The sequence below is a fragment of the Carassius gibelio genome, chromosome A9, assembly GCF_023724105.1.
Source record: "Carassius gibelio isolate Cgi1373 ecotype wild population from Czech Republic chromosome A9, carGib1.2-hapl.c, whole genome shotgun sequence".
Lineage (NCBI taxonomy): Eukaryota > Metazoa > Chordata > Actinopteri > Cypriniformes > Cyprinidae > Carassius > Carassius gibelio.
In genome coordinates, this window is record NC_068379.1 from 13,439,599 (window position 1) to 13,500,444 (window position 60,846).

At 37.8% G+C, this 60,846-nt stretch overlaps 2 protein-coding genes across 2 annotated transcripts in view; both read right to left on the reverse strand.

Annotated features, from left to right (window-relative positions):
- Positions 1-15,237: 15,237 nt before the first annotated feature.
- LOC128020317 (protein Wnt-10a-like) lies at positions 15,238-30,991 on the reverse strand. Its single transcript, XM_052607154.1, has 4 exons — positions 30,642-30,991; positions 29,679-29,941; positions 26,883-27,256; positions 15,238-17,121 (listed from the first exon to the last, which is right to left on the reverse strand). The coding sequence occupies exons 1-4, from the start codon at positions 30,869-30,871 to the stop codon at positions 16,654-16,656; spliced, it is 1,335 nt and encodes a 444-aa protein (XP_052463114.1). The 5' UTR covers positions 30,872-30,991; the 3' UTR covers positions 15,238-16,653.
- A 9,359-nt stretch (positions 30,992-40,350) lies between these two features.
- LOC128020318 (protein Wnt-6-like) overlaps positions 40,351-60,846 on the reverse strand; it is a 21,058-nt gene continuing 562 nt past the window's right edge. The window contains exons 1-4 of the mRNA XM_052607155.1: positions 60,759-60,846; positions 55,312-55,532; positions 45,552-45,856; positions 40,351-42,067 (exon numbers count right to left, since the gene is read on the reverse strand). The exon at positions 60,759-60,846 is cut by the window's right edge and continues 562 nt beyond it. Coding sequence (XP_052463115.1) covers positions 41,606-42,067; positions 45,552-45,856; positions 55,312-55,532; positions 60,759-60,846 — 1,076 coding nt within the window. The 3' untranslated portion in view covers positions 40,351-41,605. The remainder of the gene's footprint in view (positions 42,068-45,551; positions 45,857-55,311; positions 55,533-60,758) is intronic.

Below are 60,846 nucleotides of genomic sequence, written 5' to 3' on the forward strand. Positions count from 1 at the left end.
TGAGGTCATGCTTACCCAAAGACTTCCCATTCACGGGGTCATGGTACGCAGCAATAGCAGCAACCTTGACTTTGAGGGTGGAGGGACACAGCCTTCGCTCCAGCCCTTGCTGCAGAAAGGACAGCACGACTGCAATCGTGCATCTTCAGGGGTCTTCTTGGTGAGAAGAACACCACTCGACGAAACAGGTTCCACTTCAAGACGTAAGCGTGTCTCGTAGACAGTGCTCTTGTCGAAGTGATGGTGTTCACTACCTCATGGGGTAGGTCACCTAGAACCTCTGTGTCCCATCCAGGGAACAGACATGGAGTTTCCAAAGGTCTGGACACGGGTGCCAAATGATGCCCCATCTCTGAGTCAGTAGATCCTTCGTCAGAGGAATTGGCCAAGGAGGGGCTGTCGCAAGGAGCACTAGTTTGGGGAACCAGGTCCGCGTGGGCCAATACGGCGCTACTAGCAAGACTTGCTCCTTGTCAACAGTGCACAGTGTCTGTGCGAGAAGGCTCACTGGGGGAAACGCACACTTGCGTAGGTCCCGTGGCCAGCTGTGTTCCAGTACATCTGTGCCGAGAGTTCCCTCAGTCAGGGAGTAGAACAACTGGCAGTGAGAGGTCTCTGGAGAAGCAAAAAGGTCTACTTGAGTGGCTCTGAAATGCTTCCATATCAGCTGGACCATCAGGGGATGGAGTCGCCATTCTCCCGGGAGCATAGCTCGAGACAGCTCGTCGGCTGTACGACTGAGCAGGCCTGGAATGTGAATGGCACGAAGTGACCTCAGAACCTTCTGACTCCAAAGGAGGAGGTGGCGAGCGAGTTGTAACATGCGATGATAGCGCAGACCACCTTGCCGTTGATGATTTCACAGGGGAACTGGCCGCTTGCAACATGACAGGGGTAGTGCAGCCTGAAGTGTGCAATCCACTCGACACAGGAACGACCGCCGCTGAAGCGTTATCTCGCCAACACCTGAAGCTTCCGCAGTTCACAGCAGATACAGTTGAGCAGAGCGGTACTAACGTTCGGCTCTGAAGCAAAAAGCTGGAATACATTGCACCTGCTGGCTTCTTATACTCACGTAGTGATCAGCAGCAGCTGGATGCAATAATTTCATGCCAATGTGCATTGGCTCATTTAGTTTACACTCTATCGGTCTATCGAATTGGTCTATCGAATTGGTCTATCGAATTGGTCTATCGAAGCAATATCCCATAATCATCGGCCACCGACGTGGCGTCAAGAGTGACCGACTGAAAGGGAACTTGTATGTATTCATTCATTACACACAGACTGATATATTTCAAATGTTTATTTCTTTTATTTTTTATTATTATAACTGATATTAAAGAAAATCCAAAATTCTGTTTCTCAGAAAATTATAATATTACTTAAGACCAATACAAAGAAAGGATTTTTAGAAAACTTGACCAACTGGAACATATGAAAATGAAAAGTATGAGCATGTACAGCACTCAATACTTAGTTGGGGCTCCTTTTGCTGAATTACTGCAGCAATATGGCGTGGCATGGAGTCGATCAGTATGTGGCTCTGCTCAGGTGTTATGAGAACCCAGGTTACTCTGATAGTGACCTTCAGCTCTTCTGCATTCTTGGGTCTGGCATATCGCATCTTCCTCTTCACAATGCCCCATAGATTTTCTATGGGGTTAAGGTCAGGCAAGTTTGCTGGCTAATTAAAAACAGGGATACCATGGTCCGTAAACCAGGTACTGGTAGCTTTGGCACTGTGTGCAGGTGCCAAGTCCTGTTGGAAAATGAAATCTGCATCTCCATAAAGTTGGTCAGCAGCAGGAATCCTGAAGTGCTCTAAAACTTCCAGGTATATGGCTGCGTTGACCTTGGACCTCAGAAAACACAGTAGACCAACACCAGCAGATGACATGGTATCCCAAACCATCACTGACTGTGGAAACTTTACACTGGACCTCAAGCAACGTGGATTATGTGCCTCTGCTCTCTTCCTCCAGACTCTGGGACCCTGATATCCAAAGGAAATGCAAAATTTACTTTCATCAGAGAACATAACTTTGGACCACTCAGCAGCAGTCCAGTGCTTATTGTCTTTAGTCCAGGCTAGACGCTCTCCGCTTCTGCGACAGCTGAAATCCATCTTGCTTACGTCTTGTATTCTTGAAGCACCGACTCCAGCTGCAGTCCACTCTTTGTGAATCTCCCCCACATTTTAGAATGGGTTTTGCTTCACAATTCTCTCCAGGGTGTGGGTATCCCTATTGCTTGTACACTTTTTCTAACACATCTTTTTCTTCCCTTCACCTCTCTATTAATGTGCTTGGACACAGAGCTCTGTGAACAGCCAGCCTCTTTTGCAATGACCTTTTGTGTCTTTCCCTTCTTGTGCAAGGTGTCAGTGGTCGTCTTTTGGACAACTGTCATGTCAGCAGTCTTCCCCATGATTGTGTAGCCTACAGAATTAGACTGAGAGACCATTTTGAGTTAATTAGCTGATTAGAGTGTGGCACCAGGTGTATACAATGTTGAACCTTTTCACAATTTTCTGAGATACTGAATTAGGGAATTTTCTTAGCTGTCAGTTATAATAATCAAAATTGAAATAAATAAACATTTGAAATATATCAGTCTGTGTGTAATGGATGAATATAATATACAAGTTTAATTTTTTTTAATGGATTTAGTGAAATAATTCAATCCTTTTGATGATATTCAAATTTTATGACCAGCACCTGTATATTTTAATAAGATTAAAATAAGTATGTTTTCCATAAATACAGTACACTAAAATGTCAGAAAAGTATGTTTGTGTTTTAGCATTTATTTATTATCAAAGTACTTCAAGTATACCTAAAAACATCACATAAAATGCAATTCTCTGTCAACTCTACTGTAACTACACTATCTGAAAGTAAATTTTAAGTACAATTAAGAGTACTTTTTTTTAATATGGGTTCTCCCATCACACACACAAAAAAAAATAAATAAAAATAAATGGAGTAAATAGTTTAATTTGGCTCTCATAGTAGATCTCGGATGAAACCTTTACTGATCAGCAGGTTCAGTATGACTTGGGGTAGGTATAGGGTTTTGGACAAGTAAGATCCCAATAATGCAGCATCCCTTTATGATTTGAATTAAAAAATAATAATGATGATGAAATATGCGGAATGTTTTGTTACTATTTACACTGTTTTACCATGTACTACAATACACTGTATTGTTATTACTTCTATTTCAAATATATATATATATATATATATATATATATATATATATATATATATATATATATATATATATATAGTATATTTGCTAAAGTTTTCAAGAATTTGTCAAATGTCATAATGTCCTCAAAATAAATGTCTGATACAATTAAAACTCTTTGTGAAATTACTCTATAATACATCTCATTGCAGTTTGAATTCAATTTCTTGAAAATATTATCAAATGTGAGAGTTTAGTGAATTCTTACTGTAGTGTGAAGCACTGAGTGAACATTCTTTTTTTAATTTATGATTTATTTTATACATTTTAGGCAATAAACATTTTAGAAACATTGCAAAAGCATCGTAAATACACTCATGTCTGCTCTTGGTCATTATGGGGAAATCTATGATTCACCAACCACATTGAGACACTGATAAGAATCTAACAGAGATTGTCGATGTCTCATGCTGAATGCTTTGTTTATGAGATAAATTGTGAATTCCAAAAAACTTCTACAATTTCAAAATCACTCTGGTACATTGACTTCTAATAAGGTGAATGCCTTTTGTTTCTGTCACATCCCCAAAAACAAAATGCACATTTATGGCTATTTACTGTAATTACGACATTTGTAAATTTATAACAGTAGAAAACACTTAACTGTATGGAGCCTATTGAATTGGTTGTTCTTTGCATAATTTTTACTAATATTTATGTCTTGCAACATTTAGGTCATGAACAGCAGGTTGAGAACCAGTGGTTTAGAGGTTCAAATAGTTGATGGTTGTTAAACTTTTCTGTTTAACAGATGCCAGACAGTACAAGTACAAGTTTCTGTATGTTCATGTAAATCTTTCAACTGAAAGCAGTTACAAGTGCCACAGATAATATGCTCTGCGAGGCATTCTCTCAAAGGTGTTTCTCTTGTAAAATGGTTGATGTGTTTTGATATCCCTCACACCGACCAACTAACAGCATATTTACACACTGACAGTTTTGCTTATTTTTACAACACCCATAACTAAACATCATAAAACCAATTTCTTTCAGCATCTAATCACATCTAATTGTATTTATACACCTCTGTATACACAAAGTATGATGTCCGTAAACTAACAGAGGTATGGCAGCATTCTCCTCCTCTGAGTTATGAGAGCTTGGCCGCAGGCAAGAAATGTATGAGTCATTAAACTTGTGAGTGCTCCATCGCTGCTATTGTTACATGATACACTCCATTTCATAATCACAAAACATTAAATGTGCACGGCCAATCAGCTGCCTGTCATAGTTTTGCTGTAGAAAGATCATAATTTGTCTCAGTAGCAGTCATGAGCTGTTGAAATGTCAGCGCGTGTGCTGTGCTGTTCTGTCATGAGATGTGTTTACAATACGCCACTGAAACATAACAGAGCACGTCAGGAGGCCCTCGGTTTTGTTCAAACTGTGATTCTAAGGTTTGCTCGCTCGCTCTCTCTCTCTACAGTTTCACCAGTTTTTTTCTATCTCAACTCTGTGACCTGTCTGTCTCTCTCCCGTTCTGTCTCTCGCTCTCTCCAACTCCCAGTTCTGTCTCTCGCTCTCCGGTGGAAAGTCCCATGTGCATTGGGAGTGATGGGGTCAAGGCACGCCACTTGCAGCTGTGTGACCACATGAGAGAGAGCGGAGTGGAGGAGTGAGGAGATAATGAGAACCTCGGTGCTGTCTGATGCAGCCAGCTGCTGCAGCCAGATTAAAGACCAGCTTTACTGCTCTCCACACTGATCTGCACTTCACACTGCCACTGCTGCTGCTGCCCAGGGTCCACTCACTCACTCACTCACTCACTCACTCACTCGCAATTGACTCTCTCAAACATTAATTCTTTTTCATTCACTCACTCACGCATGTATTCACACACCCGGTCATTTGCTCACTGACTCATTTGTTTCATTCACTTTCTCAAAGACTCAAACCCTTTATAAATGAATGAGTCAGTGAGAGAATGAATGGGTGAGTGCATGGGTGAATGTAATTACTGTGAATCTTACTCATTTTTCCATTGGTTTAAGGACTGTTCACACCAAGGATGATAAAAAAAAAATTGTTTTAATAATCGTTCTGATTCTATAAGATCTAATTCACATGACTGTAGTCCATCAATTAACATCTTGTGAAGTGAAAAGCTGTGTGTTTGTAATAGTAATAATAAAAAAAAAACATGCCAAATCATTGCTTTTGTTGCTATGAACATTCGTTTATTCACAATATTTCTTTCTCAAATTCTCTCGTCTGAAGATGAATATGTACAGATCAGGAGCTTTTTATAAGTGAAAACGGTCCAAAACAGTTCTAAACAAATATGCTGGTGGATTTTGATGTGAGAGGACAACAAGGGATACACTTTATTATGAATTATGGATGCATTTTGGCCAGAAGTGAGGGTTTAAAGTTGAAACACCTTAATGATGGATGTGTTTCTTACAAGCACACAGCTTTTCACTTCACAAGACATTAATTCATGGAGTTGTGTCCATTACTTGTGGATTATTGTGATGTTTTTGTCAGCTGTTTGGACTTTCATTCTGACGGCACCCATTCACTGCAAAGGATCCATTGGTGTGCAAGTGATGGATTGCTAAATTTCTTTAAATCTGATGAAGAAACAAGGTCATTGACATGTTGGACAGTCCATTTTCTAATGGTTGACACTGCAAATTGTATCAGAGTTCACCGGACTGATGTGAAATTCGCAAGTCCATCAAGCAAAATTGTTCATTGCACTGATTCCCATAGAAGTGACTTTATTTGCATGCGAATATTCACACATTTGACCACAGCTTAACTGAACTGACATTCCTGTAGATCAAATGGTACAGAATGGTGCTAGCAAGGCCAAGGTCATAGATTTGATTCCAAAGACAGAATATATGACTTCAATGCAATGTAAATCATTTTGGATAAAGTTGTCTGCCAAATGCATAAATATAAAGAGAGAGCAAGAGAGTCTCAATCATTCACTTCTACGCTTATTTACTTTCTCAACCTCCTTTTGAAAGGTCACTCATTGTCCTATTTACACATTCACTTGTTGAGCTGATATAATCCACATTGCTTCATCCACACATTTTCCATAATTAAGTAATTTGCACACTGACTCATGCTTTTCTTTCAGTGTCGGAAGCCCCACGCATTCATCACTCACACTCCTTTACTGCAGCCCCTCACTGCTTCCATTCACTTCTGGCTAACACTTCAACACACTTTATGCCTTACGAGTCGTTTTCCAATACTTTAACCGCTGATTAAAAACTTCAAAGGGTGCCCTCATTCACCTCTCCTAATCATGTTTCACACAGACACTCCTCGTATTTTTTTTTTCTTGTTTTGGTTTTATTACACTCTCATGCAGGCAGTGTGTCATTACTGTCTGTTTCTTGCTGAACATCCAAAGAATGCACAGTGACTCACTCGTCTTCACGTTCAATCACCGAGCTGGCAGGGAGGAACATAGAGAGAACCTAAAAAAGGAGACTTCCCTCTCAGAAAAAGATTGGACAATTAGCTATAATTGGCAAACACTCGCTCAGTGATGGTTTCAGGGGTGGAGAAGCTTTCCAATTTTTTTACCACATCATCCAAATAGCTAATAACATTCATTTTCATGTGTCCATACCATCAGACAATGAAACCTGCAAAGGTACTAAAGGAGTTGTGGGCGGGATTCTCCACCGTAATAAAATCCCACAAGTGACTTCACTACCTAGCCCTCTAGTCAAAATGAAAAAATGTCAATTAAGACTAAGCGTATCCCATCAGTCAAAAAGACTCAGGAGGTATCTGCGCTCAGTTGTGGTTGACACCTGAGGATGAAGCATATACATGTTCCACAGTCTGTTTGTAACGCCTTCAAGCTAACTTATTCAGCTCCTTTGTGCTCTGTTTATCTGTGTAAAAGAATACCCTTATGTCATAACCCTGAGAGGTGCAGCTGGCCCTCATACATTGTTTCAAAAGGCACGGCTCCTTTAGTTGGCACCTATTGCAAGGGAGTGAGAGGCCTGAAACATCTTTTTATGTTTTATCATGTAAGAATAAAAGCGCTAAAACGCACAATATACTTCAAACAAACCAAAAACCCAGCCCACATCACAAACTATAGAGATTTAAAGGGACAGTTCACCTGGATATTCTATCATGCCATTCCAAACCTATATGACTTTATTTCTTCTGTTGAAAATAAAAGAAGACATTTTGACGATTTTTTCTTTTATTTTTATTTTATTTTTTATCCAATATATATATATATATATATATATATATATATATATATATATATATATATATATATATAAAATAAAAACCTGGCATTGATAACAACAAAACCACTAATGCTCTTTCTGTTTCTGAAGCCTAAGATGGCTTTTGTGGCACTTATGGTCTGTATTACTTTTTGATGTAAGGACAAACATTTAAGATCAGGCAGGTTATAACATTAAAGTACAGAGAGGCTCCGGCACTCTCCCTAAGACATGTTCCAATTTGCCCTCTCCTCTTTCTCTTCCTCATTTTCTCTCTCCATCTTCTTTTATTTTTATTTTTCTTCTCTCTCTCTCCTGTTTTTTTTTTTTTTTTTAGGGAGAGAGGGTTTGATGTGACACACACATCATCATGTTGCTCCTCAGTGAATCAGGCTTCAGTTGGGCAGCTCGAGTCGGGAGGGAAAGTAATGGCATTGAATGCTCACCAACTGAAGGTAATGACAGGATGAGCTAATGTTTGCAGCTGATTTACTTGTTTCAAAGACGCATGAATAGATATGTTCCACTTTAAACATAAAACTACAAACAGAGCAATCCTCATTCACCTTCTACAGGTATATTTTACTTGGTGCTGAACTTTCACAGATCGAAAGCTTCCAAGGAAAAATGGTGTGAAATAATGCATCAGATTTTATTCAATGCACAGTTTTAGACAGACAGAAAACACGAAGAAAAATGCCAGGAATGATCCTACTCAGCACGGCAGGTCTGTGCACGGCATGCTGAATTTCTGTTTGCGAGCAGAACTAGCCTCAGGCTCTAGCAATTTTTCTTAACAAAGGACTGGAAGTATAACTGATTAGTGTGTATCAAATCTACACTCAGTGATGCCAAAGCCTCCTCATCCAACGGATTAACAAAATATTAATCTAAGCATGCAGTTGCAAGTCTTGAATTAATTTTTATTTGCATGCCCTGCTAATGCAATAATCTGATGCATATTACAGTAGATTTGGGAGAAAAAAAATCTAATTTGATTTTGCTTTGTTCAATTGAATTCGTTGGTTTGGTTTTTTGTTTCGGAGGATTTGATGTTTAAGCCATTTCAGAATCATGTCATAATTTCTAAGTCAAACATACCTTTAGAAACCACGTAGCGATGAATGGTCTATTCACTAGATCCTTATAATACCAACCTGTCTTGTTTGATGTTCGTCAGGTGGCCACAAAAAGAGTAACGTTTATTTGTATGCAAATATGCATTTGGCTGAAGGAACAAACATTTTCTCTCAAAGACAGCATTACAGAAGAATTTGCATTTTGCTTCAGTCTTTGTTTGCCTTTCAAGTATTTTTGCCGCTGCATTGTGTGCATTTCAGATAAAAAAAGGTGAAACTGTGGTTATAATCAGGATGTATTACACCAGTTCAGTCATATGCTTGAACAATACAGGATTTTTGGGGTGAAATCTGATGGTTTTAAATGTCCATTTACTGTATTTGTTCTTTCTAGTCTCCTTTCTTGATGTATCTCAACCTTTTCCCTCCTTACTATCAATAAAACAACTCAGATGGTCTCAATATAGGCCTGCCATAAAGCTTGGCTTGTGGCTTGTTTGGGTCAGTCTGAAAAAATGGATGAGGAGAGAGGACAGGGGAAGGAGGGGGAGAAAAAAAGCTTAAGATTAAAGGGTAAGGTTGCTTCTACTTTTTATGTTATTAATGTTGGAATTGCTAATTATACACTTTAGAAGATTTGAAGGCTGGTTGATGATGCAGCAATTTAACCCATTTAGTGCAGATAACTTTGATCAAAGCTGTAGAGCCCTGGGTCACCGTGAGAGGGTCGGAGTTTAGAGGTAAATCATGGGGCATAGACAAGAACACTTGATTTCCAGGATGACCATGCATAAACATTTTCAAAGACTGTATTTAAATATGTCAGAATGTGGTGAGATGGTGGGAAGCCCTGCTTTTCCAGTCGTCTGCATGCTAACCTCCAGATAGATGCATGAAAATATGTGGCCGAGCTTGTGATAAAGGGCTGTTTTCTGATATTAGGCCCTTTTGGCACATTAGTAGGTATTTTAGGTATTTAAGGCATTTTAGAGCAATCAAGGGTGAAATTGTTCAAAGATCTTTGAAAGGCTCTCCTGAAAGGAAAAAAGATCTCCTTACCTTACGCACTCTGTTTTTCTTTTAATTAAGCTTCAAATATGTGGGGATGGAAATCTAGAAAGAGATTATCTGGATTTTCTTTTTTCTTTTTATTCTGAAATTAAATAGATGCCTTTTGCAACATTTTAAGCCAGAATGCTAACAAGTAGGTCAAAATCAGTGATCTGCAGCTACCAAACCTGATGTAACTCATCTCTCTAAGGTCATTAACCTGAAAAAAAAAAAATTATAAATAAAAATGGAAGCATATGATCTATGAGGACCTCAAAAGTGAGTATAGTAGTAAACTGGCAGCAACATCTGCTGCATTATAACAGGGCTGAGTAGGCTGTAAAACAAGGATTTCTCCAGTTAAGGGAACCTAAAAAAATTTGTTTTTTCTCTCCAGGAACATGGACCACTTTTGATCTGGTCCCTTAAGATGAACTTGTTCCATGTCTTATGCTCACTGATATCCTGCTGTGTGGGCGTGATAAATATGTCAATGAAAATAAAGCTTTTTGTTATAGTTTTTTTTTTAAGAGGAAGTAAACATTTGAAAATTTTTTTTATAATAATTATATGTTTTCGGGCTGTTACCAGTTGCCATTAAAACCTGCAGCTACCATTTTAACATCACATCAGGCAAGGTTTTCAAAGTTCTGAGAAAGACACGAAATCCCCAGACCTGGAGAAAAAAAAAAAAAACAGTTTGTGTCTCTGTCAGATCGCAGCTCTCCCGCTGTGTGCCTGAAGAACGTGATGTTCTTTAAGACATGCAACAAGTGACTTAAGGAGCCTGTGAGAAACAGAGCTCATGCAGTATTCACTACGGCTCAATACAGAGGGCGCACTTCAATAAAGTCCAGATTTGCTGTAAGGACAGGCGGGGGAACCGAGGAACAGGAGTGGGTAGACTGTGAGCCAAAGATTTTACGCATTGGGGCCGGAAGCAGAGCATCGCTCGCCGGCCCAGGTCCATTTATAGCACGAACGACGGGGAAATATTTAACCCTGCTGATCAATATTTCAAAGAATGGCTTCCAGTGTCGTTCCCCATCTCCACACTTGTGAGGCAGCTGTCACAGAGCCTAATCTGAGAGTAAAGTGGAGCAGTCGCTGGGGAAAGCGCCACTTCACATCTTCTCTTTCTGAAAATGGAAGTGAATTCGCTGGCAGTGTTGCCTAAGGTCACCCCAAACATGTTGCAAATGGTGTTAAAAGCATGTACTTGCTGGCCCAGTCTCAATATTTCATAAAAACTGTGCGCAAATTATCCCTCTCGCTGCCTAAAAAGAACTGCCACTCTGATGTGGCCTATTAAAATAATCATAAGGATCAAACTGTGATGTTAGCACAGATCAAGTATTTGTAAAGAAGCTGCCAGAATGAGGTATGAAGCCTCTGGGGAAGAGGTGAGATGTAGGTGTTAAATTATAGTGTGGCGATTCCTTTCATAAGAATTTAACTCAGTTAAAGCTGAAGTGACTAACATGGCCTAGAATGGCTCCAAATTTGAGTTTTTAACTATTTTAGTTTTACACGACCATTGTCCACCCTCTATAAATAATGTTTTTCCTGCTGTACATTTAAAACATCTTACACTGAAAACGAGTTAGAAAAGAGTGTCTGAGTGTCTGATCACGTGTCTGTGTCAAGCTCAGCATGTAAGTGTTGAAAATATTATCAATATTATACATGCAGACAAATGTTTTTTTTTTTTTTCTCATTCTCATATTATGTCATTTGACCTTGCTATAACTGTTGGTGGCCGTTTGAATCATATATTCATCCTTCTGAAGTCATAACTATGACAATTTCTAAACCACCCATTTTCAGCTTTTGTTTTCCTAAAGGGTTTGTTAGATGGGTGGCTTTGTACTGTGAATGTTAGAACATAGATTGCAGTCAAATTTGCAATTAGGAAGCAAATATTGAATACATTGGAATAAAAATAAATTTTATTTCATTTTATTTATTTAATAGAATTGCAAGATAATAGGCATTTTAGTTGCAGTTCAATGGTGGGAAAAGGAACACTTAATTTGAAGTATCCATAGTTTGTTCTTTTTGCTGTTGCTTCTTGTTTGCATCATGACCTTTCTGGTGTCTGGCTGGGGAGAATTCCCTGCTTTTTGTCTTAGTGCTGTCTCTCCGTGCGTCATGCTCTAATCCTTGTGAGGCCTATTGCAAATCAACGGACCTTCTCTCTGACTAAGCTTCCCCCCTGCCTTTTTTGTGGTTTCACTGTTTTACAGATTTCCAAAATCTTTATGGGTGCCATCAGAAAGCTGAGAAAACTTTACTGGCATTTAGATGTGCTTTGCAACGCTGAGAGGAAATGAAAGAACAAACTGATGACAAATAGCAAATATTGTTGAGAATTGAATGAGTGTATAATAGACCAAAACTGGATAGTGGTGGGGTGGGTGTGCTATACAATAAGAAAAAAAATCTTAAACAAGCTCGATCCTGCCTGTTCATTTTGAATTTGCACAAAATCACACGCATCACAGAACTACAGAATATCAGGGGCAGCTATCGCATGCAGAGGCTGACATTTAAACAAAGGGTGTTACCAAACATTATTACCATGCACGATCACAAGAAAACCTTTGATTGATAGCATTGATAAAAGAGGAATGTGGCTGATTTCCTCTGCATTATGACGTCAATATTTATTACAGACAAAGCAATAAGCATGTTGACAGGGACATTAAAAAGACAATGACCAATTAGAGTTTCTTTGATACAGAAAAAAAGTTTCTAGAAATGTTCTGTACACAACAGTTTAGTGTACAGATATTATTTATTTATTGATTTGTCCTCATAAACCACCTTCACCTTGTAGTGCCTACGTCATACCCATGTCATTATACAAATTTTTGTCCTCATAAACCACCCAAACAGGTACACACATACACACAGGTTGGTTTTTGTGAAAAGTGGGGACATCCCATATGCATAATGGTTTTTATACTGTAAAAATTGTATATTATATCCACCTACACTTACCCTTCACCTAACCCTAGCCTCCACAGGAAACTTTATGCAATTTTAGATTTTCAATACACTCCAATCTGTGTGATTTATATGCGTTTTGAAAAGTGGGGACATGCGGTATATTGTCATGAAAAGTCACCTTCTCCTTGTAATAACTAGGTCTTTGTCATTATACAAATCTGTGTCCCGATATGTCAGAGAAACGTCCACACACAGATAAGTTGTACTGCTTAATATTTTTGTGGAAATTCATGGATGAATAGAAATAGTCCTTGCTAAATAAGACGATTAAAATCTTAGCTCAAATTTTTAAATGGTATTAGAATTTTTTTTTTTCACTATTCATTTGTTATCATTAAGCTTTTGAGGAAATGAACCACATGATAATTAACAACCTTACAGATATATGATATATTATTAATAAATAATTGCAAACTGCCTATTTTCCAGAATTGATTTTCTTCATGATATCAGGATAGTTGTATCAGACTGACTTTATGTTGACTTTATGTTGACACCAGTTGAAGAACAGACAGTGAAGTGTAGGTAAACCACAATGCAGGGCCTGTTTGAGTGTCCATCTGCCTGCACAGGATCTTTTCATGCTGAATTCCTTTATGTATCTACAAACCATTACCTGCTCAAACATTCATGTGTGGTCTCTGAGCATGTAGGGAGGTCAAAGTGCACTTATGTTTGCAAACCAATAATTAAATGAGCCTTTGCCTCTCAGATCATAATTCCTTTAGCACAACCATGGCCAAATGGTGCACGGGTCTCAATACACACGGTTTGGTCTCTACCTCTCACATGTCATGCTTTTGCTTCAGCTAACATAATAATAATGACTTATCTCTGGCTGTAATAAAAACTGTGTCATTCTGAGCTTTGTGCGGTGTGTACAGTCTCTCTGTCTGTTCTGTCCTGTGCTTGTAGAGACTGGCCCATCACATCAGCTTGACGTGATCCACCCTTGGGGAAAAAAAGCAGAACATTTATTTCACATCAGGCATTGGCACTGAGGTGCTTGTTTTCCATCGGCTGCTTTCCCCAGCTGACCTCTTTTTTTCCTCAATGTCTTTTCAAACCTTTCTATGTGTCCCTAAGCATCAACTTCCTGCACGGAGCGTGCTCTTCAACCGCACAGAAAACAACAGCTTAGTGAATGATGTACAAGACACAATATATGCAAATGAGCTCTTTCTTAGAAGTCACATGGGTATGAGCGTGTGACTGTCAATTTGACTGTTAGTGCAAATATACTGTAAATACAGAATCATAAATCATTTTTTTCTTCTTTAGCTTAGTTCAAACTGAAGCACACACACACACACACACACACACACACACACACACACACACACACACACACACACACACACACACACACACACAAACTTCAATGTGTAGAATTTAGTTTTGCCTGTTTCAAATCAGGTCATCAACTCTTATTGCGCATTTAATAGCCGTGGATCGTTTTTGTAAACAAATTACAATAACTTGCGCACATAGACATCAGAATTATATATATTTATGAAACAACATGATCACACACTTCAAATGTCTTCTGTCCTGACAAAATGACATGCTTATTAAAGTAATAAATTCTAAAAACTGCTGTTTTGGCCCTCAAAATACAGAGCATACAGTTAATCTTAACAGAACATGAAGATTTTCTTCTGTATTTTGTTTCATACAATCAGATGAGTTTTCTTGTTTGGCCAGATATTAATTCACACTTATCTGCTGATTAGAATCGTGATTGTACAGTATAGATGATCTTGTACACTTCTATTTGTGCATTTCTTGTTTCTTATGGAGCTTTATGATATTCGTTATGAGTTATGCCTTTACTATGTTCTTTATGGCAATTAATGATTAAAAGGGTTACTTGTCGAATTTATGCTGCAACATGTTTATATAAAAGCAGAGATGATCAGTTTTGCTACTCTATAAATGTCTCTCGACTGACTCAAACCCTGAGGCATCTCTCTGCAGGCTGCAACAGCGTACTTGTCTTCAATGTTCATGCATGCAGTTCACAAATGAAAAATAGTTTACTTTTGCCAGAGAACAGAAGAAATTATTTATAATTTTCTTTTGCACACACACTCTCTGTCTCTCTCCTGATTTTCATAAATAATAAAAAAAAAACATGCATGATAGGATATATTGGTTTGCATGATGACCAACATATCATTTCTGTATAATATGACCCTGGTTTTCTTCCTTCCTGCTGCACACGCAAAACAGGTGAAATGTGACCCTGGACCACAAAACCAGTTTTAAATCACTGGGATATATTTTTAGCAATAGCCAACAAAAACATTGTCAAAATTATAAAAATAAAAAAAATAAAAATAAAAACATAATGCCAAAAATCATAAGGATATTGAGTCAAGATCATGTTCCATGAAGATATTATGTAAATTTCCTACCGTAAATATATAAAAACTTTTTGAGTGAGTAATATGCATTGCTAAGAACTTCATTTGGATAACTTCAAAGGCAATTTTCTCAATATTTAGTTGTTTTTTTTTTTTACCCTCAGATTCCAGATTTTCAAATAGTTGTACCTCAACCAAATATTGTCAGATCCTAATAAACCATAAATCAATTGAAAACGTATTTATTCAGCTTTCAAATGATATATAAATCTTAATTTCGAAAAAATTGACACTTAAGACCAGGTGCAGGAATGTCAACATCATTCTTTAACCATTTATAATTAAGTTCTTTATTGTTTTACAAATATTAAGTTATCCACAAAATAAAATAACTTATATGTTCAAACAAATTATATCATTTAAAATAAAAAAGGCATATTATCACGCTCACCTCGCACAGTATTACATGTCAGTCATTTTCTCCAGAATAATTGGTCTAAATGTGCAAACAATCAAACTAAATTAAAAGTCAACCGGAATTAACTCGGACAACTCAAAACTCAGCTGACTCTGTATATTTTTACAAATGCACTTTTGATGTTTTGACATTTATTTTTACATGAGAAAAAAAGTCACACAAATAAATAAATATAACAACAACAAAGCAAACCAAAAGAACAGAACAAAATTAGCAGATTAAAACAAACAAACGTTCTTCTTCCATTATGGGACAATGTTTAAAATAACTTGTTGGAGTTTTATTTTTATATAAATTTGAGTGAGTTGAGGGGACCTATAGCTACCACATTACAATGTGGTGATCAGGACGTGATTATACATATATCTAAATATCTATTGACTGAGATTAAAAGCTCTGGTGAATATGTTCCTGTTACAGTGAACAGAGGCACATGCAGCCAACAGTTTGCAGGCAAACAACATACACACAAGCATCTTTAGAGGTTTAGTCCAGCTTCTTTTGTTACCTTTAGTCTCCTCAGATCCTTTTTACAATCTATTTCTCATGAGATTTGTCCATAACCAATGCCCAGATCCATGTAACAGTGTTGTTCTTTCCACGGGTCACCAGGACTGATCCACAGACTGTGCTTTAAAAGCCTATGAAGACCAGTTTACACTTTTGCCAGTTTTAAAGTGGTTTTATGTATATGTATATACTCATTCGGAGTTAATTTGGTAAACTCTTCTGAAAAAATGCTCTGTGCAAAGGTATTTATATTTATATATAGATATATTTATTTCTCTTCTTTATGTACCGGAATCCCATGCATCTGCGTGGTGCTATATTACAGGACTAGGAGCCATTAATTTCTTAAAAAACTGAAACAAAACAAACACTATGTAGTGTCGATGAGTGCTCTGTTGGTAATTTACTCAACAAATATATCCATATTCTTAATTTATTTAAATTAAAAATCCCTTATGAAATTATATGCAGTGCAAGTCCAAAATCAGTCTGAAATCTTGTGCTTGGACCCATGCAGTGCGCAAACACGTGCACACTTCTCTAGCACTCAAAACATCTCAGTCCGCTTTTGTGCTTTCCATTGGAATCATGGAAATGGCAGTCCATTGCAAAAGGGAGGGATTTCTCAGTCTTTCCCTATGTTTAATTTCAGTTTTTGTACATTTAATAGATGATTGCTTATTTCATTTGCAGACGCTGACCCACTCTGTTATCCTGCACTCCTCGCAAACAACGTAACAGCACCAGTGGAACTTGCAATTGCAGCGTTCGCTGCGAGTCTGCTGTAAGATGTTGTGGCCCCGGCCACAGCACAGGCTCTCACAGTTGTCCATTCCCTGGCTGGTCTTGTTACAGATCCGGCCCTGCGTCCCGGCAGAGTCCGACCCAGTGTCCCTCTCGCAGAAATCCGGCGACTTCTCAAAGTAGACAAGATCGTTAGCGTTGGCTCTCCGTCGGTGCGTCGAGTGGGCGTGCTCCACTTGACCTGTGTTTCTGTTGTGGGCTTTGATTAGCGTGGCGATATCGAAGCGATCCTTCAGCAGCGAGCCCACCGTTCTGAACTCTGGAGTCACCTGCCAGCAGGTCTTGAGCTGACAGCTTCCTGATGTGCCATGGCATTTGCATTTCCTCCTCATGTGGTCCACCACAACCTGCACACAAGCAAAACAGACGAGGAAGACATTAATATCTGGAAACCACAGCATCTAGACCATAGCTGGCAATCTAGACCTAGCAAAGCAATGACTAAAGCTGCGTTATTAGCGAAAAATCTTCTTAGCTTTTATTGTGTGAATCACTGATTTGTGGTGATTTGAAAATTATACCGATATTAATAGATGAGTCAATTATGTTTAAGGGTGTAATCAGTCAGGATTTTTTTTTTAATGGTTTAAAAAAAAAAAAAAATTAATAAAAAATATATTTTTAAATCTTTATTTTGCTTTTCATAACAGTGAACTGTTGATGACAACATCTTTTCATATTATATACATCACGTGTAAGAAATGATTCCTCAATCACTGATTTGTGCCATTTTTTAATTACAGAAGGTACAAGTTGTACCTAATCAATAGGTAAACATATTAAGTATCATTAATAAATTCATAAAGCTTAAGTTTTCTTGAGGGTCTATATGGGTTCTTTTCATATATATAAGTTTCTTTTTTCTGCATGTTTCTACATGTTGGTTAGACCGCATGACTTTGATTTGGCTGACAAAATTACTTCAAATACTTTTGTTAATATATTTTAAACTAGAAAATAACAAATGATGCCAAAATATACTTAATGAGTGTTATGTTATTGACAGATTTATTCAGCCAAGTACTGCTCATGCACTTTTTTTTTTCTTTGTGGTTATAAGTTTCACCACATGACATATCAGAGTTGGAGATGAGGATGCCCTACTCACAAGTTCAGACCTCCCATTCTCTCAACAATGCACTCATCTGTCATCCCCAGCTATAAACTTTTAGATCCAATTACCAAGAGGAAGAGGGGCCACCCTCACTACTGACAGATGCCCCAGCAGCCACCCATATCAACAACGCTAGCACAAACATTAAGGTTTAGCAATCCCACATTTCACACTGTTTAGGGCTTCCATGGGATAAAACACAATTTGAACATCTTTAGAGATAAGTTGAGTTTTGTCTGTCAAAACTCAACGGATAAGGTTTTACTGTTCAAAATGAAGTTGAGCTTTTTCATGTCCACTTAGTCATGCCTTATGTTTTTATTTCTTCAGCTCTTCCCTTCCTATGCAGTGGCGTCTTGATCCAGGACATTTTCAGTTTTTGAAATGACTTCAATCCTCCAGGGGCAAGGCCTACTAAAACCGAATGTTCTGATGTTTGGCGGACAACTGTTGCCGTTCACCTCGACTCGCAGGTCACTTTCAGCAGTTGTCAAAAGCATACACCTCCCGTCCCTGAAGATTGTGAATTCTTCAGGCTATGCCGGTGGTTTCTATTTCAAGCTATTAGCCACCATAGGTACGCATGCAAATGAGGCAGGTCTGATTTATATGAATGGCTCAAAGAGTAAAGAGACAGATATGAAACAGATATCACACCCTTACTGAGGCCAAAGATAACAACTATCAATCACAACAATACGCCCACAATGGCAAATCAGGTACTACAAAACTGTTTCCACAAAACACTGACACAAGAATTGCAGGCTGATCGTGCTACGTCTGAGGTGAACCCCCCAGTGGCACTCAAGTTAACTCTCGGTGATGCATAAACAAGGATTAACCCTGTGTAGCACCAGCCTTTTCATCGTTTTAAAGTCGTTTCGGGATTGTTTCGAGAGACTGCAGCCTTCCGAAAGGAAGCCAAATCAGTTCCTGAGGGCTAATGGGATGTGGGTACAGACAAATAAGGTTATTCAAATCCTTTCCCTTTGAGTGCAGAGAACCTGATGGGAATTTAAATGTCACACCTCCAGCAGTTAGGAAGTGGACCTGCCTGCTCTTGCCATGTGCAGCCCATGCTAAGGAATCTACAAGGATAGGTTGGAAGATCTCAGGGTCTGATTGCTCTTCTTCCTCCTCTGCCTGGACTCGGCACCTAAGGGCTGGAGTGGTGTGTGTGCGCGGCAGCGGAGGAAGCGAGGAAGACACTGGAAGTGCTCTCTTGGAAGCTGCTGCCCTGCTTAAGTGACAACAGGTTAATCTATCGGGTGTGTGGAGAGGTAGAGCGTCTGACTGAAGCCTGGCAGACCGTCTAGCCTGAGGAGCTACAGATGAAGTGCAGGAAGCGCAGCTCATTGCTTTGTCTGCCATGTACAGATTAACATCCTTAAAGTAAAGCCTTTCAAGTCTCTGCACTGCCCCGCTGGCACTGAATCAAACTTGTGAACCAATAGGCTTTATCGACATATTTGTTTCAATGTACCTTACAGTTTCTATAGGGATACGTTTTTTTAATGTAGAGGAGCATACATTTACATCACAACTGCATGCAATCACAGGATGTTCTGGAAATCTAAAGAGGGTGTCAGCACAGAACAAACCATATTTCAACCTTACAGAGAGCAAATCTTTATGTTTGACAATTCTTTGGCAACAGCAGATTCACAGTGGAAGAAGAGTTGCAGTTATTCATCAGCATTTGATGTGTACAGCAACATGTGCTGCTCCAAAGGCTACTGTAACACAGCAGAAGCCACTATAAATGGATCTGCAAGCAAAACATATTAGGGCCTATAAATTTGCACATTTTCTTTTCCGACATGCATTGGATGTGGATGTTTTGAAGGGTGTGCTGTAATTTCATTGGTGCAGAGCAAATTGAGAGCCACATCTGGGCCACTTTAATTGAAGAAAAAGTGAGACAGACTAGCCCATAAACTGGCACCAGACTGAGATCAAGTAAAACACATTGGTAGCACATTTGGACCACAGGCAGTAAACAGCAAAACAGTTGCACAGGCCCTCATGTCAGATGCTTTTCCCTTCACAATACATCAACAATGCTAACACTAACATTTAAGCTAAGCAGCTTTTACAACAATATTAAATTATTTGGGATCTGTCAATCAAGACATGGATACAACTGAATATTTTCAAGAATACTATTAAACTGAAACAGCATTTGCAACACATTTAACTTTCTTAACGTGCTGCATTTCGGAGTGGGACTTTATTTTGTTCATCTGGATTTCATTGGGGGTGAAAACTATTAGGGTATGATATTGTTGATAAAATAACTTTTCTCTGTCATCCCGCATTTAAATTAATGAATCATTGCTATTTATTCCCCTTAAAAACATGCTCAAAATTAGTCAGTTGTGTACTATTCTTCCTGTTTGTCTTTTTCTGTATTAAATAAGAGCAGATTTTTCTGAACAAATTAAAAATAATTTAATAATGATTTGTTTAATCTGTTCAGAAAATAAAAAGCACACTTATTTTGTTATTTGTGCATTTAAATAAATACACATCTAAAAATACACATTTAAATAAATAATTGTATAAGTATACTTGATGCCACTATCTAAAGAAATTCCCAGTGAGGGAATATATCACAGCTATTCCAGTGTGGTACAGAATTGCTATATGGTAGCAAGGCTGATTTCCTTTCTGATACAGGGTTTACACATGGCAGTGTTCATATTCCTTAAATCTACTGTACTGTAAACCTACTGCAGATAGTTCATCTGAGAACAAAAGCATCCATGAAACAGCTTAAGTAGCACAGCGAGCACACCCTGTACAGGTGACAACAGATAACAGATAATAGGCTTTAAAACTGCATTATTGGTTTCTTTAAAGTCTGTTCTATGATTCTAACAGTCCAGTCTGTCACCACAAACAGAGACAATCATGTGTGGAACACTTTTGTGTTCAGGGCTTGTTGTCGCAGTAAGACACTGTTAGATAGACTATACGTAAGCTGGAGAGTCCACTTAAGATCTAGGACAAAATGATAACAGGGTGGCTTTACAACATGATCCTCCATCTAATGGCTCTTGATGAATTGCTAAATGTGTATTGCTCTGTTCCTTTGATGTTTTAGAGGAGGCGTTCCACTAAAACCTCAATGTCCCAACACACATCTTCATTAATGTCTCGGATAGATGCGTAAACAGACCGTGATGTATTTGGTCAATTAAAATGTTTACATTTAAATAATTTGTGGTGTATATAGCAAGGAGATGTAGAGGAAATGTCACTAATACTTTAAGGTCAAAACATTGTTCTTATAAATTGTGTTTCTGTACCGTCTCCTGCTCTTTGCTTGCTTTGCTCTAAAAGTAGAAACACTGCCTGGCTTTCCAACCGGTCTTCATTGAGTGGAAGGAGCTCCAATGAAAACATGCAAAAAATAATTTACAACCCCACTAGACGTTGCCATGTAATCGGCAACTACTGCAAACATAATAACATGCCCTGTTCTTTTTGCCCTGCCGGTCCACATGATGTTGCCAGAAGCAGTGAATGGCCAATTCTAAAACAATACAATTAAATCGATCTTCTTTTATGAAGTTTCCTTTCCCCAACCCCCCTCTGTGTTGCCCAGGCCAGTGACAGATTGTTTAAATTTGTATTTGGGGAAGGAAGGGCGAATATCTTTTTACTTCCTGCTGTGTTTGATGTCTAAAATCTTTTGCTGGCTTCAAACATCTGTTCCCAAATAGCCAGCAGCCACTAATTAGAGCTTTTAACAAGACTGAACGTCGTGAGAACCAGAGGGTGGGCATGAGGCGACATGTACATCCCAGAAAAGTCACTACATTCCTTGACGAGTGGCTACCTTTCTTTGGGAGGGAGGTGAGGGAATGTTGGGTCGCAAACCTTGCAAATAAAAAAAAACTCTGTGATACAGAGCGTGTTCCTTTCTACCCGGCCGAGACCCCTACGTCACATCACCCATCTGCCAAAATGATGGGACCCAACTGCCAAAGACAATGGGCTAAAAAGGGAAAAACGTAAATATATCATGAATTTTTTAGAAAATTAGTTTAATTAAAGATGGAGGATTTCTTTCTCATCTTGTTGACACCGACTCAAGAAAACCTGCCAACAGTAACATATTTCAGTAGCAGCAAAGTTTCTTGTCTGTAGGTTTTCTGACAATCAGGTTTGGATGCCAAACAGGCTTACTGGCAGGAGCAGAAGAAATATTGCATCTCTCTGTACATCACACCCTCGCTGGCAGCTTGATCAAACGCCGCGCCTCCTAATTGAGCTTCTCAGACAGAAATCCTGAAATTCCAGCATCCTTTATAGATCACCCAATATAAATAACCATTAATCAGTTTGGAAACTGATAACAATAAAGATCCTTTGAAGTGTCATCTCTGAGTCTTGCCAAAAAAAAATCTACAATGATCAAGGTAATTATCATATTAATTAATTATGAAACTGTGACATAATACATCAATAACACAGATCCTAGAAATATACCAAATTTACAGTCTCTAGAACAATGTGCCTAAGCTTATATAGCGAGACAGAACTGGGCATGATAATTAGTAGAAGTATTTTAGATGGCAAACACAGCTACTATCTTTCATGTATTTGGGACTGACCAAGTATGTTTTGTCTGCATAATCAAGGGAACCAGAAAACTGATGGAATGATACAGAGACAAATTATAGAAGAGGAAGCAGCAAACAATGAACAATCTGTGACTCTGTCTGTGTGAACCTGCCAGTGAAGCCCATGTGAGCTTATCACGGTCATTTACACTTCAGCTCTGTACCGTCCTGATAAAGAGTGACAGCAGATTAATTCATGATGATATCTTACCTCCCACGTATAAAATCCACAGCGGATGAGCTATCATTGTGTGAGGAGAAGCCACACCAAAAGCAGTTTAAATGACTAATTTTGAAGCTAAAAGCAATAGTGAAACTCTTAAAGGGGTCGTGTGATGTGATTTCTCAAATCTCAAAGTCTCAAATCCAAAGAGATATTCTTTATCAAAGTTAAGACTCTGCCACGCTCCCTAAAACGACTCGTTCTAACACGGTCCCACGTCTATGTCACTATGTAGAAATATTTGCGTAAAGCCACCCAAATGTTCACGCAAAGAAAGAAGGCATGGTTTCAGTAACCAAAATTAGTATTGAAGCAGCCATTTCAGGGAGATGCTGTGTGTATCTAGGTGAAAGCACTTTATTTGGAAGTAGATGTATTTAGGAATTTTTAATATTACTTATAACAGCAACACATTTTATGGATGACTGTTTCATGAACCTAGGAGAGGATTTAATTCTGAATTTGGCCAATCAGAGCAAATTGCACTTGTCGGAAGGAGGGACTAGAAAACGACGCATTTGAGAGAGGCGGGGCATAGAGGACATACAGGTGCTGGTCATATAATTAGAATATCATCAACAAGTTAATTTATTTAATTAACTCCATTCAAAAAGTGAAGCTTGTGTATTATATTCATTCATTACACACAGACTGATGTATTTCAAATGTTAATTTCTTTTAATTTTGATGATTACAACAGACAACTAAGGCAAATCCCAAATTCATTATCTCAGAAAATTAGAATATAAATTAAGTCAAATACAAAGAAAGGATTTTTATAAATCGTGGCCTACTAAAAAGTATAAAAATGAAAAGTATGAGCATGTACAGCACTCAATACTTAGTTGGGGCTCCTTTTGCCTGAATTACTGCAGCAATATGATGTGACATGGAGTCGATCAGTCTGTGGCACTGCTCAGGTGTCATGAGAGCCCAGGTTGCTCTGATAGTGGCCTTCAGCTCTTCTGCATTATTGGGTCTGTCATATCATATCTTCCTCTTCACAATACCCCATAGATTTTCTATAGATCGGCCAATTTAGAACAGGGATACCATAGTCCTTAAACCAGGTACTGGAAGCTTTGGCACTGTGTGCAGGTGCCAAGTCCTGCTGGAAAATGAAATCTTCATCTCCATAAATTTGGTCAGCAGCAGGAATCATGAAGTGCTCTAAAACTTTCTGGTATACGGCTGTGATGACCTCAGAAAACACAGTGGACCAACACCAGCAGATGACATGGCTCCCCAAACCATCACTGACTCTGGACACTTTACACTGGACCTCAAGAAATGTGGATTATGTGCCTCTCCTCTCTTCCTCCAGACTCTGGGACCCTGATATCCAAAGGAAATGCAAAATTTACTTTCATCAGAGCACATAACTTTATACCTCTCAGCAGCAGTCCAGTCCTTTTTGAAGCGAGACTCTTCTGACACTGTCTGTTGTTCAAGAGTGGCTTGACACAAAGAATGCGACAGCTGAAACCCATGTCTTGCATACGTCTTTGTGTAGTGGTTCTTGAAGCACTGACTCCAGCTGCAGTCCACTCTTTGTGAATCTCCCCCACATTTTTGAATGGGTTTTGTTTTACAATCATCTCCAGGGTGCGGTTATCCCTATTACTTTGTACACTTTTTTCTACCACATCTTTTACTTCCCTTCGCCTCTCAATTAATGTGCTTGGACACAGAGCACAGCGCTCCTTGTGCAAAGTGTCAATGGTCATATTTTGGACAACTGTCAATTCAGCAGTCTTCCCCATGATTGTGTAACCTACAGAACTGGACTGAGAGACCATTTAAAGTCTTTGCAGGTGTTTTGAATTAGTTATCTGATTAGAGTGTGGCACCGGGTGTCTTCAGTATCGAACCTATTCACAATATTCTAATTTTCTGAGATACTGAATTTGGGATTTTCCTTAGTTGTCAGTTATAAACATCAAAATTAAAAGAAATAAACATTTGAAATATATCAGTCTGTGTGTAATGAATAAATATAATATACAAGTTTCACTTTTTGAATGGAATTAGTGAAATCAACTTTTTGATGATATTCTAATTATATGACCAGCACTTGTAAAATTATGTACAGTATTTGAAAAGTAATGTGTTTTTTCTTAACACTAAAGCATGTAAACATATTCTGTTACACCAAATACACAAAACAATGATCTTTAAAAAAGCCTCATATAACCCCTTTAAAATAGTGCTCAATCAGTAGAGCGTAGCGCTAGGAGTGCCAAGGTCATGGCTTTGATTCCCAGAGAATGCATGAACTGGTAAAAATGTATCTCTTGAAAGCAATGGAAGTTTCTATGGAGAAAAATGCCTGCCAAATTTGTTACCTCAGGACTACACTACTAACTACACTAGCTGACAAACATGCACAGTCTAATATTTGAAGTTTAACTATAACATGGTTGCTGTTAGACTGTGCTGTTTTGCAAAATGCAGTAGCTCACATGATTTGAATTTATAATACATATTTTCAAAAGAATATATCAGTAAAATGTAAGTTATGCATAATGATATGTTCATGGGATACAAATTTACAGTAAAATAAAATTAAACAGCTCAAGTCTTGCCACTTGAGTTTCTTAGAGAATATCTTTCATATCAGAGCAACAATGAAATAACTAACAGAGGCTGTGGAAAAAATGGCAAAACACAAGATGTACTTTTTCACCAGCTCTGTTAGTAGTTGCAATGATGTAGTGACAGCCTTTTTTCAAAATATTTGTAGTTTCTCTCACTCTACATAATAATACATTAAAAAAGGCAAATTCCAACTTATTTTTGCATGGTTTCTGCCTCTGTCTACATAATGCAGTCATCTTGCAACTCCTAACCAAGTTTGGATACTCTTTCCAGTGTTCTTACATCATTTAAGAAGATAATTTAAGAAGTCTATCATTTAAGGCAGATTGTGTAAAAACTGCTTGAGAGATCATTAACAATGATGATCTTTACACAACTGTGATCTCTTTGCTTATGTTTGAAACTAGTTGTGTAAAAAATGCTATATGACATTCTTTACAGAAGTAAACAAGTTTTTAGGATGGGTAACTTGGACTAAAGAGTGAAGAAAAAGCAATAAACAAGTGGCCAGATAACTTAAAAAATCCCTCAGGTCTGTTGGAAACACTGCTCTTAATGCTCCTCATGAAGTTCGGAAAATACCTAGAGCGTGTAAAGATGTTATCAAATCAAAGAGTAAAGAATCTAAAATATAAGACAGTTTTGATTTGATGAAACACAAGTAACAAGCAATGATTCAGAAAGGCCATTAGGATCCATCAGTTCTTTACCTTATCCATGTCCTGTCATTCCTCTCAGTACATTTAACCTAACTGCTCTACAGTGCCTCTAATCTGCCTCTTATTATCTAATTAGTAAAACTAGAGAACAAAGATACAACACCTCCATCTCTTACATCACACATTGCCACCAGGAAGATCTCACTGATCAAAGGCAACACCAGGGAAGGCATATTTTGCTAAAAATCTTAAATGCCTTTTAAACATCCCCAAATCCAAAGATAACACGTTTCAGAGAAGCACATGTTAACTTTTGCTTGAGTGGAGTTATTGCTCATTTAAGTGTTTTGCTGTTGGTAGGTGGTTCGGGGGGTGCGTGGAGATCGGAAAAGATTCATGAGAGCACCTAATTGAGCATAGACGGGGCACCAGCTTGTCTGTTTAGATGCAGGCAGGAGCTCAGGCAAAAGGTTCAACAAACCACTCACCATGCCAGGGCCTCGCTTTAGAAAAACCAACGATCACACGACTCACAAATAAAAATGTTAGGCTTGGCAAAACAGACAGGGATGAAGCTTTCAAGAGCACAGCTGCAACATGAGCGTCCCTTCATGTTTAACCGCCGCTCGGAGGAAATCTGTAGCTTCTAGGTACATCAAAAGGAGAAACTCAACCGCTATTGTCTCCTATAGTACATGGGACACGGTTATAGTATCTCAGTAGAAAAGAAGCGCTCATCTTTGAACACTGCGTTTTAACGCACCTTGAAAGGGAGCGTAAGTTGATCCCTTTGCACTCTTTGGAAATGCAATCCAACACTGCTGATTCATTCAGGCTTAGTGTCACACATCACACACACAGCCAACGTAACGCCGTCTCTCACCTGCCTGCCAACTTTGTTGTTATGAAGTCTCATCCTGGAGTGAATGTCTCTGTATGTCTCACGGGAGTCTAGGAACTCCTTGGAGAAGCGTTCCCCAAACTCTACGTTGGGACTGCAGCCGCCCCATTCCCAGGAGTCCTGGGGGCCGAGAGTGTCGGCGGGAAAGTGTTCCATCACACCGTGCACCATGCCTTTACCCCGGTTGATAGCCTCCAGCTGGAGACGATTGAGTTTGATCCTGAATGCCTCCTCATCCCCTCTGCGTTTCTCGTCACAGCCGCAGGCCTTCAGCTTGCCCATGGCGCAGGCGTTGGACACGGCGTGCACCACACCGGCCGCTGCGATGGCATATGCAAACGCGCTTTCTCTGAAACCTGCCAAAGAGACAATACAAGAAATTATTCAGGCAAGCCTTGCTCAAACGTTGTTTATCAAAAGCCCACCTTGACCCTGGAATTGTTCTCTCTGTGCTTTGTGGAGAAGAATGCTATCGTATTGGAGGAAACCACATGAGCCCTGATGTTTGAAAGCAGTACCAGTATAATCCTTCAAACAACAAGCGACAGAAAGACCTCACAGGACAAAGCTAGTGAATGCTGCACTGCTCTTAAGCATCCAAAGCATACACAATCTGGAACAATGGAGAAGGTGTGGAGGGCTCTGGTTAGCGTGGCTAAGCACAGACTTGCACATCTGTGCACAGGCTCCACGTTGAGCTCAAAAACGTGGCTGCAATTAACCTGGCTACCGTTAGCGGCCGTTTGATCTGCACTAATCACATGCTGCTCATCTGGATTTCAGCTCTCATCCGCTGCACTCTTTACTGGACCTGAAGTGCGGCAGACTTTAAGGCTTTCCGACAAGATTTAATAAATTCCTCAGCAAATATGTTTGAACACATGAGAGCCACATGTAGTAGTAGCAAGTTGTGTTGTTATTCTCATATAAGAATACTTAATTACAGCGTTTTTTCTGTCTTTCTAGGGTTTCCACACTGAGGAAGGTGCCTGCATGTGCTATAGGCTTGTTGAAAACTAATGGTCTCAAACAATAATAAATGGAGGTTTCATAAAAGCAGACTCTCCTGAATCACTTTCGGGGCAGATGGGGAATTAAAGAAGGTCATGCTCAGGAACATGAAAGAGCCCATAAAGGATAAATAGTTTATAGTTCCCTCTGCTTACTAAAATCAAAGGGCAGTCCTTCATAAAAAGACCCTCTTAAGTACACATAAAGTTCCTGTTTTTTGCTGCTAAATCGCAAAAAAAAAATAAATAAAAAATAAAGATACAAAATAAAAGCCTATGAAATTACTATCTTGCCTTTTAAATAATAAAAAATCTGAAAGCATATGAATCTCTCTCTCGACAGACAAACAGACAGATAGATAAATAGCCAATGGAATTCCTAATTCGTCATTTAAATGAGCAAAAAAGGTTCATGTCAAATATCCATACAATTTATTTACATAATATGTATATATACACACATAATGAAAGTCTATTAATTTTGAGTCTTCCGTATACAATTTCTGATGTTTAAATTATGTTTAAAGAAAAAAGAAAAGAAAAAAAAAACACTGTCTGGTTAATGTCAAAGATCTGAGAGAGATTCTATTAAAACAAGAAAGCTTATCATTGACTGTCTATATCCATATGATTTCGAGTGACCACTAATGTTGGTTTATTATAAATTATTATTGAAGAGAAACAGAAATTTCCAAGTTTGAACAAGTTTTAAACTGGCCATGCCCCCACGTCTAATGCAGATTGGGGTTTGTCTTATTAGGCCTGTGTATGCAGCCTCGCCTCAGTGTCCTGTTTTGTCCATCTCTGGCAGCGATTACAAATGACTAAAGCGCCTTTGAGACTTCAATCAGGTGTGAAGCAGTTAGTGTCTGGAATTCAGTGTGTTTTACAAAAATGCTTGCTGATGGCAGAGCTGCCCTTAGGGCACAGAGCAAAGATCTGAGATAGCTGAATGATGTTCAATTGATCATTTCAAAACACAGAAACTCACGCTTATTAAAACACACACCCACCCACAGTGACATATACACTCACGCACAGGAAACCTGCATGCTGAAATACACACACACACACAAACACGACACCAGCCGGTGCTGCTTTTTTTCTGTACAATCCTCTCATGATTCTGTGGGGGGCAAACGGCACTTAGGCACAGGCCAGAAGACACAGACATGGAAATGCTGTTTTAGATTTCCTTCCAAGCCAATGAAAGACCTGGAACAAATCAATCTAACAAATAATTTAAGGTGAGAGGTACGCCCGGCTGCGCTGATGGTGGAGGAAGTGGGAAAATGAATTAAAGATTGAAGGACACTGTCACTTTGGGTTACAGAAACTAACTAAACAGGTTTATGCTTTTGCCACTAAGGGTTGGGAAAAACGCTGAAAGCAAATTCACAGCACTTGCACTGGAACAGAGTAAAATGCATTAACTGACCAGGGAAGCCCTCTTGCAGGATATTTACATCCAATCTTGACATGATATATGCCTATGGCTGATAAAGCTTTCCTACTATCAAGCATTTATGCATGTTTGCAGTATACAAACTTCAGGTTCGCCAATAGTGATCCATTTCCAGCTAACCAAACCATTTTACATATGGTCTAGTTTGTTAATAAAGTACATATACCAACTTTTTTGTACTTCTAATCACCAGCCCCCAAGAGAAGCAAAGACCGAACCAGATTCTTCCAAATTTTTTCCCAGAATGTTCACAAACTAAAAAAGTCACTATTTCACCATGGGTTCATTAGGTTCATTCCTTACCCCTGCTGAAGACAACACTCTCATAGGGGATCTTGTTCCTGGTCTCCAGACTTGAGCAGTTCCAGCGGTGTCCTCTGAACTGATGCTGGCACTCAAAGATGGCGATCTGGATGCCTTGTATGGCTGAGGCTGTCACATCTGGATGCCTCATACATACATCCAGCTGTTTCTTTGTCAGGCCGGGCAGGGTCAAACACACCGTGTTGGCATTGAGAATAGGGTCAAAGGGGATCTTTAGTCCCAGGATCTCGTTTGAGTTTGCCCTAGAAGACAGAATGAAACCTTATCAATTATCCAAATACATCTGCACGAAAAAAGGTAATAAATAAAGAAGTGATAAATAATAAATACCCTGTGTTCTTTTGCATTGTGTAAGTGTTTATGAAATACAAAAGATCCTTTATTACTAGGTCATACAAACCTGCTGTTGCCAAAAGTGCCAAAAGTACAACAGGGTAGCCTAATAATCATGACAATTAAAAATTACACCATGTTACTGGTAATAGATACCATAAGGATGCAGAAAATATGGCATCAAAAATGATTGATTTGATACAATTACAAATAAGTTTGCTTGACAAATAGCAGATGTAAAGCTCCTTCCATAACAGCACATATAAGAAACGTTACATAAAACTATATATGAGCAACTACAAACTTAGCTCATCTATAAACTACTACTAAATTGCAAACTAAAATATAATAACATAGGCCTAAGTAATAAATAATCTGAAAAAAAAAAAAAACTTGGATTCACTGATATTAAATGAAACTCTTAGCACTTTTTGACACTGACAATACATTACAAAAGAGTTAAAACTTACAAAGATGTAAATCCCAAAGCGGATGTAAATAACTTTAAAAACGTCTTTTGTTGTTTTTGAAAGTTTTATGATGCACTTAATGCACAGAAACGATTGCAATCGTTCAAATTTGACACGAAACAACTGAGCAAGTTCTTACCTTTGAACTAGAAGCGACGCCAAAGATAAAGAACAGAAGAGTCGAAATAAAAAGTAATCCATGCTGCTGCTGGTGCACTTTTGCAAAACTCTCTCACAACAGCTCTTCTGCTCGAGGAGAAGATCGGTCCAATACGCGCTCAGCTTTCCAGCGATCAGCTTCAGATCGTCCAAATCTGACGAAGAATAAAATGATGCTGGAGAGTACCAAGCGATGTCGTGATACCTCATTCATGAAACCACTTTACAACTTTTCTGCTGTAGCTATCAGTTGAAGCTTTCAGAATGAATGAAAATGTGAGCCTCCGCTGAGATATCATCTGACACAACTCATGTACACATCAGAGTAACTCAGACTGAGCTATCTACTGTCTTCAGGACTTCTGATGTTTGCCTTATCTTGATGGCACTCAGATACACTTAACTCTCTGCCAGCCCACCTCTACGTCAGCGCACACACACTCACTCACTCTCACACACATACACACACAGCAGACTGCGCGCCGTTCAGGACAAGTGTCTCATTAGACAAATCCCGATTGAACCGATAAACAGGGAAGTTACGACTCACTGGGATGTAAGGGATCGTTCAAGGAGAGATAGAGAATGATAGACTCTAATGAGGTACTTTCATGCTATGAAAATGGATAAAAATTAATGCTAAAGAATTTGACTGAGATAGACGACAAAAATAACATACCAGATAAACATATATCTATAAATAGTACTTAAATGATTTCGAGCAAAAAAAAAAAAAAAAAAATGGAAGCTTTGACCCCCTCTTATATTAAAATAAATAAAAACAAGTACATTTTTATGTTTAACGATTTTATTGTGCCCTTTTATGAATGGTTTTGTGCTCCATAACTGTTAAAATGTTAACACTATTTGGAAATGTTGTCACAAAAAGTCAACATTTGTTTAGTTAACTATATCTTTTATTCCTTTCTATTACATAATAAAAACATTTTTAAACAGTTTTCCAAATATGTATTGTCCTATATTAATTTCACAGTGAATGGTGTTTTAATAATATAAAATACAATGTTTGTCGTATTTCTTTAAACTTACTGTTTATTTTTTTTCTTTCTTTCTTGGTGTTTATACTACCTGGAAATGCAATTATGGACACTGAATTTATAGTAAACCCGTGACAAATGCAAAATACAGCCACATCTTACATGCTGAGAAAGGAGCCAAAAGCCCATTAAAGCTGAAACCTTCCCGCAGCTTTTGTAATGTTGAAATTCCATATGCTCCTTTGTAATTCTTCATTTGAAGACTTAAATGAAGAGTGTGTGCACAGTGGTATCAATAAAGAAAACCACAAAAAGTACCTTCAATGTAGCAGGGTGCATTTAGTCACAGTGAAGTCACAAGGAGGGAGTCGGTACGGTTTAAAACTTCAGTCTTGAATGAGGGTGAACGGCCCCTGCTGACTTCGAATGAATTGATAATGATCTCTGTCTTCAATTAGGCACCATCGCAGCTTAGTTTTTTATTGCTAGCTCATGACGAGTTAAAAACATTACAACGGACACATTCCCACTTGAATGGTTACCAGTAAGATGTCGCAATGTCCAAAAAAACTAAATCCTGCTTCCATCTGGTGTGGATCCTTGCCAAGAATTTAACACATGCTGATTTTAATTGTGTCCTAGTGTCCACTGGGGAACCCCTTTCTGTGTGATCTATTTAATCGTAAAGCATTAAGATAATTTAATAATGACATTTTTTTTCCATGGCTGAACAACACATCTTCTAATCATGAGTTAAATGCCTGAGAAAGACATCATTTGGTAAAAGGCAAAATCATTACAGCAATTTTACATTGATTAATCACATAATGATTTCTGTCTTGTGATGTAATGACTCATATGAGCAAAAAACAGTTTTGTTCATTGATTGTAGTGATTACCAGAAGAGCCGCAAGGCAAAAGAAAATGCTAAATTGGAATTTCCCACGATAAAGAGGTGTGCTGCGAGTAGCGTGCTCTTTTCCTTGCTGAAATGGCATTGTAGATGGTAATAGCTCTTGTCCAAATGGTCCCACCAGGGACATCTGAATTATTCACAGTCCGTTAGGTTTCAGAAGTTCTCCAAGAAATTCTTCCCGAATCCAGAGACAAGAAAATGTCACAAAAATGAAGGAACGTAAGAATGCCTTAAAAAAGTAAAAAAAAAAAAAAAACTATTATGAATTTTTTCAAGCTGTATTTCCCAAATTATGCTTATTGTAAAGAGGCTAAACAATTCCCATTCTTCCTTTAATATTTCCTCCTTTGATGAGCGGGTAAAAGATGTGACAGAACAGAGGATAAACAGATCAACACTGCAATTACTGGGGCTCCCGCAGGACGTCTCGCTAAGAAGGTTTTTAAAAGAATTAGAAAGTTCAACCCCCTGCTGTGGAGCAATGACACATCTGTGGAGAAATGAGTTCTTGCAGGGAAACCTTTCCTTTTTTTCAGGGGAGAATAAAGATGAGCACTGAGCGCTGGTTATTCCCACAGGAATATTGGTCTGTTTTTTGTTGTTAAGCCATTAGTGCATGATGGGAAAAGGACTTTTTGATTGGCCTAATGGTGTAGGTATTGGCTCCTAAAACACAGAAAGTGAGGACACTTAAAGAATAGAGGAAAATAAGCACTGTGTGGTACAGCGCAGCATGCTCAGCTCCCAAGAACCATTGCCCTCTGATCTGCTTGTTGATATGTGGAGATGGTTGGGAGATGGGGATGGTTGTAATCAATTAAATGTTCATTGTGTTGAAGCAAAACATTTGGGGGATTAGAGAAGTTTTGTTATTGACTGTCTTAGCAACCCAAACAAAGAGTGTATTGTGCTGTTTAAGAGATGTCTTAAATTGGCCGCAAAAGATCTTTATAGGCCATGGAATGATGCGGTCTGTTTTGATCATAGTCACATCGTTAGTCAAATTGTTCGCTGCAGTGTAGTATTTAGCATTTATTTATAACATGCAAACTCTCTTTGAAAACAGCACAACAGGAAGTTTTCTCTTTGATGGAAACCTGCTGTTAATTTAGACACTTGAATATTCTTTTCAACAGCGGAACACGATTCCTTAAAAAAATGAACATTGCTATTAGCAACTGCAGATGTCGATTCGATTAATATGTAGATGCAATTTTATTGTTGCTGATGGATCAAATATTTATAAATGCATTTTTGAACATTTGTGTTCTGTATTTAATCACAATGAACTCTGTGACACAATGTATGACTGCACTAGTTATTAAGGAACCTGGCAGACTGGAAGTTAGGACATGATATCTGATGCTCCCCCTACTGGCCCTATTCTTCTCCTATTGAAATAGAGGAGATGTTCGGTTTGTGTATCACAAACATTTTCCACTGGTACTGATATTAAGAGATTCCTGCCATCAGGTACTTGCCCAGCTGCTGAGTTGGCTAAGCAATGGCTATTGAAAAACAGCAGAGCGTTGCTTGTTTTCTTTACCGCTTGGGTTACTGCTCACTATCACTAATTGAGCAGAATTGCACCCGCTTGCTTGCTTTTCTTGGTATTGTGAAGATGTTTGGGTTACTGCAGCAGATGATATGCCTATAAAGGTATGTGAAGCAGGAGAATGTATTAGAGATAAGAAAGCCATTCGCTGTTTGACAGAAATATGCTCGGACAGGATGGCTGTGGGCTGCAATTTAGTATAGCATACTGAAAAACTGCCATTCTTGGAAGCACAGTAGGGTAAAAAGTCTGAGACTACCAGTGAAAATGCTCCTAGTTTGCATTTTTTTTCATATAATATGTACACTCTTAAAAATGCTGGGTTATTTCAACCCAACTTTTGGGTTAAAAGTTGAATGTATAAATTTAACCCAACATTTGGGTTAGTCCATATTTGAACCAAAGTTCGGTTGAAATAACCCAGCATTTTAAGAGTGTACAGTACATATGCGGTAACAAGGAACAGTGCTTGTTATTATCAGTATTGACAGCAGTTGTACTGATAAATATTTTGCAGACACCATTTTTCTGTGATGAATAGAAAGTTCAAAAGAACAGCGTTTATTTGAAATCTTTACAGAAACAAACTGTTTTTACTGTCACTTTTGATCAGTTTAATATTGAGAATTTTATTGCATTTTTTAAATCCTATATATTCAATGTGGTCTTTGATTTTTGAACCCCATGTTGCATACATAGAATATACAGAAAAACTGTGTACAATGTTTGTGGTATGGAGTCGTCTCAGGGGATTTCCTCTTATGCTGAGGCACATACCTCTTATTCTGCACCGATCCGTGCTTCTGTTATTCATTTGTGAGCAAACCGTTTACCCAGTGAAGAATTCGAAAAAAGGAATTCTGCATGCTGGTGGTTTCTGATCTAGAGAGAGAGAGAGAGGGGAGAGAGAGAGGGAGGAGAGAAATGAGACAATGGCAGACAGAGAGTAAAAAACTGAGGGAGACGTTTCACTCATGATCTTTGGTCATTAAGATGATGGCGAAGATAACAGAAGAGCAAGTTATTCAGAGGTAATTCGGTAAGGACTGCTGGACATTGTGAATGTTTCTGACCTTGCTAGATGTCTTCATCAAGTGTGTGAGTAAACCTCCCACGATGCACTGCACTACTAAATCTGTTTGAGAGGACTTGAAAGGTTCTGAATCAAACAACCGCAAAGTCCAGCAAATGAAGAGCCTATTTGATGAATTAAACAGCAGCTTCTGGACTACTTTATTTTTCAAAAATCACTCAAAGCACCCTGACATCACATATAACTGTATATAAAATAAAATAAAACAACACTGAATAGCAGATGAAGGCATTCCTTCTGCAACAGAAAAACTGCATTCTGGGACACCAAAATAATCTATGATCCCTTTTATCCCTCTGCATATCCAGTTGTTCCAGCTTTTCTCTTGGAATGTACAATAAATCCCTATTCACTTAGACCACCGGTTTTCAGAAGAGTATCTTCCCACTTCAGCCAAGCAAACTAATTCCATACGGCTGTCTGACAGGTGCTACTGCTCTGCTACCAACTAACAACTGCATCCTCTATGTACTTTATGGTCTCATTCATTGTATGTACTGCATGGATTGGAAAACACATTATTCTTTATAGATCATGTTTATTGTTCTTGTTGCCTACTGTACACTTCAGGGCTCCGTGTGATCACTGCAGTTTAACATGTCTACAGTATCGATTTTGGATAGAGTATTGATTTGAACCAAAATCTGTATTTTACTAGTTAAAATATATTTACATTTTTAAGGGATGAAACAATTTTTTCATCTTTTTTAAATGAACTTTTCCCCTCACTTTTTGTTGTGACAATCATTTTAAAAGTGTCCATGTGGCTCAGTGGTAGAGCATTACATTAGCATTGCAAAAGGTAATGGGTTCAAATAGGGAATACACACACTGGTAAAAAAAAAAAAAAAAAAAAAGAAAAAAAAAGGGGGGAATGGTATAGTCTGAATGCACTGTTAGTTGCTTTGGATACAAGTGTCTGCTAAAATGCATATGAAATGTAAAAGTACACATACTGAATAAATAAATAAATCAAATGTTGACTGTGCTTCATGTGGTGACATTTAAATAATACAACAAATCTATCTACATATATATATGAAGAGTTCAGATGCAAAAGCCTCTAAATTCCATACGAAAATTTCATCTAAAATTAGGATTTTTATCAGGCTCCTATATTTATTCAGTTATTTCACTTTAATAGTCTGGCAAAGGACCTGCACATTGCCATTAAAGTAAAATCAGTCAACCTAAGCATAGGAGCTTGATAAAAATCAAAATTTTCCAAATGGCATTTAGAGGCTTTTGCATCTGAACTCTTCATATATATATATATATATATATATATATATATATATATATATATATATATATATATATATATATATATATATATATATATATATATATTTATATATATATATATATATATATATATATATATATATATATATATATATATATATATATATATATATATATGTAAGACCACTGAATCAGCCTACTTAGGTAACACCAGCAAAACTAAACTTAGTTGTTAGTTCAAACAGTTAGCTAATATTTAATATTTAAAGGTAACATTTGCCAGTTAACACTTTACATTAGTTTCTCAATTAATTTGAGAACAAATTGTATTATGTACATGCACAATAATCTTTTACAGAATTGTCAAAAAATAGTTTAAAACAGTTTTAATGGGCTATAGTGAATCACACCGCTAAACATATACACTTTCCCAAAGTCCCTTGTGAAAATGAAGTGTACTTAATTTTATTGAATGTGCATTTAGTGTACTTCAAATCTTAAAAGTATATTAAAAAAACTGCCCTTGCACATAATACAATATTAATTTTAAAAAAGGTCAATTAACTGTACTTGAAGAGAGTGCACTTTCATGACTGTTTCTTAAGTGCACTTTTAAAAAGTGAACTTTGTAATAATGTCAAATTTAAAAGTATCATAATCATAATCTTGTCATGCTTTAAAGTACACTTTTGATGTTTTGTTATGACGACTAATTACAGCACATGACATACCTGTTTATTATTTTAACTTTAGTGTTACTTGATATCATATTTAAAGTTAATATATTTTAAATGGTAAAGTGCAACTTAATCTTTACAAATGTGTAATTATAAATATATTTAATTACGTGGCAAACAAGTTTTAATAGCAGAATAGTTTCACTTTCAGGAATTATGAAATTACATGTAAAGTGGCTCAACTAACTGCATACAAAATAAATTAATCTATAATACATTGTCATTTAATTAGCATATAAGGAACACGGAATTCATTTCCCAAAAATATAACTCACTTAAGTATTTTAAAGTATATTATTTCGGTAGCAGGCATACTTGTTTTACAGTAACATAATTCAAAAGTGGAACCTCCTTTTCATGCAACTTCTAATAGCTATCTATCGCCCTGTTCTCAGGTAATACACTATATTCACAGTTGTCTTCAATTTGGTTGCACTAATCTTGCTGTTACTGATGATTGTCTTTCAACGGTGTATTTCAGTGGCACAAAATTATCCAGATTTTCCTGTGAAGCATACAGCCATTAAATGAGACAAATAGCTCCATCTTGTGTGAAGTGGCAGGCAGCGTTTTACGGAGAGAGAGTGTTTGTGTGTGTGAGAGAGAGAGAGTGTGTGTGTCCAGAGGTTTGCATAATCCTTTGAGACCGTATGCCTGCAAACCACAAATCCATAAACACTTCATTGCAGGTCCTTTTGGAAACAGCAAGGCTGATCTAACTGAGGACAGGGACTCGATTTCCATCTGGAGATTTCAGTGTGGAGAGCACGCAAACAACATTGTTTATTGACACAGACTTGCACGCTGGGTCACTTTACATTTTAGTCCGTCCAAAAAGAGACAAAAATGGTAACTATGAGTAAGCTTTGTTCCGGAGATATTATCAGCACTTAAAATCCTGACATTGAAAGGTTAACAACGCAGTGAGAGCAATAAACTCCATTTATCCACAAAAAGAAATGGTGCAGGTAATTGTGTTATTTACAGAGAAGAGTCATTGCCATTAGGGGAGATGAGGCAGACCTCCTCGAAAAGGCTGAACTTCCATGCCCTGCAGCAAGACGTATAAATATCCCTCCGTAAAAGACCTCCAGGATTTTACAAGATTTAGCAGTAATTTATTACAATTAAAAACGGTATTTGGAATTTTACTGTGAAATAATCCAGATTAGGGATTTTTTTTTCTTCTTCGCGGTACCACAATTTATAACTGCATTATGTTGCATTGTGGGATAATAACAGTTGTATTACATTTGAATTTAACATTTCCAGAGCCAGTGCAACTGTGTTAGTAAAATAAATGCAGAAAGTTTAGTGTTTGACTTTATGATTGTACCTTGCTAGATTATACAGTATAGTACACATTATAGTAGAAATATCAAAACGACGGTATTAAATAAACAGGGGCAGGGCAGCCATCATGGGGAACAACAAGGAACACTGTCGGAGAAAACACACACACACACACACACACAAATTTGGTATAAGAATGTCCTTTTAACTAAACCACTAGTTTAAGTTAAAGATAATTCTTTGAAATTAAAGTTATTCTTGTCATTCATAGTCTTATGGAAATCACATTATTATGAGTAAAGTTTAGTGTGATGCACTAGACCTGAACTGTTAAGTCAGTAATTGCAATAAATTTGACAAAAAAATGCTGTTTTTTGTCCCGTGAACTCTTCCATTCCCTCATGCACCTCACAGACTCGCAGAATAGAATCTGACAGAGCCTAAGATGTAATTAGACTGATTACCTCACGATAAAATCTCCTGCGAGGTTTCAAAGCCTTTATTCACAGCTCAACTTTTATGAGAATGTCTTCCTAAAGCAAGCATCTCTATTTAGATATAGACTGGTTGTCAGAACAAGGGGGATGCATGGCGGTATTACGTTACAGTTTTATTCACTCAAGCTATCTGCCACACACATGCACCTGTGTACACATGCACATAAACCATTTCCTGTCTGCACATTCAGACACGTTTTGCTCTATATGCTGATATAAATCCTACAGCAAAATCTCCATTACTGCAACAAATCTTGAATCATAAATTTATTCTTCAGAAGCTTAAGTGATGATTTCCACCTCTGTACTTCCCATCATGCTGTGTATCCACCCACAGTGGCAGGATTTCATTAGTGCCATGTGTGTTTTACTATCAGCAGGCAAAGACAGAACGATTGTCTCATCCTACACATTCCTCTGCCACCCTGTGTGTGTTAAAGTACATTGAAACACAGCAGCTATATGAATACCAACGCTTCTATAAATCTAATGGCTGTCTGCAGTATGAGTCTGCTTTCGTCCTGCTCTGGGCTGTCTATCGTTGTGTGTGTCTCTCTCTGTCTCTCTTTCCCTCACCAATGCTCCTGGCACGTTCCCGTCCTCCATCTTCTCCTGTATCTTCAACACAGTTGGCCACAAAGCCCAAATTCCTGGAAAATATGAACTTGTGCCGTCTTGCAGGACTCATACTAATACAAAGGGAGTCTTTTCCAACTGCGTAAATGACTCAAAACAACACCTTCTCCTGAGTGGCAAAGCGATACACTTGAAACTAAAATGAATTGCTGTAGCGAGAGAGCGAGGTGGGAAACACTGAGCCTTGACCCTGTGTGAAGTGAGCCAGTTAGAACAACATTTGTATTTGTATTTGATTTGTTTAACACCAATGAAAGGAAAGTGTGACATAAGCTTCATTATGCTGTCTATATAAATATCTCGGGCTGAAATGGGATCATATCTCCCAGTCAAAACATCATGTGAGAGTTACAACATTTAACCAAATTATCATTAAGGGAAAATGAGAGACAAAGACCATTGACGCAAACCTTTAGAAATGGCTTTTCGCTATGTCTTTTCTCTCAATCTGAATATGTTAGTTTAATAGTAAATTCTTTAGATGTACATTTTAAACTAAGTGCAGTCTCATTTATATAGATAGATAGATAGATAGATAGATAGATAGATAGATAGATAGATAGATAGATAGATAGATAGATAGATAGATAGATAGATAGATAGATAGATAGATAGATAGATAGATAGATCATTAATTTCTTAACAAGAAAAAAATCCACTGATGAATATGTGGAAAACGTTTTTGTGCATTTTATTCAGTGATGAGCAGCTATAAGTAGTGTTGTCACTTCCAGTCTTCTCTTTTTCTAATCTGAAATACATTATGATTAAATATATAAAAATATACAGTTGTGAAATTAATTATTCACTTTATAAACAGTCGTTTTGTGGAGTAGTAGATAATTTATCACATCTTTCTGCACATTTTTTCAGACATGAAGTTTTGTATGATAGAGGAACAACACATTTAGAAGAGTCTACAGATAAATAGTGCAGGATGCAGTCATTCAAACAACAGATTTAATCTTAACTTACATTTAGTGTAAATTTAATGTCATTTTTACTGAATTGACACTTAATTTAATGGACATGGTGTTGAAATGATGTTTTGACGACCTGTTAACACTCCAGTGAGAAATGCTTTAAAAAGAAAATGGTGGTAAAGCAACAACAATGTCAACGGCAATCCATTTCTGTGATCTTTGTCATTAATGATCATTTGTAATCTGTTTTGAAAACTATTGAGCAGTGTTAGCATACTGAAAGGCTTTTCAGAGCATATACTGTACAGTATATGTGGTCAACAATACATGTACTCTTAAAAACCAAAGCAAACTGCATGAAAATGCATTCAACTTAGGAGCAAACCAATGAAAAATAGTGATCAGTATCAGTAAAAGTGCATTAAAAGCCCCATAGATTAAATATTTAACAAAAATAAAGAGTTTTTACATTGCTTCTCTTGCATTTGCTTTTACCTTTGAGTTTAAGAGAAAAAATAGCTTTTACTCTTTCTGTTAAAAGTTCTCAAAGTGCTTTTGAAAGAAAATGACAGGGCATTAAACACAAGAAGTAGTCATGATGGTATTAAATGCTTATAAATAACAGCCTTTGCTCCATATCCAGCCCGCTTTACAGAGCAATATGCCAAATCCTTGATGATCTGTCACTTCAGAGCATGAACAGCCATTACGCCAAGGCTGATGTGAATGTGGTTCCATTCCTTCAGTCTGCACTCACAATGTAATGTATATAGGGCTGATCTAACAGAAAAAGCCCTTTGATAAGAAGCATTCTGAATGTCTTGACTTCACAGCTGAAGAACCCTTCCTAAATCTTTAGTGTAGACTAGCGGTCCTGGGTTTTCTGAGGGGTGAAACACAAGTCAGACGCTCCTCTAGGCTTTTCCCAAGCCTCAGGGTTTGAAATGTGTATGCATGAATCTGGAATGTTGTAGATTCTTTTGTTCTGAGACTGGCACTACGTCCTTGTTTGGAGTCGTTCTTCTCAATCCCATCGTCAAAGGGTTCTCGGTTAGTGACACAAACTCAGTTCCTTCCTCACTAAGCACTTTTTACACTGGACCACGCAGCACCAATGGAAACTGCAGAGACAGTTCTCCTCCAGGACCACCGTCTCGTCCCGGTGGCCTCGCTCACAACACAGAAGGTCACATCCGCTCACGTCCAGTGCCGTGCTGTTACACATTCGCCCCCGCGTGCCCAAAGAACCCGTCTTCCGATTGGGCAGGCAGAAGTCCGGCGACTCGGCCGAGTAGATGAGATCTTGCTTGTCCGGAGGTTTGATGTTCTGCCCCACTGGAATGAGAGTCTTACCGTCATTTCCCCCCATGACTTTGGATGCCCCATTGAAGCGCTCAAGCAGGCGGTTGCCCACTTCACGGAAGTGAGGCATTTTCTTCCAGCAGGTCCTCAGAGTGCAAGAGCCAGACAGCCCGTGACATTTACATTCAGTTCTCATATAATTCTTCACCGCCTGCAGTTCGAGACACAAAGATAGTTCAGTGAGATAAAAGGCGAAACTATTTACAAGGAATTTACCCTAATCTCTCCCCTCCTTCTTTAGCCTCCAGCCACTCGAATGCCAATCCAAGAGCTTGAAAACAGACATTTGTACAGTTCTATACCTGCTGAAATTAACATCTGATAAATGCTGCATTAACATTTTTGCTCACTTTAATTCCAAACGAGTCGCTGCTTGACATTTTTAATCCTCATTAACATGGAAGAAAATCACTATCTGCCTGTATTCCCCCTTAATATCTATTTACCTGTGACTGACCCCATGCTAACTGGACCTTAGGCTGTCAGGCAGTGACCTCCGGAACAGTGTTAATTTTGACACAAAATTTTAATTTAGTTTTAGTCTTAGTCTTTTGACTATAATTCTTTTTAGTTTTAGTCAAGTTTTAGTCATCTGATTTGTTTTAATTTTAGTCTTATTTTAGTCGACTAAAATTGCTTGGTATTTTAGTCGACTAAAATTGCTTGGTATTTTAGTCTACTAAAATAAGACTAAAATCAGTAACAGATTTACTAGACAATTTTTTACAGCTGGTATAGGAAACAAACTTAACCAAAATATATAAAACACAAATTCAACTTTATTTCAACACAACTGTGTCTTTATTTCGATTCAAAAGCTTTTATGCAGCAACAAACACTGTCATGATAATGTAAACAATAACTAGCTGCCAATTGACCATCAATAAAAGAAAAAAATAACGTTAGGTCTGATCCTTCATTTTTTTACAATATTGCTAGACAAATTAATACCTTATAAAATCTTGTTACTTTTGTTTACCTGACCTTAAAGCTTACAGCTGAGCTGAACAATAAGTGCATACATTTAAAGTATAACTTTAAGCAACAGCTGCGAATGGAACGGCTACAGCGACCGGAAGTTTGCCGTCACACCGCTGTAGCCAAGAACGTAAAAGTCACTAAGCAACGGTAAAACAGAACAGCGCAACGCAGCATTAATTCATTTATTGAGATCCAAAAAAATATATAATTTAAAAAAGCAAGAGAAGGATTGCTTTTGGCGTTAAATGACAATCTTTTGTCAGAAGAGGAGTTTTTAATATTGTATGATGTAAATAAGTCTAAAAACATAACATTTATTTACCTAACCTCTCACGTTGTAGCGACTCCGGCAAATCAGCTGTTCTCCCGTAGTAGACCGTTAAATTAGAACGTCACAACGTAGCAGTTAAATTCGCGCAGGCGCAATACAACGCCACAATGGCGTTGCCGTTCCACCAGAGGCTGTTGCTTAAAGTCCCTATCACCTCTTCGAATGCCGACTTCCCGGGAGCTCATAAAAACTGAAAACCTTCGCTTCACGTCTCAATAAGTCAGGCTCTGATTGGTTCTCTTCTCTCATGCAGTCTCTTCTGTTTTGCCGGTTCTTTTGCTCATTCCTCGCATCTCTCCCGTCTGCTGATTTGATTTTCGTCACAGTCTATTTTCGTCTCGTCCTTTATTCGTTGACGATAATGTCAATCAATTTAGTCATAGTTTTAGTCTCCATCAGTGCCTTCTATTTTAGTTTTCGTTTCGTTTTCGTCGGCAAAAATATATTCGTGACGAAAATAATGACGAAAATATTTAGTCAACGAAATTAACACTGCTCCGGAAGATGAAGCACTACTGACACTAGTGAGTAACTAATCTGAGGATTTGGCCAGTGGCCGACTGATGATGGCTTGAAAAAACGTAAATCTGACTTCTTTAGATTACTGGATAATGCAATTTTAAAATGAGATAAGAGTAGTTGTATACTTCAAAATGATCTAGCACACACTTGCACCGGAGGTGTCTATTGTACAGTAATACAAAATTAGCTACAATGCTGACATCAGATTATTGCTTAAAAAAGATTTAAACATTCCAATTATTAAATACACACTTAAATTAGTTTCTGCTGTTCTAAAATATGAAAGAAAAATGTAATAATACTACATTTCAAAGGTTTGGGGTCAGTAACACTTTTAATGTTTATTGAGACATTTATGCACACCAAAGCTGCATTTATTAATGAAAATATTGTCAAATATTACAATTGTTAAAATATTTTCAGCATCCATTACTCCAGTCTTAAGTATCACATGATTCTTCAGGAATCAATGAATATTTTGATTTGCTGCTGAAGAAACATTTCTTATTGTCAGTGCTTAAAAGTTGTGCTGAATATTTTTGTGGAAACTGTTATACATTTTTCTTTCAGGATTATTTGATGAATCGAAAGTATAAAAACAGCATTTACTTGAAACGTATTCATATTATTTTAAACAGTTAAAGATCATGTTGCTCAAGGTTGCCATACTGAGTTAACACATCCAGTTCCTTTCAAAGAAGAAAAAGTACATATTATTAATTTAACATGAATTGTGTAATTATAAGGGTCTGGAGTTTGTGTGATTGACACCTGCAGAATATGTGTATATAATCTATTGAGATTTATTATGAAAGGCCTGCTCCACTAGGGACTTCAGTGTGTGGATGTGAGTGCATGTGCTTAAAAGGGATGCTTGCACTGCAGCTCTGATCACTTCCAATCAGCTCTGAATGTTGAATCCATGTTATATATTTAATATATAATTTTTTTTTATTATTATAATTTTTTTTTTAAATGAAAATGGATTTTATAGTCAAATTGATTATTTTTATTAAATGGATATATAGTCAATAATGGAGCAGAAATAGTGGTGATATTATGAAATTAGTCTCAGCTCAGTTCATAATGTCTTCTCCAGCCTCTGCCAAGTTTAAGCCTCTGCTCATTTAAGCTTGACTATCTCTGAAGGATTATACAGGCAAAACAGCACACGACTGTGCTTGTATCATCTATGCATCAATGCAAAAAATCTATCCACACTGATATCATACCAGGAACATAAAAAAAAAAAAACATCTATGAACATCTACACATAGACCTGCATGAGGGCAACAGGTAGTACTGTATGTGAGGCTGCATAATTCAACAAAAGAATTAAGTAAATACAAGATATCTGGCTATTCATAACAGTTCCTAACTGTGTTTATTGTTTTATATATAATAAGGGCAAAATGACATTTATTGCACCAACTGTTCTCGCACATGCATCCTAGTATGGACTATCATAAACATAGCACTCTGGCTAAATACTGTATTAACTGTTTTCTATTTTAATATATTTTAAAATGTCATTTATACCTGTTATGGCAAAGCAGAATTTTCATTCATTTCAAGCATTACTCCAGTCTTCAGTGTCACATGATCCATCATAAATCATTTAAATATGCTGATTTGGTATTCAAGAAAAATATATTATTATTTTCAATGTTGAAAGTAATTGTGCCGCTTCATAATTTTCTTTGGAAACCATGATGTAACCATGATGATCGAAACCACTTTTAACATTTATTTATATCTATTTTGTAGCTCCATGTGTCAAGATAAGGAAGAATGATCATACCAGTCGTCCAGCCTCATTATTATGAAGGTCTATCAGCGTACGGATGTCACTCTTGCCCTTCCTCCGCCTGGTGTCCATGAACTGCTTGGACTTCTCATAGCCGAACTCCACGTCATCTCCGCAGCCCCCCCACTCCCACTTGACCCCCTCAGTTGGGCCAATACTGGCTAAACGCGGGGGCGGCCCTCTGCTCCGTGTGGCCTCGCAGCCGCATTGCAGCAGCTCCCCCATGCTGCAGGCCTGAGTCACTGCATGTGTCACACCCGCTGCCGTGATAGCATACACAAACGCTGTCTCCCGGATGTCTGTGAAGACACACACACACACACACACACACACACACACACTGTGATATCAAAGAGAGCTTCTGATTGTTGGACAGGCTGGGTTACATCGAACTCTGATAATTATGGCATTTTAGATATCCAAAACTTCACGGGCTATTCCTGTGACAAGTCAGTCTCATCCACAATGACAACACTACTGTGGCATAATGAGCCATGAGAGGTCATGGCATATTAGACCAGAATAAGCTGCATTCTGAATCAGAGTGTATGCTATTCAAAGATATTGTCCCATTATGTTCCAACAACCAAAAATTTACTAAATCCTGAGAATCGGGTCCCATGGTCAGAAAAAACCTTGAAATACTATTTATCCAATTTGCCCAAAAAGATGGAAACTCTAAAAAGTATTAATAAACAAGTGCATTACAGTTTTTGCCCGTTGCTTGAACACATTTTGCAAAACTTCGCTCATTGTGCCAAAACTCTACACACAAGTAAACATGACACAACACTGGGAAATATACCATTCGCATATGTGTCAAATTGAAACTCTAATATCATAACCTAAACTCTGCTATCAAAACCTAACATTCCTTTGTCAAAATGTAACTCTGATGACAAAATGACACATACTTGCATCTTATGCATACACTTTCAGATCAGGGGGAACACACTAGTCTACTTTATATAAAACACTGCAGTCTTTGATTTTCACTGTTTATTCAGAAGGCATATTTTCAGGAGGCACATTTTCAAACAACCAAAAAAGCAAATAGGCCTGGTCAATATTGTACATTGTAGCACTGTACATTGCAGTAACATGAATTCAGATAAAGCAAAGCAAAGCAAAGCAAAGCAAAAAAAAAAAAAAAAAAAAAAAAAAAAAAAAAATATATATATATATATATAGATATAAAACACTATACTGTAAACACAGAAAATCATGGCAATTGTTCATTCGTGGGCTCATGGATCCCGCCGTCGGTTGGCCTCATCGACATCGCAAGCAATGTCTTCTCCCGCTAGGCACCGGGGAAAATATCCCCTTGCATGTCAAACCATCCATGGATTGCTGTCACCTGAATGTCACCACAGTTCCATTACCTGCAGAAGAGACATGCGGCGTGTGGGTGGACTCTCTGCCCAGCTTCCCTCACAGTTAGGCCATGGTTGATGACATGGTCCACCAAAGTTGCTATTATATCATCAGAAATAGGGGTCCGTGCATGGTCTCTTCAACCTCCTCCTCTTCCTCCTCCTCATCTTCCTCTTCCTCTTCCTCCTCCTCCTCCTCTTCCTGCTCTTCCTCTTGCTCTTCCTCTTCCTCTTGCTCTCCCTCCATCCATGCTTGCAAAGTTCTTGAAATGGCTAAACTGAGGGCTTTTTGTAGCTGGCTGATTGGTGTTCAGTTTTGCAAGTAAGTGCCTTCAGTTGTTTATTTGAGTGGTAGCAATAACCTGATGTGTTTTGTATTTTGTATACATGTGTTTTCCAAATGGCACTCTGAGATTTCATTTTTGAACGAAGTGTCTTATGTATGAAATAGAGTGTAGTATGCAGGACCAAGTGTGTTGCATAAAGGAGTAAGTGTGTTGCAGAATTGCAATTAGAGTGCAAAGCAGCGCTTTTGTTTAAGGTATGGTTACATGTGTTTGAGGTACGGTAACAAAAGCTTCAAGTTGTGTTACTTTAGTCTAAGCATGGGTCTATAGAGTTCAAGCAATGGGCAAAAACTGTAAAGACCTTGTAAATTAATTACATTATTTTTTTTTTTTTTTTTGAAAAGACACATAAAAAATGTCAGTAAATACATTTATAATGTTAAAAAAAATGTATACACTGTAAGAAACAACCTAACAAAAAATGAGTGATTTGATATAAATTATGTTCTTCAGAGCTTTCTATTTATCAAAGAATCCTGAAAAAAACCCACAGTTTCCACAACACATATTAAGCATCACAACTGTTTCTTCAACAGAAAATGATTTCTGAAGGATCACGTGACACTGAAGACCGAAGAAATTGCTGCTGAAAATTTAGCTTTGCCACCACAGGAATAAATGACCTATTTTAAAATGTTTTCAAATCAAAAACAGTTACTATTGTCCTATTTGTCTTTACTGTATTTTTAGTAAACATACAGAATTTTTTTTAAGTAGGAGTGTAGTGTAGTCTAGCTTATCTTTCATTTATTTAAATTTCTTTTAATTACTTACAAGAAAATGACCTGCTACTCTTCTTGTCAAAAGTTATTTAGAAAGAAAATGACAGGGCATAAGCCAGTACACTAGAAATATTTATTAAATGTTAACATTTAATAATGCTGATTGAAAAATGCTGTGCAATATCAGAAAAGAAATGTAGAGGTTAGAAAGGACAGCTGTGTTTAGCAACTCGTAGTAAGGGAGTTGAAAGGAATGACTTTTATCCCGTGTAAACGCTGGATGCAGTAAGCGTGCAGTCACTCTTCAGCCCTGTGCCAATTCTGCATCGCATGATTCAGTGAATGGGATTCATTAAAGCCAGTGAAATGGAATCAGAGCTCAGAATGCACACGCACACACACACACACACACAAACATGAAAACACTACACAGATATTAATCCCAGCTGTCCATTCACACGCCTACTGTCATCTACATACAGTGAAGCAATGTGTGTGTGTTCCTGTTTTGATACATGTATGGGCCTTCTGATAGCACCCCACCTGAAAACACCTGTAGCTTTCTGGCGCACAAAACACCAACCAAGTCTGTATAAACTGAACATACATTGCAGATCCTTAGATTATGTGGATACTGGTATATATGTATATATCCTTCAAGGATTTCACAATGGCAGAATTCAATGCAAAATCAAGCAAACAATATTTGCGGAAGCTTGTAATTATGTTTATGAAAAAAAACATTAACCTGAGAGGGGCAAAAGCAATATTTGCTCTGATATGAGGCAAGCGTTTGAGTAACTGAGAGTGTAACATTTAATACTTAATTTTTTTAGATTTACAAATGATCTCCCCAAATATTTCATTCATGACCTACACATCTGCACAAGCTATCCAACGTCTTGTTTATATTTATGTGTTAAGTGCGTGGGAACTTTCTAAAGGTTTAAAGAAACTATTAAGCTACTTTTTATAAAACTGAATATAATGTATATGAGTTCACATGATTCCTTATTTCACTAATAGATTTAAATTAGTGCATTATTTCACACTGTAAAAAATAAAAACCTCTCCAACTAAACATTTCCTAGTGATTGGTTACATCTAAAATTTTCAATTGGCCTAATTGAATTTATCAAATTGAAATTGAAACATTTAGATGTGATCAGTCAATAGAAAATTTGAATTGTAGAGGTCTGAATGTTTTTTACAGTTTACTGGATAAGCACTTTCTGTAATAAGAGAGTGTTATGTGTGTGTGTGTGTGTGTGTGTGTAACATTGTAACGTTTAATCAAAACCAACATCTGGTGACACAACTTCTCCAATCCTTTAGTCCACTTAAATTCAGACCCTCCAAGCTCACGTGTATCTTTTCCACACTTTTAAGTGCATCGGCCACATGTGAAATGTAATCACCAACTGACTGATTGAAACCACGTCCCTGTCCAAATATTTTTCAATAATACATTACAATTTACATCACAATACAGAAGAAAGATCTGACTTTACTTCTATTACATCGCAACATCAAAGTGATAGTGTGGTCCCTTTAGCTCCTGCTAGTAAATGTCCTCATCATTATGGAGCTTCCTCCAGGTATTTTAGACCATCAGTTTTCAAACTCTGGGTCATGAGCTACCATGTTCATAAAATGTCAGAAATATGAAAAACATTTTCAAATTCAGTTAACCAGTTTGTTGTAACCATTTGTACCTCAGCTGTTTTGAAAGTCAGACATATCATAATCAAACTAAATTTTGTAAACTTCGTAGCATCCAACATTTGAATTACTACAAAGACAAAAGTCACCCATCTGGATCCACATTATTTTAACCCAATACATTCATAAGATGTAGTCTGTCATGACAGACAAGAGGGTAAAAAGTCTCTTGATTTCACCTCCCTCTCTTTTTTTTCCTCCAAGACACAAATTCCAAACAAATTTTGTGCAGCTGTCTATGCCCAGGCCTGCCTAGAAAAGAGAAAGAACTTAATGCCAGAAGGGGATTCTGTGAGAATTAACAAATATTTTTTTAATACTCAATCTTTGAGTCAATGAAGCATGGGTCTGCAGGATGAAAAGGCAGGGCCCCACCAGCGGCTCCCCCAGTGCTGACAGGCGGGAATCATTTTGATTGATTTATTTTGCCACCACGTGCTGCCTGCATGCAGCGAGGGCCGAGACAATCCCTAACTCTGCGCAGATCTTGTTGCATACCAAGGATTCACTTTTATCAACTGAAAACAACCGCAGCAACACACACACACACACATCCTCATGGATAATATGAGTAATTCTCAGGCTATTTGACCTCAATTTCTTGGTCTAAACCAGAATTTGGAGCATGGAAATAAGTAAATTAGGCATTAATACCAAATGCAAGCGACTAGGGTCCACATGAAGAGTAACCTATATGCCACCTTTTCAAGTGGACTTAGGAAATCCGATTCAGAGTTTGAAAAATTCACTTTCATGCTAACAAACTTAAGTGAGTTCTGACGTCAAATGGACTGTCTCAGCTCTCAAATATGTCCAGTACAGTTGCTCTTGTGCGTACAAGGGATCAATTACAACAGGACTGGCTGTCCCTTTAAATGATAACACATATTCATGCAGTCCTTCATGCTGAGTACACTGGCCTCTGACCTGTTTTTAACAGTGGGGTCTGAAATAAGGCGTTCTTGAAAAGGACTGAAGAATGTCATGTGCGTTATGTGCTTTGTTTTTTTGCATACATTAGGGGCTTGAAATAGGATTATATAGAAAAAAGGAGCGTTTATAGTCTTAATGCTTGCCAAAAATGGTTTGCCTCCAGGCTTGGAGACGTACTGCAGAATTATTTTCTGATATAAGCTTACTTTTTTTATCTTTTTCCACTGCCTCTTATCCCCTGCTCTTTTTCAAATGCATGCATGCTTACAAGTTCAAATGTGAGTTCACGAACACTACTATCAGAATACTAAAGATACCAAACACATCTGCTGCACAAATGGTCGATGTGTGGAAATTAGGATGTTATTTCTGATAGTAAATTCGAGAGAGGGGGGACCATGCACCTACTATATGACACTTCTGGCTCACTTGTTGCCCTAAGCAAGATAAGACGTCAAAGAAAGAAACTTTTATTTATAATATTTTTTTTTTACTTATTAAACTTCATGTAAGTGTGAGATAAAGGCATTTGAGGAGACTTATTTTAGGCTATTTTTATATATAATATCATTCAAAGGAAATTATTTATTTTCTTGTGTTTAACAAGGATGCATACAATTGACTTAAATTGAAGACTTTTAGATTTTTACAATATATATAAAATAAAAAAATGAAGAATAAAAATGAAAAACCATGTATACTGTTTTTTTTTTTTTACTTTTTTTCCCAATATAATATTAAGCAGCATAACTGTTCAACATTGATGATAAATTTTTCTTGGGCACCAAATTAGCACATTAAAATGATTTTTGAATTGTGACAATGAAGACTGGAGTAATGACTGCTGGAATGTCAGCTTTGCCATCATGGAAAAAAGTAAAAACACCCGCCTCTCTATCACAATTTATGCTGTAAATTAAAAGATAATTTAATATAATTCACATTTAAATGTGAGCATAGGAGCATGCTTGTTGTCATTCTGAGACCTGAACCTGAGGTTAAATGTCAGTAACCTCTGTACATCAGACACTGTACACATTTATATATACAAAACACATTCATTGACACAGACAGAAACAAGAGTTCTTGACAGCAAAAATAATTAGGCACTGAGGTGACAGGACAAAAATATGCACATATGGCGTCCTTATCATTTCTCGTTTTTTTTTTTTTTTTTTTTTTATTGGAACCGCATATTGTCTCTGAGCAATTTTAACGACTTCATTACAACCTCAGAGACAACATGTAAGAGCAGCCGGCAGCATTTCCAGCAAATTCTAGCATTGGGAGACGGCTCCCTTGGGCCAAGAAAACAAGCTCTGGTTTACATGTTTGAATAGGAGAAGAAAATAGCCCCCAGTTATTTAGCAATTGAAGAAATATGTTAGACACTATTCACAACCCTATCACTTGGTGCAGGAAGTGAACCTGCCTCAGCAGAGAGCTCAGATCTGACATGTGGTCATTAGAGCCAAGTCTCACAGTAATTGTGGTAAATGCATGAAAACAGAAGAGCACTTAAGTCTCTCTTATAGACACAGAAGAATTTATGATTAATTTACATTTTGGGAGGCAGTCTCCAATGCTCAGTCTAAGATGGGCTGATGCAGACAGAGGAATCATGTTGCAATCCATGTGTGAACATGTCCACACTGGAGGCCAATTCGTGAAGTTTCAGCTTCAGACCAGGATATGACAAGCCTGCATCTCTTTACATCACTGTGATATGGGAATGTCTAAAGAGAAATCTTATGTGAAATTAGGCAAAGAAATGTTTCTGACCCTCTTAATCCCATACTCTGCTGGCTCAGGGCAGAGCATGTTGAGCCAAAATAGAGCCCTCTTCTGGTGACAACCAATTGTTCTTTATACAAACAGAAAAGTCAACTAGAGACGCCTCCAAAATCTAAAATGACTTTTTGAACCATTGGCAACTTGTGTTGCCTCCCCATGCAGTGCCATACTTAAACTTATCTTACTGCTCCCTCCACTGTTTACAAAGAACATACCATTTAGGCCCGTTCACACCAAGAACGATACCTATAAAGATAACGATAAAGACATAGTTCTAAAAATCATCACAGCCAATCAGAGTCAATCCTGCTGTAATGAGCTCAAGCATTTAAAGTGGCAGACGCACGTGCGCTTAGAATAAACAGACAATATCGTTCACTGGTGTGGATTGATGTGACGTGACATTCAGCCAAGTATGGGGACCCATACTCAGAATTTGTGCTCTGCATTTAACCCATCTGAAGTGCACACACACAGAGCAGTGAACACACACACACACAAACACACACACACACACTGTGAACACACACCCGGAGCAGTGGGCAGCCATTTATGCTGCGGCGCCCGGGGAGCAGTTGGGGGTTCGATGCCTTGCTCAAGGGCACCTAAGTCGTGGTATTGAGGGTGGAGAGAGAACTGTACATGCACTCCCCCCACTTACAATTCCTGCTGGCCCGTGACTCAAACTCACAACCCTTCGAACTTTAAACTGTCACTACCATAAATGTATGTGTATTTGTAAGTTCAATGAATTAAAAAAAAAAAAGTTCATTCGTTTAAAATGGATGTTTGAAGTACTTAAAGGGATAGTTCACCCAAAAATGAAAATTATGTCATTAATGGCTCTCATGTCGTTCCAAATCCATAAAACCTCCTTTTATCTTCGGAACACAGTTTAAGATATTTTAGATTTAGTCCGAGAGCTCTCAGTCCCTCCATTGAAACTGTGTATACGGTATACTGTCCATGTCCAGAAAGGTAAGAAAAACATCATCAAAGTAGTCCTCTGTTATATCAGCGTGTCAGTTAGAATTTTTTGAAGCATCGGAAATACATTTTGGTCCAAAAATAGCAAAAACTACGACTTTATTCAGCATTGTCTTCTCTTCCGTGTCAGTTGTGAGTGAGCTCAAAACACTGCAGTTAAGTGATATCCGGTTCGCGAACGAATCACTCGATGTAACCGGATCTTCTTGGACCAGTACACTAAATCAAACTGAATGGTTGGAACGGTTCTCGTTTCCAATAAGCATTAATCCACAAATGACTTAAGCTGTTCACTTTTTTTAATGTGGATGACATACCCTCTGAGTTCAAACAAACCAAAATCCCGGAATAATGCATTTACTCAAACAGTACACTGACTGAACTACTGTGAAGAGAGAACTGAAGATGAACACCGAGCTAGATAATGAACGTACGATTGACTCGTTCTCGAGTCAAGAACTGGTTGCATCAGTTTTCGGATCACCAGTAGCGATGGGAATTTCAGTTCTTTTCCGCGAACCGGTTCTTCCGGACAGTTCGATTCAATAAACCGCTTGAAGAAAACGGTTCACAGGTTCTTTTGTGCTCTACGTAATGGCGTCATTGGCGATGATTGCCCCTTCATTCAAGCCTTCAGTTTACCCGCGCTCATAACATTAGCTTCAGTTCAGTTCGGTTCAGACGCTCTGTGTGTCGTTCTGCTTCATGCTGAATCACACATGTGCAGTATCATCAGCTCCTCGGTTCTCGAATCGGACCCGTCTTATAGAAACGGTTCTTGACTTGAGAACGAGTAAATCTTTTGTTCGTTATAGTTTGAGTAAATAAATTATTGGTTTATTTTAACTCAGAGGGAGTGTCATTTACATTAAAAAAAGTTAACAGCTTAAGTCATTTGTGGATTAATGCTTATTGGAGACACGAATCTTAAACTGAGTTCCGAAGATGAACGGAGGTCTCACGGGTTTGGAACAACATGAGGGTGAGTCATTATTGACATAATTTTCATTTTTCTGTGAACTAACCCTTTAAGTAGTAACACTTTGGCGATCGGTTTGCATGGTTTTAGCAAATAAATTTGATTGCTGTTCAAGTAAATACAACTAAGAAATTCCAAGTTGCAGGAAATGTTACATTAGTTAGCTCAACTTAAATAGCTTCAATAAATGAACTAACTAATTTATTGTTTGAAATAAACACATAGTACATTTTACTTAAAAAAATATAGTTCTGAAGTAATTCTGAGTTACCAGAAATTGCATGTAAGTTTACAACACTAAATAAACAATTGTTAGTATACCATTTTTGTTCACTTTACTTGCTTTTTTTCAAGGCAGAAGATTTGTATGATTTAAAAAAAAAAAAAGTTTTAGTAAGGTTTACTAATTAGAATTTACTTGGAAAGCATTTACAGTTTGGGTTGTTTGTCAGATCTTTAAAGGAAAAAGTTTCCAAAATATTATATAATGACATTTTAGCATCAACACTGCTGTTGTGCGGTAGAATAATTGCCTCTACTGAACAAGGTTAATCCAATGTGAGAAGGGAGGGGTTGAACCCTGTGGATGGCCTAATAATTGTAGACTCTGCGTTAGTTTATTACTCTTCAAAGGGCTGAAAAATGTGGCGGATCAATGATTATGCAATTTGGGGATCGTTTTTTAAGAGAGCAGTTTAACACAGAAGAAAGGCACTGAGGTAAACTGGACACAGCAGCTGTCCTTGTTCTCTCTTACACATGGATCAAACGTGCTGAAATGAGGGCACGGGTCTCTAGGTCTCAGGGCCAGAGTTCATGCCCTCAGAATGATATCGCTGACCCATAATCGAGACACAATTTATTAACTTTCTCTCCAATGGGACAAATGCTCACCTTGCTGGAGAATTTTGCCAAAGTACTTATTCTGGCTGGTACAGTTCCAGCGCCGAAAGCGGAACTGGTATTGGCATTCACGCACACCCAGCTTGGCGCCCTTGGCGACTTCGTTGACGATCTCCGGCTGGGTCTGGCACAGTTCGGCCTGCTTGCCCGCCAGACGTTTGGTCTTCCTGCAGATGCTGTTTGGGTCCATGACCAAGGGACTCCCCACTGCCCTGAAATTAACAAAGCTTCATCAGATGACTCATCTGAACTACACAGGCTTCCACAAGATAAAATGCGATCATCTTCTCAAACCACACGCCACACAAACCACTTTAAATGATGTAAAGCATTATAAATGTAATGTTCTGTTGCTTTACCGCAGGGTTCACATTAAGGTCTGAGCTGATCCTCATTCATTTAAAGCCTTTCTTGTTTTTTTGGCATACTCATTGTTGCTTGCGGATGACAAAGAAAATATACAGAAAAAAGACAACTACTAGAGGCAGACGCACTATAATGTCAAAGGTAATCGTATTACCCCTTTCAACATAAACAGATAACAGTTAAAGCAAAAAAAGCTGCATCTTAATTGCTGGGTTTTATCAAAAGTGATGACAGACGTGTGTTTACACTTGAATCAATTGTTTATTTCAGCTGCTAATGGGAGAAGAGACCTCAGGTCCAAAGCGTTGAGCAGGCTGCCAGAGCTTTCCCGTGACAGTCGCTACATGACGTAATGTGAGAACGGCACAATCCTCCGGTTCTTTCTTTTTAATAACTCTCGCCGTATTGGAGTGGAGTTCAGCGTATGTGATCCGTGCAGCTGAAGTCGGTTTTTGTCATCCCGTTGCCGTATGGGGAGCAGAGCTCTTAACGAATACCTCATTGCTTTTCATTCACCCTGTCAAGGCTAATCTTTCAGACTAATAACATTCAGCTGCCATGCGAGTTTGTTTTAAAAAGTCAAACCAATGCTCCTGACAGTCACCTTCCATGGCGGTCTGATAAGAAATATGAGAAGAGAGGTAACAGGCTTTACAAGTGATGCATCCCATTTTAATAGGCGTAATATTTCGACCAGTCAACATACTAAAGGACACTTCAGATTCATTTCATTGCACATTTAAAAAAAATCAATTTTACATTTTAAGCCAAATTAAGTACATTTATTTTATTTTAATTAAATTGCATTCATTTTTTTTTTTTATTCTTGTCCCATTGACAAAGATATTAACTTTTTTTTCTCTCAGTATTCTAAAAAACATTGCATGACATTGTCTCATTCTTAGCATCACATACAACATGAGAAACAATCTGTTACTGTACTTCAATTGCTCATTTATTTTAGTGGTCTAATGTGAGGAATTTTCCAGGCCACATGGAGTACAATAAACTTAATAAATATATATTTTTTGATAGTCAGTGTTCCACTGAGGTAAAATGAGTAGACAGATATTAGTCTTTCTTTTGAATCACGTGACGTCTCTTAGATCACTGAGGGTCAGACTATTGTTTTTACAGTTTGACTTTAACCATGTATTATTTTACAGTTTCTAATAAAATTACAGGCCAAATGCCCAACCAATGTCAATTTTTATTCACATTTGGTGCTTGAAGAGTGTTTATTTTTGACACTGCCTATAGCAAAAAATACTGAAGGAGATGTTAATGCTAAATAATATCACTGTGTACTATGTAAAACACTTTTGATATTGTTAGAAGGAATATGTGATGCATTGTTTTGATCAATTTTAAACCCTTCATGACTCCAGATTTCATTTTCATCTTTTGTTTTTATTTACTGGGAACACATTTGGTCACATTTATTTAAATGACAGTCAGACAACGTTTCTCTTTAAAACGGTTGTATCTAAGGTGGAATTCAGTTTGATTTTGACAGTCTAGCATCCCACCAGGAAAAGCCTTGGTGTTCCCTATTGCCAATCCATCCCTGAGTGTCAAGGTTTCCATAGTGCTGAATGGACAGGCATGTAATATAGCTTCTATCAGTATATCTCAGAGATCTTGATCTATGAGGCACACACCCCTGCATGATAATAATGTGCAGATTTAATGTTCTCCACTGCAGCCTCTGATTATCTACAAGCACCAGGATCTCTGCTCAAATAATGGAACCACATTTTACTGCAGGAGGTGTAGACTCGTAAAAAAGCAGACAGTGTTGGAGCAACTTTCTCTTTCCAAGTCCTTTTTCATTGTCAAAAGGGGCGAGGCGAAGCACTTGCTTTTAAACCAGAGCTTGAATATCACAAAAGCGGCCCCTGGGTTGAATATATAGTCACATTATGGTTTGGGTGATATAGAGATGAAGATGTTCATCTGCGTCTGATGAACTATTCCTTCCCTGGCTCTAATCTAAACCAGCCACGACCAATACATAACATAAAGACAAAGAAACATGCCTCCAGAAAGAGTCCATCTGGACATGACGATGACTGTTCTAAGATCACTTCTGCCATTTCTCATACAGTGATTCACATTAGGACTTTAACAATGGAATAAGAATGGTCTCTACCCTATAGTCCATCCATTATCCAACCTTTATTCAAAGACACTCTTTCCTGCTTCTCCTTTATTTGGTGAGACTTCTGGATGTGATAAGTGCGAGATGGGGTCTAATCATAACATAGAAAATGATTTATCCAACTTGTGCAATCAGGAATATCCAAAAACAGCCACACTGTGATGTATGAGAGATAATGCAGAGAGGGAAATGGAATGGGGAACTGTGACTAAGAGAAGTTTTCCAAATAATCAGTGGGAACATGCACATGCACATTTATCTTTTCACAGACCTGTTGTCCGCTGCGCCTGCTGAGACCTCAGGCTACATTATGAATTGCATGCTAAAAGATAAGTCTCTTCTTTTTTCACTTTGTGAAAGAGCGAAATTTATCCCTACTTAATCCCCCAAGTATACTGGATTTGAAGTCAGTCACGACAGGGCTGGAACTGCACAGAGTGGCTTGGGTTCACTTGTGTAGCGCAAGCCATGGCACAACCTCCTCTTGGAGCACACCACTAAATCATGTGAGTAGAACCACGGCACTGCGCACCTCCATCACTACGATGCTGTCTGTCACACATCAATGGGACAGACCCGAAGTATGAGAGAACAAGAGATGCACGCTCAGAGGTGAAACACTGTAAGTGTGCCAAACGGGCCAAGCAGCTGTCATTTAACTGTTATTTGATCCATCTCTCAAGACCGCATGATTGAATATCTCTTCATTCTCCAAATGAGATTCGCTTCTCCCAGATTGAACAATGGAGAGGAGACTGTGCAGTCTGGGAAACAGTAATATACATTGCTTAGGTCCAATAAGAGACTTGTAAAACAAAAAAAGACAATTATGTCACCATTTACTCACTCTAATGTTGTTCCAAACCTGCATGACTTTCTTTCTTCTGTAAAGCACAATGAAGATATTTTGAAAAAAAATAAATAAAAATTGTCCATACAATGAAAGCCAATATGGGCCAATGCTCTTTTTTGGGAACCCATTGCCTTTGGGGAAATAAAACAGTTATTCTCTGTTTGTTCAACTGAAGAAATCAAGTTTATACCGGCTTAAAACTATATTAGGGTGAGTAAATGATGACAGAATTATCTTTTTTAATTGAAACTTAAGAAATATTCAATTTAAACATTGTAACTCAATTAAAATGCTAAAATATACATACTACACACTAAATAATTATTTTAATAAACTAAATATAAAATGTATTTTAAATAAATATTATTATTATGTATTTAATTTTTTTTAAATGTATTTAAAAAAATATTATTATGAATACAATCTCTTTTTATTAAAGAACATTGTGTCCTTCAAAAATTCTGGAACAAAAATTTATGTTAATTAATTTAACAAATCAACATTCCCAATTTCTTTTAATAAAAAGTTTGTAAACATTTAATATTGTACTGGATAATGGAGCCTTGAAGTCAAAAAGGTTGAGAACCACTGCAAAAATGACCCCATTGGGTCACACATTTAAATGCAAAAAAAAAATTGACAGAGAGTATTCACACACGCACAGACATAAAAGCAAGAGGATATGGCGCGTGCACAGGCACACCTGTCTGACAGACTCTTGGCGGGCCGCCAGCACATGACCCCGAAGACTCCAGAAGAGGTGAGGCTTCCCATTGCTTCCTCAAGCACTCAGCTCTCAGCCCCACAGATCAGAGCACAATCAGAGTCCTGAGAGCCAGTTTATCTGCCTCTGTTTCATCTCCTCTCAGCCTCAGCATGTGAATGGCATGCCATCTGTCAGAGACTCTCAGCAAAGCCCAGCCCCAGACGAGAGGTTTGTGATGGCATTCGTCGTGCCCCAAAGAAAGCATCATTGTCTTTGCAAACCTCCAGGTGTATGAGAGAGAGTGTGTGTGTAAAAACTGAAGGGAGCTTTAGGTGCAGCTGACCTTTTATAATGTGAAAATTCGAAAACTGGATTAGCTAAACAGCACATTTGTTAAAGGGAATGCATCATTTTGGATTTTCTCTATATATCAAACAATTTGTATCAAACTCTTGTCAAACTCGTGCATTTCAGAGTGTTAAGGGAAGGAGTAGTTTATGATGACACCCACAGCCCGGAGGTCCACCTAAAATTCCAACTCTGACCCCCAAAGTGTCTACCTCTGAAACAGAGTACAGCTTAACCCTTAGTCAACCCATGATAATGGAAGCTGTCTAAAAAACTTTCATGTTAAGATTTCAAATATATTAAGTTATTAAGCGTGTCCTCCAGATACACCTGTTTTTTTGTTTGTTTGTTTTAGAAATTCATTTTAGGTCAAGTGTGTGTGTGTGTGTGTGTGTGTGTGTGTGTGTGTTTTAATAATCGTTCAAAAAATGTATGTCATCTATGCAGTTGTTTACTGTGAATAATTAATTATTATTCTTAACATTTCTGAATTTAGATTTTGTCAGAAGTGTGCAGAAAATAAGGCATATTTAAAGCATTATTGGAATTCATTTAACGCCTGTAATAACCAAAACTGTAACACATGCTCTGCATACATATGAAACAGAAACTAAATGCTTTACAACCTGATGCAACAAAATGACTGAAAAGTTCCGATAACAAAGTTTTATTCTTTCCTTATGAAACAATCTGCTGCTTTACTGTCCCAGCAACCAACATAACGACCCAAGAACATATGTGTAACATGAAGGACGTTTTTACCCTCTAGAGAACCATAAAACCCACTCTGGAATACAGCAAGTCGTTTCTTGATAAGATGAGGGGGTTTAGCCGAGCCTGGGAACTATTGTTAAGACTGCCTAAGGATGTTTGTTCAATGAATACTTATGTGAAAACCCGGAACGGTGTTGTCATATTCGATCATTTCTAAACTATCACGCTTTAATATGGAGCGCGCTGGAATTTTTAAAGGCAATTGAGCGCGCGCCTGAGATAGCACTTACCACCAGAGTCCGATAATGTTGACTGGACAAAGCAGGATAAAGAAGAGGGCAAGCTGTGTTCTGGAAAGTGGAATCGTCATTGTCAGAT

Excerpts from the sequence above, each read along its gene's own strand:
- LOC128020317 (XM_052607154.1), bottom strand. The coding sequence starts at position 30,871 with ATGAGGTATCACGACATCGCTTGGTACTCTCCAGCATCATTTTATTCT. Across the intron at positions 29,942-30,641 it reads GCGTCGCTTCTAGTTCAAAG|GGCAAACTCAAACGAGATCC; the intron begins GTAAGAACTTGC and ends TCTGTCTTCTAG. Across the intron at positions 17,122-26,882 it reads ACAACAAAGTTGGCAGGCAG|GTTGTGGTGGACCACATGAG; the intron begins GTGAGAGACGGC and ends GCTTGTGTGCAG.